A 72089-nucleotide genomic window follows, 5' to 3' on the forward strand; every position below is an offset into this window, starting at 1 on the left:
ATTGCCATCATATTCCTGGCCCGGTCACCATTGAACATAAATGTAACTGGAAAAGTCAGGTAGAAACTGTGGCCGCAAGAGCAGGTCCGAGGCTGGGTATTCTGCGGCGAGCAACTCACTCACTGATACCCATTGCCTTTCCATCATTTACAAGGCACAAGTGTGGACTGTAACATAATACTTTCCACTCTCCAACAACACTCAATCAGCTCAACGCCAGTCGTTTGATCAACACCCCATCCATCACCTTAAGCCTTCTGTCCCTCCTTCACTGACACATTGTGGCTGCAAGACGCACTGCAGCAACTTTGAAGGTACCTTCCTAACCCGTGAACTCTACACCTAGGAGGACGAGGCAGCAAATGTATGGAAAGACCTCCACCTGAAAGTTCCCCTCCAACTCACGTGCCATCCTGCTGAATCAATATCAGGGAACTCCACACCTAACAGCACTGTGCGTGCATCAGCACCACAGAAACGTGTTCAGAAGTTTCCTCACCACCACTGTCTCACGGGCAATTCGTGAGGAACAATAAATACTGGCATTGCCAGCGGCATTGACATTCCGTCAGGGATTTTTTTTTAAACGGAAAAATAACAAGGAATTTCTGACTGAGACCTCCAAGCCCACCTCAGGAAACATGAGTTAAGGAGGCAGAGGCTCGTGGATGTCTTCGTCAACAAATCTATCAAGAATATCCATCCTTGCCAGCTAGCGGGAGAAGGAAGTGGCATTGGCGCTAGATGCCTACACCCTCGCTCCCAGGATTGTCGAGGAGTGCCAGAAGAAGCTCACCAATATGACTAGGAAAAGCTAGGTAATACACCAGACACCGGGTATCAACACACTCTTCATCATCCTAAAGCAACACTCGGTCAACTAACATTTCCTAACACACTCAGGTTAAAGGAGATTCCAACTCAGAACCTTATACTATGGTTATCCGCTTCCCTAACTTATGTGGTAACTCAAAAAATCCTTCTAAGCCCCAGTTTGCACCTCGGAAAGGCAATCCGGGGAAGGAGCGTGTTAGGAATTAAGAAACTTGCTTCGGTGCGCTCTGGATTTCATGATATTAAAACTGATTGTATCTTGGCATTGCACTTTGTTACTGATAGAGGTTAAAATCATACCTGAAAAGATTCCGTTATTTGGTTCTGAACTGTACACCACAATGGTGATGACTGATGCCTCCATGTAGTGTCAAAGGGGTGATGTGGTGTTTTGTTGTTGGGATTGTAACGGGTTAATGAAATGTGCCTTTATTGGAAAGGTTGAGGTGAGAAGGAGGTAATGCGATAGTGTCAAAAGCGGTCTTGACTGATGTTCGTGTTCTGATGTAGCAACACTGAGGTTTTCCCGATGTTGGTCATCATGATTATCTGCACCAGGCAGTTCAGAGTTTATACCTAAGCCTCTCCTGCAATAACAGAACACAAGTGTTGTGGTTTGTGAGTTTTTCGTAAAACATGATTCCCGAAATGTTTGTGCAGATTTGCTCTTGTTCGCCTCCTGAACATGGACACGCAGGAGACGTTATTTTAGAAGGTTTACGAGTTCACCGGCCACAGCAAAGGGGAAAACCTTCACAATGCATTTGCAATCACTGACAAATCTATGAGGACAATACACAATTTCTGTCTGATTGGTCGGTCGTGTGATTGGGTGGGCGCACGTGCCTCGCTTACTGGCCCCCGAGTGGGAGGGTTCAGGGCAGGAGGGTAGGAGGAGACAGCAAGGGAGAGGGGTCAGCATGGCGTGGGGGTTGGAGGGGAGGGGGGCAGAAGTAGGGGATAGGGGGAGGGAGGGGTTCGGCGTGGGAGGCGGCCCGGGGCGGCCTGGAGGAGGCTGAATGGGAGTGGGGATAGGGTGGCATGGAAAGAACTGAATGGGGAGTGGGAATGCGACAGGCAGAAGGGATGGGGCTGATATGAGAGGGGTGAAAGGAATGAAACGGGTATGTCATGAGGGAATAGCATGGAATTGGTATTTAAAGACATTCTGCTGCAATAAAAATACAAATTTCACCGCAAATATTTTGCGATTCCTGCTCGTTGTGATTAAATGAATTGGTGACCCGTGCGCCAACAAATTGACTGAGCGACACCTGACGTCAACACGAAGCTACACTCAGAGATACCAAACGCACACTGCACAGTACAGGAAGAGTTAAAACACTGCTCACTCTCAATTAAGCAGTATTCATCATATTTCATTTAGGCAGAGTGAGAGTCACTATTCACTCTCACAATTATAGGAGGACTTAATCTTACCGACTGCACTAAATCCCACAATGACATATTACCCCGTGGTATGACTCGATTCTATCGACACTGACCAACATGTAAATGACTTGAGAAAATCCATCCATGGAAACAAACATTCATGCAAGTGAGGATAATGCGTTTGCCGGGGTTTGATCCATTTGTATCTTGAGCTGGTTATTCAGGTTAGTATTTATATTCCCGTTAATCTAAACATTGATTCAGGCCGTGCAGATCGCGTTTACTTGTGTGGCATTAAGGGCGGGTGGAGGGGAGGGGGGGCGGGTGGAGGGGAGGGGGGGCGGGAGGGCTCTGGGTGGAGACACTAATAAGCGGTTTCCTGCAGCTCAGTTATGAGTCAGTTAAGGAACATGCTGAGCTGTTTCATTGCACTCTTCGATGTTCAAACTGCTGCTTGTTAATAATTTGTATTTTACACGAAATGTACGGTTTGACTTCCGTGTCAACGATTGCTCTCATCTGCAAACCACCCTCCTTCAGAAAACAGAGTGCGTCAGTAGCTGTCCAATACTTAAACTTATTCATGTACCCCCTGATTGAACATAACACTCTCGTATTCTTTGACATTGTTTTCAAACAGCGTCACCGCTGGGACATCTCTTTCAATGGGGGTCCAACTCCAGTGATTCGAAACAAAATTATTTGTTGCCCTACTGTACCTGGAAAATACAAATAGATTAATGAAAAAAATCAATGCAGACATTGTTGACTTTTGTCAAATAGGGATGACGAGCTGAGTGAAACCAGTAATTGGGGTTGAGCCAAATTCTCAATCTTAATGTTTTCATGATATTTGAAGTCAATATGAATTCGTGTGAACAAATGCAGTGTGATGCTGTCGTCTTATTTAAATAGCTTGTCACTGCGTAGAATCCATTGCGTAGAAGCAAATCATTCGGCCCAACTGGTCTACTCCACACAAGCATCCGTCCACTGTAATTCCTTCTTCCCGCCCTGCGTCCATATCTCCCTGCCCAATTCTTCCTCACTTAAGAAACAAGATTCCCCTTCAATGTATCAGGGCTACGAGCCTCAACCATTCCATGTGAAAGTGAATTCCACATTCTCAACGCTCTCTGGATAAATAATTTTCTCCCAATAGAAGCATAGCAACACGAGTGAGACGATTCAGCCACTCCAGTCTGTTCCAACAATTCAATTAGATCAGAGCTGACCTGTGCCTCAAATCCATTTACCCGCCTGTGTCCCATATTCCGTGATAAACTTCCCCTAATAAAACCTATCCACCTCAGTCTTAAAAGCTTCAGTTGACCCAGCATCCATCGCTCTCTAATGGAATATGTTCCATATTGTCACACAATTACTGTATCAGTCGTAATTTAACTAGCTGCAATATTAAACTTGATTTTGTTTCATCATGAGAAATATATTTTCTCTATTTCACCGATCGAACGCATTAGTCATTTGCAATAACTAGATTAGATTACCCTTTAATGACTTTACATACAATATACAAAATGTCACAAATAAAATCTCACTATTTAGTCACATTTAAAAAGTTGTCAATTATTTGTACGGAAGCATTGGACAGAAAATAATTCACACACCGAAGATCATTGTGTTAAACAGCAGGGTTTGCGCCGATGAATTGAAGTTTTGATCAGATCAGTGTGAACACGCTGTAAGGCACGGGCAGGTGTTCCAACAGACAGACTGAACATCTGTTGGCGCATCTTGAAGCGTTCCACTTAAAATCACACAGGCAAAACCTGAATATGGAATTCATTCCGAAAGGCTGTTTTCTAATGCAATTGCAAGCCGGATAAGATTCTTGAAATACATAAGGCTTGTTGAAAGCGGATTTGCCTGAATCCCGTGTTTAGCCACGGCAATCACTTCATCCATTGTAACAGGGAAGCCAAGTATGATGCAGATATTTTCCTGGCGCAATTGAGACGTGAGTCGATTCATGGAGGCGACCTGACAGCGACACAGCTAAAACTCTTAAAGGGAGAACTAATGCGTTGAATTCCACCCTATTGTCAGCGTTTAGAGATGGATAGAGGCAGAATTAACCTTGTGTCTAAAAATATACAGAAACACAAGGTGTAATGTCTAAATTTAAAGCTCGGTCTTTGGTTAACCTGACATCGCTACCCGGCATGTTAAACTCCCAGAAAGCAGCGTTTGTTGTAAACTTCGCTACAGTGTTCCTGCATTAATTAAACCTTGAAGGTTTTTAAAAATTAATTCGTGGGACGTGGGAATCGCTGGCTAGGCCAGCTTTTATTGCCCACCCATAATTGCCCTTGAGAAGATGGTGGTTTGCAGGCATTGTCTGGGAGGTGTAAACAATATCGCACTGTGGATCATTCAAAAGCAACATGATAATAGGCCAGTGACATGAAACGTTAACTCCGTTTCTCTCTTCACAGACGCTGCCTGGCCTGCTGAGTATTTCTGTTTTTATTGTCGATCCGTCAAGTTGACGAGCAGAGCAAGCATTAAACGATTAATTAAGATTGCTTATGACGAACCGGAATTTACATTATTCCATGTAATTTAAGAGCTATTGGATTATTTAATCCTTTGACCCAGAGGCAACTAGAAAGAGGGAGGCGGTGGCATAGTGGTAACGTGATAGGTCCCGTAGCAGCTATATCCTTCAAGACTTCAGCTCAGTCAGGAGTAACGCTGCCGAAACATTTTTGGTGATGGACATTGAAGTTTCCCACAGTGCATTCTGTGCCGTTGCTGCACTTAGTGCTTCTTCCAAGAGGTGCTTCACGTGAAGGAGTAGCGATTCATTATGAGAGGGAGCTCGTTAGGTGACATTCAACAGGAGATTTCCTTGCCCATATTTGACCAAATGGGTACAGAGTCAATTTCAGGAATCTCACGGCCGCACCATTCTGAATGTACACGATTCTGCCTTCACCTCTAGTGGGTCTTCCTCCCTGTGACTGTGATGGTGACGGAGGAATCTGGAACAGTATGGACTGAATGGCCTGGTTCCGTGAGTATGAATATGTCAGGCTGCTGCTTGACTGGTCTGTGGGACAGCTCTCCCAATTTTGAAACCCGGCCACATGTTGGTGAGGAAGACTTTGCAGAGTCGAATGGCTTGGGTTTGCCTTCGTTATATCCAGTGCCGGGTGGTCCATCCAGTTTTTTTGTAGCATCTTGATACAACTGAGTAGCGTGCTAGGCCATTTCAGATGACAGCTAAGAGTCAACCACCCGCAGTGTGCCTGAAATCACATGCAAGCCAGACTGGGTAAGGACAACACATTTCCTTGCGTAAAGAAGAACATGAGCGAACCATTTGGAATTTTTACGATAACCTGGCTTCATCATAACAATCACTGAGATCAGCCTTTTTATTGCAAATTCATTTTTAATTAGATATAATTCTACAACTGCCGTGTTTCATCAACTCGTGTTTCTGGATTCCTAGTCCAGGAATATAACCAGTGTGCTACCATCCCCACCGTGCTCAGGAATATTTAAGCAACAATCGAATCATAGAATCACAAAAATTTGCAGCAAAGGAGGTCGCTTGGCCGATCCGACATCCACGCTGTAACATGCCGTAATCCAACCGAATGACACTTTCCAGATCCTGGTCCATATGCTTGTAGGTTACAGCACTCCAGGTGCATATCCAAGCACTTTTTAAATGTTATAAAGGTTTCTTTCCCTACCAATCATTCAGACAGTAACCTAAAACATGAATTCCGTCTCTTTCCACAAATGCTGCCAGACCTGCGACTATTTTCAGCATTTCCCTTTTTTTTATTTCAAGAATTCTGCATCCCTTCTTTACCACCTAACCTAACGGTCCAGCTACTTTCATGGGCCTGTGGACAAGCATGCCAAGGTCCCTCTGTTTCTCTACATTTTTCAGAATCCGACCATTTATAGATATTCCCTTGCCTTTTTAGCCTTCCTCAAATGAAGATTTATCCTGTCCCTCAGATTTCCTTGCAGAAATTTTCGCACCACTGATGTTAGGCTGACTGACTTGCAATTACTCAGTCTATTCCTTTCTCGTTCTTTTTAAAAATGTGCAACATTAGCTGTCCTCCAGTCTCCTGACACCCACATTTGTAGCTAAAGAGGATTGGAAATACTGAACAACAAGCACCAATAAACGAGCTCCGAACCTCTTCACATTTTCATTACCAAAACGCCAGCAGCACCAACATGTTAATGTGAAAAACATAAACATCCTTTAAATTAGTTTATTTCCACAAGAGATGGAACAATGGCCTTTTGAACAACATACTTTCAGTCTTGATAGTGTTGCCAACCTCACTGTAGTTATTCGGTTCAATTTCACAATAAACAAAGAATCACAGAATTGTTACAGCACAGAAGGAGGCCATTTGTATTGCAGAGCTGTACTGCTGAGAGGCTTCTTTAGTTGAACACTGAACTTTATTTACAGGGCTTCTGGATTAGCTGCATGTCTCTAGCAAGTCTCCAACACATTCTTAGGACTTGGGAAACTTCAACCCTTCTAAGATTCCCCATGCTTGGTGTTGATTGGCTGTTCTGACCACCTGACCCTTACTCACTAAGGCTGGCCTTAAAGCAACAATCACCACACTCCTCCCCCTTGTTTTGTTTTGTTTTACATTCCTTATTAATAAAATTACTTTATACAGGTGAATAGAAAACAATATCCAAAATTTAGAAATAATCACACTGGCACTTTGTCATGAATTCAGATTATATACTTATGCACATAGGTCCAGTAATTACAAATCAAGTCATTGAGGGGGTTTTCTGTTCTGGGTAGAGCCGCGTAATTCTATAGCCTGAGGCTCTCCTACAGGATCAACACCAACAGGAACTGTGACAATGGGTACCTGTTTTGGCACAGGCAGTTCATTGTTATTTGATTAAATGGAGACACCAGTTTTGTCTATAACAGGTACTTTGGTGCTTAATGGTACAATAACATTCCTTGGTGGCAACACTGACTGTGGAGGAGTCCCCCTGCTCCTCACCTGATCCATGTGTTTATGAACAATACTTGGTATGGAAGGGGTCCAGTCTCACAGACAATAATTCCTGGGATCCAATTACACCACTACCGAAGTTTCTTACATATACAGCTTCATCTAACATAAATCTCCGGGCTGTACTAAGCAAATCGTGGCTTGTTTTCTGATTACCTTGGTTCTTCCCTACTCTCCTTGGCGAATTTGGAAATACGAGGCTCAGTCTCACTCTGAAGTGACATTTCATAAGCAGTTCTGCTGGTGGATTTCCCGTTGTTGAATTTGGAGTCCTGCAAGTGGCTAAGAAGGAAGCATGAGATTTTGGTTTCCAAGGTTCCTCCCGACAATTTTTTAGTCCTGACTAAATTGGATGGCGCTCTCGGCTAGTCTGTTTGGTGCTGGGTGGTAAGGTGCAGTTCAGATGTGTTTAATGCTGTTTAAATTGGTGAAGTTCTGAAATTCAGCACTTTTAAATATGGCTTCACTGTCTGATACAATGACTTTGGGCAATCTGAGAGTCGAAAAGCATTGGCATAACCTTTCAATGGTAGCCTTCGATTTAAGTGATTTCACCTCAAAAATCCCCATCAATTTGAGTGTGCATCGATTATGAATTAAAACATTGTGCCTAGGTACGGACCACGTGGTCATATGGACTTGAAACAGTAACCCTGTTTCTCTCGCCACAGATGCTGTTAGACCTGCTGAGGTTTTCCTGCATTTTCTGTTTTTGTTTGACATAATCTCCTTGCTCTTGTATTCTATGCTCCTACTAATTAAGCATAGGATACTGTATGCTTTATTAACCATGTGCTCATGTCCTGCCACCTTTAATAATTTATGCACATATACACCAGGAGTCACTGCTTCTGTTGTATCTTTTTACTTTATATTGCCCCTTCATGTTCTTCCTACTAAAATGAATTATTTCACACTTCTCTGCATTAAATTTCATCTTCCACTTGTCTGCCCATTCCACGATCTTGCCTATGCCCTTTTGAAGTTCTGCACTATCCTCCTCAAAGTTTACAATGTTTCCAAGTTTCATATCATCCACAAATGTTGAACTTGTGCCCTGTACACTGAGCTTTAGCTCCTTAATATAAATTAGGAATAGCAAGGAGACCAACGCCAACACCGAGGGAATACCACTACAAACCTTTCTCCAGTTCAAACATTTATTAACCACTACTCTTTATTTCCTGTTGCTCAGCCAATTTCGTATCCATGTTCTTACCCTCTCTTTTACTCCATGAGCTATAACTTCGCTCACATGTCTGTTGTGCAGCACACTATAAAATAACTTTCAGAAGTCCTTATCAAGTGCATTATGCTCATCAACCCTCTCCATTACATAAGAACATAAGAAATAGGAGCAGGAGTAGGCCATTCCCCCTTCAAGACTGCCCTGCCATTCAATAAGATCATGCCTCATCTGCCCCAGGCCTCAACTCCTCTTTTGTTCCAGCTCCTCATAGCCTCAACTCCCCAATATTTCAAAAATCTATCTATCTTCTCTTTAAATACTTCCAGTGATCTAGCTTCCACAACTCCCTGGGGTAGAGAATTCCAGACTTTCACAACCCTCTGAGAGAAGAAATTCCTTTGCATCTCAGTTTTAACTGAGTGTCCCCTTATTTTGTAACTATGTCCCCTAGTTCAAGATTCCCCCACTAATGGAAAAATCTTCTCAACATCTACCCTGTCAAGCCTCCTCAGAATATTGTACATTTCGATAATATCACCCTTCATCCTTCTACACTCTAACAAATAAAGGCCTAACCTGTTTAGCTGTTCTTGATAAGTCAACCCCTTCATCCCAGGAATCAGCCTAGTGGATCTGTTTTGAACTGCCTCCAATGCCACAATATTATTTCTTAATTATGGGAACCAAAACCGTACACAGTACTCCAGGTGCAGCCTCACCAACACCCTGCACAGTTGTAACAAGACTTCCCTGCTTTTAAAATCCAATCCCCTAGCAATACAGGCCAAAATTCTATTTGCCTTCTTAATTACTTGCTGCACCTGCATGCTAACTTTTTGTGTTTCATGCACAAGAACACCCAGATCCCTCTGTGCTGCACTTTTTTGGAGTCTCTCTCAATCACCTTCCTTTATTAACCAACCACTCCACCTCCTTTTTCTTTTTGCCTATTTTTTCAGAATGCCGAATTGTCTTGAATATTTAGTTTCTGGTCTTGGTCACCCTGCAACCACATCTCTGTTATAGCTATGAAGTCATATTAATTTATTTTTATTTGTGCCATCATTTCACCTATCTTGTTACAAATGATGCGTGCATTCAGTTAAAGAGCCTTAAGCTTTGACTTTTTACCATTATTACCCATTCTAGTTCTAATTTCTGCTGCACTCTTCTGCTTATATTTTCTGTCCTTTCCTGTCACACTTTGGTTATTGTTCACCTCTTCACTACCCTGCACCTCTGATCTCTCATTTCTTTTTGATTTTTTAAACTTCCTTCAATTGAATTGTCACCCCTGCTAATTAGTTTAAAGCCCTATCTACAACTCTAGTTATACAATTCACTAGGACACTGGCCCCAGCATGGTTCAATTGAAGCCCATCCCAATGGAACAGCTCTCTCCTTCCCCAGTACTGGTGCCAGTGCCCCATGAACTGGAACCCATTTCTCCCACACCAATCTTTGAGCCATGCAGTTACCTCTCTAATCTTATTTACCCTATGTGAATTTGCACGTGATTCAGATAGTGATCTGGAGATTATTACCTTTGTGGCTCTGCTTTTTAATTTAGCCCCAAGCTACTTGTAGTCCCTCAGCAGAACCTCTTTCCTAGTTCTGCCTAGTTCTGTGGACCACGACAACTGTATCCTTCCCCACCCACTCCAAGTTCCTCTCCAACCCAGAAAAGATGTCCTTAACCTTGGCACCAGGTAGGAAACACAGCCTTCGGGACTCTCTGTCTTTGCTGCAGAGAACAGTATCTATTCCCCTAACTATACTACCTGCTATCACTAATATATTTCCCATTTTTCCCCCCACTTGAATGGCGCTCTGTACCACGGTGCTCTGGTCAGTTCACTCATCCTCCCTGCAGTCTGTGCCCTCGTCTACATTGGGAGCAAGAACCTCGTACCTATTGGACAAGACCACTGGCTGAGGCTTCTCCAAAGCTAAATTCTCGACCCCCATACCTGCCTCAGTTGCAGTCTAATCCTCCTGTCCTTGACCATGGTCCAAATTTGATGTAATTAATCTAAGGGGTGTGACTGTCTCCTGAAACGCAGTGTCCAGGTAACTCCCCCCCACCCCCTGTCATGTTGCCATATCCGCAGCTCAGAATCCATCAACTCTGAGCTGAAGTTCCTCAAGCTGCCAACACTTGTTGCAGATGTGGTCACCGTGGATTGCACCAGCTCCCACATACTACAGCTGCATCACATTGCCTGCCCAGCCATCTCTATTCTATTTAATTAATTAATTTGGATGTTAAATATTTTAAAAGTGAATTTCTTAACTGTGCTCTTCAGCTGTAATAACCTCTCCTGATTTAAACCACTTGGCCAATCAAAAGAGACACAGAAGAGATACCCACCAATCACCTACCTGTTTTCCTTTGACATTACACTTTGGCTCTGACAGGTAGAAACAGGTTGAAGGGGCTCTCTGCCGCTGGTTTTTATCTCCTGCTGCCACTGCCCACCTCACGCAGGTCTGCTCTCCGTGTGCTGTACCCCTTCAAAAGAACTCCAGAAAATTAGTTAAACACAATTTTCCCTTAAGAAATCTGTGCTGGTTTTCCTTAATTAACCCGCATTTGCCCAAGTGACTATTAATTCTGTCATGAAATATTGTTTCTAGAAACTTCGCCACCAACAAAGTTAAACTGACTGTTAAACTTAACTGTTGGGCTTATCTTTATACCGTTTTTTTGAACAATAGTGTAGCATTTGTAACTCTCCAGTCCTCTGACACCACCCCTGAGTCTAAGGAATTCTTGAAAATTATGGCCAGTGCCTCCACAATTTCCACTTTCACTTCCTTCAGTATCCTCGGATGCATCTCATCCGGTCCTGGTGACTTATCAACTTTAAGTACAGACAACCTATCCAACACCTCCTCTTTATCAACTTTTAACCCTCCAAATTTCTGAATTACCTCTTCTTTCAGCGTGACCTGGGTAGCATCTTCTTCCTCGGTAAAGACAGATGCAAAGTACTCATTTAATATCTCAGTCATGCCCCCTGCCTTCATGCATAAATCCCCCTTTTGGTCCCTACTCCTCCTTTTACCACCTTTTCACTATTTATATGCCTATAGAAGACTTTGTGATTCCTTTTTATGTTAGCTACAAGTCTATTTTGTATTATCCACCTGACCCTTTCTACCTACCAGTTAATTGACCTTGATCACTGTATTGATTTTCTATATGTGATATGTTCCATGCGCCACCAGCAGCAATCCTACCTTTCATCCAATCCATAATGGACCTTCTCTGTGTGCTGAAACATAATACTCTCTCTTGCTGCCTCCCAATAACTTTTGGCAGTGCATTTATGGAGCCAAACCAATCCTGGTTTAAGCACTACTTAAACGCAATAATAGTGATTATACAATCCCTGAGGCAACAGTTAATTGTCAAATCAATTATGACCAGCATAGTTTCATATTACACATGGCAGTATATCACGTAATGTGTGGCCTGAGTTATTGGTTCCCATTATAAAATAGGCACAATCATGTGTTGTTTCCTGGGCTTTAGTGTCAGAGGCAGTTGTGACTTCGGTTTAACGACTCATCCAAAAACAGCGCAATGCTGCCTCTGTAATGCACTGGAATCGAAGCCTTGAATTTTGCACAAGCCCTAGAATGAGATTTGAGCCAGAACCTTATGATTCAGAGGTGAGTGTGCTACCAACTAAGTCCAGTGGTGAAAATACTTACCCTGGGAAACGTGAACACTGAGCACTATCAACCTGCATTTGTAGATTCTACTTGCAGGTCACCTCACTCAATAGCAAACGTGCTCAAGTGAGCACCAAATTTGTTCTGCATGGTGAATGCCGTGATCCAGTTAAGGAATTTGTCAACAATCACAAAGTAATTCTGGTAATCTGCAATTTAGAGGTGAAGCTATGGTCCCTTAGAACATAAGAAATAGGAACAGGAGTAGACTCTGCTATCTGTTTTTACATTTCTAGCTAACTTCCTTTCATACTTTAATTTCTTTCCCCGGTTAATTTTTTAGTTATTCTCTGCCGTTCTTTATGTTCTGACCAATCATCTGTCCTGCCAGGAGTTGCATGTTTTATCCTTAAATTTGATGTGTTCCTTAACTTCTTTAGTTAAACACGGATGGTGGGTCCTCCTTTTAGAATTTTTCTTTATAATAGGAATGTACTTATTCTGAATTCACTGAAATATCCCCTTAATGTCTGCCACTGCTTCCCTATTGATGTATCCTCTAGCCTAGTTTCCCAGTTCATTTTAGCTTTCATGCCCACATAGTTGCCCTTATTTAAGTTTAAGTGGGCTTAGACCCACTCTTCTCCCTTTCAAACTGGATGTAAATTCAATCATATTGTGGTCGCTCCTACCTAGGGGTGTCTTTACTCTGAGGTCATTCATTAATCCTGTCACATAACACAATACCAGGTTAGGGGCAAAGCAGATCAGAGAAAGGCAGTTAGTTTACAAAAAGGATTCTGTTGCAGACAAACTAAACAGTGTTGAAAATGTACTTCAATGTCCCAATTCATATCAGGCCACCAGGCAACCTCACTCACTCCTTGGTAAATTACCTCGGCTGGACAATGATCCCGTGTAGGGTGAGAATGAATCCTGTGAAAGTGAAATCCTCAGTAAGTGGTGGGAGTACACACACAATGAACATTGGGCAATCAGGAAGTTTACGGGCTGGTCGGGCCTGATCTATTGCCTTAGTGTCTTTAGCCCAGTAGGTTTGCCAGAGGCCACGCCTGCGGGGATATTGAATACAACCCCTGTGTTGCCCTCTTAGGTAAAGCGGGAACACTGACACTATTTCTCTCTCCACAGATGCTGCCAGACATGCTGAGTGTTTCCAGCATTTTCTGTTTTCACTTCAGCTTCCCAGCACCGGCAGTGCTTTGCTTTTGTATTTTAGGACGTGTACAGTTATTGACATTGCAGCAATTCTCTAACGAAAAATAGGTAAATTATGAAAATTCTGTGGCAGGCAAGCCCAGGTATAACGTTGGTCTCCCAAAATAATAGCAAATCTATATTAGTCCTTCCACCTAACAGGAATACCCCAGAACCCGTTGGTGATATCGAGTGACGGGACGTTTGGTCTTCCTTGTTATTTGGAGCATTTGCGTGGGAATCTCTCTCGCCACTGGAGGGCGGGCTGGAGTCACCAAACTTTCAATAACTGATTTTGAGACGCCAAATTCCATCTAGTTTTTTGGTCGGCCAAATGGGTTAATGGGTCCTGAAAGTGTCTTGTAACAGTGGCTACACAATTCAAGATCTTCTTTACTGCTGTCGTTCCTTGTGCTGATGACTTCAGCAATCTAACCAACGGTCTCCCAAAAACCATCTACTGTGCACTGTTCTAAAGAGTTATGTCTATCTTTCGTTAGCTTGGATAATTCCATCTTAACGTTACAGATCAAGCAAGCACCTATATCCTTTTAGGCATTTTTATTGATTCTGCATCTATGACTTCTTGGACTTGTACATTTCGTGTCCTCAAACCCTTCGTACTGTGAATTTTACACGGTTTCATTTTAGTCAACTTAATTAGAATTCTAAGAATTAAGTCATCTTGTCCTGAATTCTGCTATATTGTTTTCATGGTTAGAATCACCTAAATCAGATAAATATTTTTTCCTCATGTCCACTCACTGTGGTCTATATTTATCTCAATTCTCGTTATAGCTAAGACCTTTTATGTTGATGAATGATCACTGAATCTTCTCCAAGGCTATTACAACCCTGTTAATATGAAGCCACCAAACTTAAAGCAATATTTAAATGGAATGTGACCAACACGTTTCGTAAAAGCAATAGTATTTTCTTATCTTCATATTCTTTATCTATTGTGGGTAATAATCAGCATTATATTAACCTTTGGGTGGCATTTAAGGACACGGTGGCTTTTAATAACATATTTGCTTGGACCCCTAATCCGTTGTTTGTGAAGCAGCATATTCCTATTGAGACTGTATTTTGATCTGCTATTTTCTTACCTCACGCTGTTTTACCTTAAACTGCTTCTATCACCCACTCTCCATCCTTTTGCAAAATACTGAATTCTCCTTCACATATCACCCTGCATTGCAGCTGGGTATCATCTGTAAATTGGTTTTATTTTCTTCTTTAAAGTCAGGTCATTTTTAATGGACTGAAAGTTGGAGCCTCAACCGTGAAAATAACAAAGAGGTTTACTCAAGTGTTCTTTATATTTTTTATTAAGAAGGGTTTTGATGGAATAAATAGGTAGACACTAATTCTCTGATTCGGCAATTAGTGACAAGAGACATCCGGATAAAATTATCACTAAGAGAATAAAAACAAAGGTTAGGATAAAGACATTTGCGCAAATAATTGCTGGAGCATGCATTGCTTCGCCACCGACAGAGTTGAAAGAGAGATTATTGCTTCTCCAAAGGAATATTGGTTAAATATTTGATCAGGGAGATGCCCCTGAACGTAGAAGTAAAGAACAATTGGATCAGCTGCTCAATTGCTCTAACGAGGAGTAAATGGCGCTATAAACTTCTAAATAAATATAAAAAAAAATGCCTTTAGCTAACTTGCGAATACACAATGGGAACACAGGTTGAAAGCAGTGCACGGGAAAGTCAGGATTAACAACAAGGCGGTTTCTTTCGCAAAAAGTGTGCTCAATATTTAGAACAGATTTGCAGGCATAACAGTGGCGATAACAATTCTGGCATCGTATAAAAGCCAATTGGATCAGATCAATGGGGAAACGGTAGAGTATTTATGATGAAAGAACGAAGAAAATAGCCTTCACTCCCGAAGAATAATCATATTGGACACGAAACGTTTCTGTTTCTTCCTCCACAGATGCTGCCAGATCTGTTGAGTTTTTACAGCACTGTTTTTATTTAAAATGGCCTTCATCGTCAGTAATTCCCTTCTAATCAAAGCTCAGTAGAGAATGCTCACAATCCTGATTCCTTGTTTCTGAAAACTGAGCGATTGAGCAATACTAGAAAAGACACTTCAATGCTATCATGGGGTGAATAATTATATTCATGTAAGACACTAACATGAAAATTTCAAATATAGTATTACTTCAAGTTAAACCATCATTGAAAAGCAAGGGGTGAATGAAAGGCTGTAAGACAGCCCGGAGCTTCTTGTTAAGGCAAAGAACAGCTATTACCAGTAATGAACTTCTGGCTAATGAAGGTCTGGAATTCGTCAGAAGTCAGTTTGAGGTTGTGATCGTACGACAGTTGTTTCATATGAAGGAATTGGCTGGATTGATTCAGCTTTATTCATTTTTGTGGGAAATGCATGAACATTGGGGAGAGGAGAATCTGGGAACTGCAATGTGAACATGTATATGGGACAGAGAAAGCCACAGTGGTTCAGTTGTAATAGGGAAAGTTAAGACGGTTTGAAGATGCTTGGATGAAATCAAGGACTGATATAAACAATGAAAGGAAAGAGGAACTAGAATATGGAAGAGAAGGTAAATACATATATATGAAAGTAATTAGAAATAGGAGTCAGTCTCATGGAGATTGCCTTTCTTCATCTGCACTTATCACCTGACTTGGGTGTGCAGTGTGCATTTTCAAAACGCTTGTAAGTATTGTGAACTGTGAGGAGGATAGTGAGGCTTCACGAGCACAGAAGCAGCCTACTGGAATGGGTGGACACACGGCCTTCATTGCAAGAGGATTTGAATTTAGGAATAAAGCTAAAAGCAAAATACTGTGGATGCTGGAACTTTGAAACAAAAACAGAAAATGCTGGAAAAACTCAGCAGGCCTGACAGCATCTGTGGAGAGAGACACAGAGTTAACGTTTCGAGTCCATATGACCCTCTTCAGAACTACAGATAAGTGGAAATGCAATGAAATTTATACTATTTAGGGGGGTGGAACAGGTGAAGCTGGATAAAAGTCCCTTTGCCCTTTTGTTCATGACAACTTTGTCAATCCTTCCTTTGCCCCCACCTATCACTGGCCTTCTAACCAGCTTCACCTGCTCCACCACCCCACCCACCCCCCCCCCCCCCTGCTTTAAACAGCATAAATTTCATCACATTTCTACTTGCCTGTATCTCTGATGAAGAGTCATAGGAGCTTGAAACATCAAACTCGGTTTGTCTCTCCTTAGGAATAAGCTGTCTTACTGCAATTATACAGGGCCTTGGTGAGACCTCACCTGGAGTATTGTGTGCAGTTTTGGTATCCCTACCTAAGGAAAGATATATTTGCCATAGAGGGAGTGCAACCAATGTTCACTAAATTAATTCCTGGGATTGAGGGTTTTTCCTATGAGAAATGATTAAATAGACTGGGCCTTTATTCACTGGAGTTTAGAAGAATGAGAGGTGATCTCAATCAAACATACAGAATTCTTACAGGACTCACAGGGTAGATGCAGAAAGAACGTTTCCCATGGTTGGGGTGTCTGGAACCAGGGGACACAGTCTTAGCATAAGCAGTGGGTCATTTAGGACTGAGATGAGGAGAAATTTCTCTGCTCAGGGAGTGGGGAATCTTTGGAATTCCCTGCCCCAGAGGGCTGTGGAAGCTCAGTCATTGAGTATGTTCAAGACTGAGGTCGGTAGGTTTCTACATTTAAAACATCAAGGGATACAGGGATGGTGCAGGAAAATGGTGTGGAAGTAGAAGATCAGCTATGATCTCACTAAATGGTGGAGGGGCTTGAAGGGCTGAATGGCCTACTCCTGCTTCTATTTCTTAGGTTCTTATCACAGGTGAATTTAATGCAGACATATGAAGCAATACATATCGGTAGGAAGGATAAGGAGAGGCAATATAAACAAACATACAATTCTAAAGTCAGAGCAGAGGAACCTAGGGCCATATGTGAACAAATTGTTGAAGATGGCAGGGAAGGTTGAGAGAGGAGTTAAAAAGGCACAGGGGATCCTGGGGTTTATAAACAGAGGCATAAAGCATAAAACCAAGGGACTTATGGTGAAATTTTATAAAACACTGGCTGGGTCTCAACAGCAGCATTATGAACAGTTCTGAATACTGATGTGAAATCATTAGATCGGCTGCAGAAAAGATTTTTGGGAATAGTTCTGAGGGTGAGGGACTTTAGTTATGTGGATAGATTGGAGAAACTGGGGCTGTTGTTGTGGCGCTGCTGGTTCTGGATCACAATGTGGCATTCTGATAAGAATTGCTTTGCTAATGAAGAAACAGTTCTCCAATCTCCCTTTCCAACCCTCCAGACCCACAAAATCCAAACTGGACAAATCAGTAAATTAGCACAAATACAATCAGATTATTAGGCTTTGGAGGCCTGTTTGTGAGGGATTCAAGCCGGATGGAGGCTCGTGACTGTGAAGATGATGACCTAGAAATAGAGTAGAAGACAGAAAGAAGAATCTAGAGGACATGTGTGAATACTGGAATAATATATTAATCATACTATATAATTCGACATTAGTGCAACCAAAGTTAACAGACAACGAGTCAGAATGAAAATCTCATGGTTCTATGCGATATAGGACTGCTGCATTTCATGACTTTGTATCACATTTTAAAGCACAGTTTTTGCTGTGTGAAGTTTTACACGCCCACTCTGCAAACATCTCTACTGGCAGCTTTACCAGCTATAGGCGCCATGAAAGCAATTTGTGCTCGATCAAATCTTTTGGAATGCAACATTTTCTCCCTTGGAGTACAAGTATGGATCTTTTGTGTCATTTGGATGGTTGCTTTGTCTATTATCCGCTATATTTGTTGTTTTGTGTTGCTTTTATGCATTCCCAAGCGAGAAATGCAGCCAAGTGGGTTTCACAATATTTAATAACACAACAAGATAAGGGATATGCATGAGACCAAGACAGTGACACAACATCCCAGTACAGTGTAGCCGTATCTTGAGGGAAATTGGACTTTACACACGTGTAAAGCAGGGCAATAGAACTACAACCGTAAACTGCACAACATGCCAATGATTGCATGTAATTTTATTATATGATGAAAGTTGGAAGAAGTAATGGTTGTTAACCTTTCTTCCAGTTGTTCGAAATATATTTTCTTACGCTTAACAGTATGCATTACGCAGATTGAATATCCGACATCAATGTAACAACTTAAAACTATTTTTGTGTGTACATATATATATATATATATTTAGAATGTTTGTTTGCTAAATATATCAACGACATTTGCTTATCCTCTTGAGGGGCTACTTTACCAGAAGCCGAATGTATTGCTTATCTCTGAGCAGATGTTGTGCGGGGATTCCCCATCCTAAGAATGGATCCAATTGCAACAGATGAGCCATAAGTTTTGCAAGCGAAACATGAAACATTCGCAGATGTCAATTGTGTGAAAATAATGATGCTGCTACACACTTTAAAATACCAAATTCGCAGTTCTTGTCAATGTTAATATGAGTGCATATGAGAAGAAATGCATCAGCTCTGATGCACTAAAACCTATAATCTGTAGAAGTTACACAGAGAATCACTGAAATGGTTTGTTCAATTTAAAAGCCAGATGTTTGTGATGCTTTTATGTGTGCTTCCCAAGCGAGAAATGCAGCCCAGTGGTTTTACAATATTTAATGACACAACAAGATAAGGAATATGCATGGTTGAGAGAGTAGTTAAACATTTACAGCATTTAGAACTTCCCTGTTGTATGGAATTTGTAGTGTCCCACGCTAAACGTCAAATATAGACCCTTCCATTTCACCAGCGGAAGATCTGTGTTGATTTGAAACACCTTGTGAATGTAACACCATGGCACCTATGTACTGAGATCAGTTAATATTGGGGATTCTGCTAATATAAATGCCTAAAAGTCCAAAAATTGTGCAACTCATTTTTTCGGTGGGATGATTTCTGGGGCAATCCAGCAGTAAGGGCGGATTTAGGGAAAGTTAACATTCTGGATGTTCATAATCTCATCTGTTTCCGGTAAGTGTATTCAATCCATTGGCCATTCTGCAGAGGGGGCACCGGAGTGTGCAGATGAGAAAACAGTTTCCTCGTGGGAATGGCACTCACTGATTTAACAGAAACTTCAAATGTTTTTTTCAGTTTATTGCGTTCCACAAAACTAAAACAGCGCTCGGTTTCTCATTGAATGGTTTAAACGTGTAAGAAAGACTGCTCACGTTTATTTGTTAATTTCTTTTTAAAATAGCATTCAACGTCAGGGATTTAAATGATTAAAACTGCTAAATACACAATGCGCTGCAGTTACAAATTCGGAGCAATGAATCATAAGGGACAAAACAAAAACAAAAATACCTGGAAAAACTCAGCAGATCTGACAGCATCTGCGGAAAGGAACACAGTTAAGTTTCGAGTCCGTATGACTCTTCAACAGAATTTTTGTTTTTGTTTTGGATTTCCAGCATCCGCAGTTTTTTGCTTGAATCATAAGGGATCATTGATTTAGTAGATAACTGCAGATTAAATCTGGTGCGAATTTACTAAATATGAGTCTTTAAATATTGTAGCCTTTTGTTTTAAGTAAATGTTGTAATGATAATGTAACAGAAATATCTCGCGAATTTAAAAGGTCAATTCTGTTTTCTGAATTGCCCTCCTTGAAACATTGTGGCTCACGCAATTGGTTACCAGAACCTGGAAACTGTTCGGTTGACCAATGGACGCTCTCTTATTTGCATACCTAATAAGACGGTGACATTTTATTCGTCCAAACTCTGATATAAAGGACGGTATCCACTAATGCGAAAGGTAACATTCTTGCATCATTAGCACCCTTTACGATGGCAACTGTTGTTCTTATTCTGCTCTCGCTAACAATTGGCCTGACGTGTAAGTGTCTTGGAGATATTGATAACTTTTGTAGCGTCGAGAATTGTTGAAATAAATGAAGCAAAAGCTTAATCCAAAGCTTTATTTGATCTGAATGCAATGTTCTTTATTGGTGTTAAATTTTATACGTCTTCGTCGATAGGTTGATTACTAATCATGACATCTTTTATCTAATTTACAGACACGAGCACGCAGGTCAGTTGGTGTCAGCTGTGGCTCAGTTCATAGCACCCTTGCCTTTGAATCAGAGGGTTGTGGGTTCGTGTCCCACTCCTGGAAAACCAAGAACTGTGATTGTACTTGATCCAACCAGATTCCGTGTCCACTACACCAGGAAAAACTGTAATCCTAAACTGTACGGTCCATGGAATCAGCCTCTCAAAAAATATGTTTATTGGTACTATCAGATCCGCCCTTACTGCTGGATTGCCCCAGAAATCATACATTCCCACCGAAAAAATGAGTTGCACAATTTTTGGACTTTTAGGCATTTATATTAGCAGAATCCTCAATATTAACTGATCTCAGTACACAGGTGCCATGGTGTTACATTCACAAGGTGTTTCAAATCAACACAGATCTTCCGCTGGTACCATCAGATGCGTGACAGTGCTCCAAGGTTTATTCTGTATGGAACCGATAATAGAGGTGACGGTATTTCAGACAGATTTACCGGCCTGGAGGACGAAAAAACCAACGTGGGACATTTGACCATCGCTAACGTGGAATCGGAGGACGCCGGTGATTATTACTGATTATCACAGGAGGAAAGCAGCCTATGGCACTTCGGTAGCGGAACCAGATTGAATGTTCTAAGTGACACATTTATGCTTCATAATGCAAATTTCTTGTAAAATGGTGAATTTAAATGCAAAGTTTAGTTTGCTTCATTCATTTATTTTCAACAAAATTGTTCATTCTGAGACTGAATCACAACTGGAATGTCCTGATTTAGCTGCTAAACTATATTCAGATATTCCCCTTGGTCTGTACAATTGAAAATCGAAATTGTATTTAAAAAACCCATCGCCAAAAGACTTTTGATGTAACTGGTCGCCTTTGTTCGCCCTGCCCTGCGACAGAATCAGGCAGAAGGCGATAGAAGGCTGTAAATGGAGGACACAATACTAAACAATTGTCCTTAACTGGTTGACTATATTATAGAATCATCGAATGGTTACAGCACAGAAGGAGGCCATTCGGCCCGGAAATTCTGCTAGAGCATATCAGCGAGCCCCATTCGCTAGTACTTTTCCCGTAGCCCTGCACTTTCCGTTCAAGTGCTTATCTAACTCCCATTTGAAAGCCACAATTGAATCTGCCTCCACCAAACTCTTAGGCAGTACATTCCAGATCCTAACCATTCCATGCGTAAAAAAGTGTTCCCTCAAGTCGCCTTTGGCTCTTTTTTCAATCACCTTAAATCTGTGTCCTTTGGATCTCCATCCTTCCACCAATGGGAGCAGTTTCTCTTCATCTACTCCATCTAGATCCCTCATGATTATCTATCAAATCTCCTCTCTGCCTTCTCCAAGACCAATCCAAAGCATTGTATTCCAATTTTCCAATTTTACTCTCAAGTCTGTTCTGTGGCACTGTATCAAATGCCTTTTGAAAATCTATATACAACACATCAATAGTGTTGCCCTTATCAACCTTCTGTGTTACCTCAAAAAATTCCAGCAAGTTAGTTAAATATGGTTTTCCCTGAATGAATCCTTACTGACTTTCCTTAATTATCCTGCACTTGTCAAAGTGACTATTGATTATGTCGCGAACTATAATTTCCAGAAGATTCCCTGTCACTGAGGTCAAACTGACTGGTCTGTAGTTGCCGGCTTTATCCTTGCAAACCTTTTTGAACAAGGGTGTAAAATTCGCAATTCTCCAGTCCTCCCCTGTGTCTAAGGAAGACTGTAAGATTATCATTAATGCATCTGCAATTTCCACTCTCACTTCCCTCAGTATCCCTGGATGCATCTCATCCGGTCCTGGTGCCTTATTTATTTTAAGTAAAGATAGCCTTTCTAACACCTCTTCCTTCTCAATTATAAATCCTCCTAGTGGACAGCAGATTTGGATAACCTCCCGGAAATCTTGCCCCTAGCAGAATCTGACAATAGTTGGATGATTTGAATGGATATGTTGACCCCCGCAACTTGCTTTGGAACTTCCGACGTTTCCTGGCAGAGTAGTGAATTTGGATGTTGTAGTTTGAGATTTACTGAGTTAAAGCGGCCCTGACATTACAAAATGGGACATTAGTAGTAGAAAGCTCCTAACTATTGTTAACAAAGATGTTAAACCAAATATTTGGAAAATGTGAATGGCTCCACTAAATGTGTGGAATGTCAAGGGGTTAGGAGATTTTCCCATGGGCCTGCTAGAGACAGAGACAGTCATATATAATCAATGATCCGCTCCAGGTAACTATTCCCAACATTTTACAGATATTGCTGTCAATAGCCTTTATGCATATAAATAAAACTCATTCAGCGATCTGCCTAATGCTTAGGACAATCAGTCTAAAAACATAACAATTATAATAACTTAAATTAATTAAGCCTCTTAAAGACTTCATAATAGGGTTCTTTGATCTAAACCACTTTGGGTAATGTGTTATATGTTGTTGATGGAACCTTTGGACAACCGGAAGACAACGTTCGGGATAATTCTGAATTGGTCTCTGGTTATATCATGTGCTGAAGCTTTATTGTTCAATCATCGTCAAACTGATACATGAGTACAGATGTCGGGACATCGCAGTAGAAGCATCTCCGTAAAATAAGCCTAATTGAAGAAAGTAAAGTGGGGATAAAACGAATATCACAGAAAAACACATTGTTTTCCGTCACATCAGACTGACCGGACTAAGGGTATGCCAAATTTACAATGTTGAGGGAATTCGCCTGCTTTATAAAACATTGCTAAAACTAAGCAATTTAAAATGAAACAGTCCTTCTACAACAGGGCAGTAATATTTAAAATACAATTTTGCGGTAGAAATGTATTTTCTGCTTGAAGTATTTCACAGAAATGCATCGATAAGTGTTCATTAAGAAGTTGTCGGATGATGAAGGTTAGGGACTCCGAATGTAATATTTTATAGCTACTTCACTGAAACATCGAATGCTCGTGCATGGACAGGGTTTAGAGTTTAAACTATCAATGATGCGTTGGGAATTGATAGTTTGTTAGTCTTTCATATGTTCCCGTCTGATTGTTGAATTGAGAAAATCAGATATAAACATTGAAAAATGCAGTGATAGAAATTGTCGAGGGAAACCTATTTCTGCATAATGACTCGCCAAACCCTAATCATCACGATTAATAAAAGCATTTTTCCAGGATATTTCTGAACCTACACCGAGCATCTACACAAAATGTTGAAACACTTAGCATTCAGATCAGCATTCATGCATGTTGCCTGACATGCTGAGTGTCACTTTTTTTATTCCCATTCCCACATTTCCAGTAATTCGCGCTATTCTGTTTTTTTGTTCATGGTCTGAATATGTATCCTATTCTAGGATGATCAAGCAGTCTTCGTTTATTATCACACTCACTATATTCCCACCTTTTAGCATCTTCCAAGGTCTTTGGCCTTTCCTTGCCAGGTGTTCTGAGTGAAACAATAATTTTACCGCCTGGAATTTAATTTTTCGTACATTTTGCTTGCAAATGCTATCAGATATATTTGTGTCCAAGTGCGATTTCTCGGAAATGTAAAACCATGCGCAGGTACAGGACTTACACTTTACAACTCCGAATCACACAGACCAATTTCCTATTTAAATATGGCGGTTGAAACATCTTATAATTCAATCACATTGGTCTATGCGAATGAGCTCATTATTAATGCGACCCCTTTTCCCTTTTAGGTCGTCAGCCAGCCAATCCCACAGTGTCGCTTCTTCCCCCAGCAACGGAGCAGATTGCAGCAGCCAACCAGGCGACGCTGGTGTGTTTGGTGAATAATTTTTACCCCGATTCCGTGAAACTTGTGTGGAGCGTGGACGGCAAAGTCAGAGAGGGGGGCATCCAGACCAATTCGACCTTGCAGGGCTCTGACCAGACGTATAGTGTGAGCAGTTACCTGACCCTGTCCACCTCCGACTGGAACTCACACGAGATTTATTCCTGCAGCGTGAAACACGAGACTCTTGGGTCTACACTTGAGCAAAGTATCAGACGATCAAGCTGTATGTGATTAAGAAATACATTTATTGTTACAACCAACGTATCTGTATTGCTGTTTTAAAAAAACTCGCGGCTGTTTCGTGTTTTGAGACTCATCCAATGAAATGTCCATTTTGCTGTTGATGTTGACCTCTTGAAAAATAATGATACTTCATTGTTTTTCTTTCCTGTACGTTTTATGTTTTAAATACAGCCATTGCATTTGTGTGCAGTCTATTAACATTTTACTTTTAGCCCTGAATAAATAAAAATATCATGAGCAACACAATATGTTGTAATCCTTTACAATGTGAAGGCCAAATTCACGATGATAATTGTACACCGGAAGTGTCACAACCTGTCTATTTCCATGCAGACACTGACTGACCCAATGTGCACCTCCAGCACTTTATGTATTTTTTTTTATTTCAATGATTTACAAGAGTTTTGTTTACTGGATTTTCGATATTATCCCGCACTTTCTCTCCTTCCCGCAAGAGAAACGGTTTACCGGCTATTTGTGAAAAATTTTAAATCTCAAATATTTAACAGACATTTTTGGCTTTCAATAAAAGCAGTTTCTGAGTCTCAATGGAATTCAGGCAAAAAGATGAGAAAGATAGGAGAGGAGCGGAGAGTCCTTAGACTGCTGCCAACTTTGGGAAATTCGGTGGTCCATAGGCTGCAATTCATGCTGGAATTCTGTAAAATCCTCCAATATTGCGAGGCTGTCATTTAAAGGTTGAGCCTTTAGTTCTGAAATATTAAATGTATATAACTTAAAAGTTCCCGCTTTTCTAAAAAAAAATGTCGTTTTAACTCTTACATTCTTCGTTAATAACGCTTTCTAGACTGACCTGAACGAAGCATCTGGGTCAACATCTAATACACTTGCCTCTGATTCAAACTGTTGTGAGTTCAAGGCTCATTGCAAAGTTTGAATGCACGTTCAAGACTGATATTTCGTTGAAATAATCAGGGGGTGTTATTTTTCAAATGAGACATTAAGCTGTGGCTAACTAAGAAGTTAAGGTTAACATCAAATTGAAAGGAAATCCATACAATCCTGTGAAGATTAGTGGTAGGCCGGAGGATTGGATAAATTTAAGAAACCAGCAAAGAATGACAAAAAAATCAGAAGGAGGGAGAAGTTAGAATATGAGAGAATGCTAGCTAGAAATATAAAAACAGGCTGTAAGAGTTTCTACAAATATATAAGAAAAAGAGTAGCTAAAGTAAGTGTTGGTCCCTTGGAAGGTGAAGGTAGGGAATTAATAACGGCAAACAAAGAAATGGCGGAAGTATTGAACAGCAATTTTATATCAGTCTTCAAAAGTAGAAGATGCAAAAAGCATTCTAACAATAGTTGAAAATCAAGAGATAAAAAGGACATAAGAACTTCAAACATTCACAATCATTATGGAAAAGGTTCTAGAAAAACTATTGGGATTAAAGGCTGACAAGTCTCCGAGACCTGGCGGCTTGCATCCTAGCATCTTAAAAGAAGTGGCCACACAGATGGTAGGTGTATTGGTTGCAATCTTCCAAAATTCCCTGGATTCTGGAAAGGTTCCAGTGGGTTAGAAAGCTGCAAATGTAACACCTCTATTCAAGAAAGGAGGAAGACAGGAAGCTGGAAATTATAGGCCAGTTAGCCCAGCATCAGTCTGGGAAAATGCTTGAATCCATTATTAAGGAGGTAATAGCAGGATATTTAGAAAATCATAATATGATCAGTCAGAATGAACATGGTTTTGGGAAAGGGAAATCATGTTTGGTTAATTTAAGACCATAAGATGTAGGAGCAGAAGTAGGCCATTCAGCCCATTGAGTCTGCTCCACTATTCAATGAGATCATGGCTGATCTGATTATCCTCAACTCCACTTTCCTGCCTTTTCCCCATAGCCCTTGATTCCTTTACTGATCAACAATCTGTCTATCTCAGCCTGGAATATTCTTAACCACCCAGCCTCTACAGGCCTCTGCAGTAAAGAATTCCACAGGTTGACTACCCTCTGAGAGAAGAAATTCCTCATCTCTGTTTTAAATGGGCACCCCCTTCATCTGATTTTTTAATTTTAATTTTAATCTGGTCCTAGACTCTCCCACAAGGGGAAACAACATCTCAGCATCTACCCTGTCAAGCCCCCTAAGAATCTTATATGTTTCAATAAGGTCACCTCTCATTCTTCTAAACTCCAATGAGTACAGACCCAACCGACTCAACCTCTCCTCATAAGAAAATCCCTCTATACCTGGGATCAACCTAGCAAACCTTCTCTGGACTGCCTCCAATGCCAGTATATCTTTCCTTAGATAAGGGTACCAAAACTGTTCACAGCATTCTGGGTGTGGTCTAACTCGTGTCTTGTATAGTTTTAGCAAGACTTCCCCTATTTTTATATTCCATTCCCTTTGAAATAAAGGCCAACATTCCATTTGACTTACCTATTACCTGCTGAACTTGTATGCTAGCTTCCTGTGATTCATGCATGAGAACTCCCAAATCCCTCTATGCTGCAGCTTTCTTCAGTCTTTTTCCATTTAAATAATATTCCTCTTTTCTTCCTGCGAAAGTGCATAACTTTACACTTTCCCACATTATATTCCATCAGCCACATTTTTGCCCACTCACTTAACTTGTCTATATCCCCCTGTAGGCTCTTTGTGTCATCCTCACCACCTGCCTTCCCACCTATTTATGTGTCATCTGCAAACCTGGCAATAGTACGTTCATTTCCCTCATCCAAGTCATTAATGTATATTGTAAATAATTGTGGCCCCAGCACTGATCACTGTGGCACTCCACTAGTTACAGGTTGCCATCCTGAAAATGCCCCCTGTATCCCAACTCTCTATCATCTATTAGTTAGCCAGTCCTCTATACATGCTAATAAACTACCCCCAACACCACAGGCTCTTATCTTATTAAGTAGCCTTATGTGTGGTACCTTATTGAACGCCTTTTGAAAATCCAAATATATTACATCTACTTGTTCCTCTTTATCTATCCTCCTTGTTACCTCCTCAAAAATTCTAATAAATTTGTCAGGCACAAGTTCCCCTTCATGAAGTATAGCTGACTCTGCTTGATTACTTATTGGATGTGGGCATCACTGGCTCAGCCAGCATTGCCCATCCCCAATTACCCTTGCTCAAAGGGAATTTTAAGAGTCAGCTGCATTGCTGTGGGTCTAGAGTCACATGTAGACCAGGCCAAGTAAGGGCAGCAGGTCCTTCCCTAATGGACATTAGTGAACCAGATGGGTTTTTACGACAATCTGCAATGGTTTCACAGTCATCATTAGACTTTGAATTCCAGAGTTCTATTGGATTCAAATTCCACCATCTGCTATGGTGGGATTTGAACCCAAGTCTCTCAGAGCACTAACCTGGGTCTCTGGATTATCAGTCTAGTGACAATAGCACTACACCACTGCTTCCCCTAAAAAAAATAGTATTTTTGGTATGCTTTTAGTGTTTTCTATCATGAAGATTGATACAAAGCATTTATTCAACTCCTCTGCTGTTTCCCGGTTCTCCATTATTATTTCCTCAGCCTCATTCTCTAAGGGGCCTATATTGACATTGGCCTCTCGCTTCCCTTTTATATATTTAAAGAAGCTCTCACTGTCCATTTTTATATAACTTGATAGTTTACCCTCAAAGTTTATTTTCTCCCTCTTTATTATTTTTTGGTCATCTTCCGTTGGTTTTTTAAACTTTCCCAATCCCCTGGCTTACCACTAATCTTTGCCACAATGTATGTTTTTTCTTTCACTTTGGTACTGTCCTTAACTTCCTTGGTTAATCATGGTTGGTTTACCCCCCTCCTACAATCCTTCTTCCTCACTGGGATATATCTTTGTTGAGAGTCATGAACTATTTTCTTAAACATCTGCCATTGTTCATCAACCGTCTTTTCTGCTAAATTCCTTTCCCAGTCCACTCCAGCAACCCTGCCCTCATTTCTTTGTAATTACCATTATTTAAGCACAGATGTTTCTGACCTAAGTTTCTCACTCTCAAACTGAATGCTAAATTCCACCATGTTATGGTTATTGTTTTCTAGGGGATCTTTTGCTCAGAGATCATTTATTAAACATGCCCCATTACACATTACCAGATCCAGAATAGGCTGATCCTTGGTTGGATACACAACATATTGTTCTAGGAAACTACTGCACTAGTGAGTATAGAAATAGGAGGTTAGTCCAGGTGAATGCGTGGCTAGAGAGATGGTGCAGGAGGGAGGGCTTTAGATTTCTGAGACATTGAGACCATTTCTGGGGGCGGTTGGACCTGTACAAGGTGGACAGGTTGCACCTGAACCAGAATGGGACCAACATCCTTGTGCGGAGGTTTGCTAGTGCTGTTGGGGAGGGTTTAAACTAACTTGGCAGGGGGGTGGGAACCTGAGAGAAGGTTCAGCAGGGGGAGATGCACAGCCAAAATTAGAAGAGAGAGCAAGTGAATCTGGAAGGCATAGAAATTATAGGCCAGTTAATGCACAAGGGAGTTTGGCAAGGTTGGATGGTATTTATTTTAATGCAAGGAGTCTGACGAATAAGGCAGATGAGTTGAGGGCACAAATTAACACATGGAAGTATGGTGTCATTGCTGTCACAGAGACATGGCTGAGAGAGGGGCAGGATTGGCAGCTCAATATTCCAGGATATAGGGTCCTCAGGCGAGACAGGGAAGGAGGTAAAGGAGGAGGGGGTATTGCAATTTTGATCAGGGAATCAATTACAGCAGTAAGGAGGGATGACATCTTAGAAGGCACCTCAAATGAAGCCATATGGGTAGAACTTAAAAACAAAAAAGGAGCAATCACATTGCTGGGAGTATACTATAGGCCCCCAAACAGTCAGAGAGAAATAGGAGAGCAGATATGTAGGCAAATTTCAGAGAAATGTAAAAATAATAAGGTAGTAATAGTGGGGGATTTCAACTTCCCCAACATTAACCGGGTTAGTCATAGTGTGAAAGGTTTAGAGGGAGCAGAATTCTTAAAATGCATCCAGGAGAGCCTGTAGAAGATCCTACAAGAGAGGGTCCTGGACTTAATTTTAGGGAATGAAGCCAGGCAAGTGGTAGAGGTATCAGTGGGGAAGCATTTTGCAAATAGTGATCATAACTCCATTAGATTCAAGGTTGTTATGGAAAAGGACAAGGATGGGCCAGAAATCAAAGCTCTAAATTGGGGGAAGGCCTATTTTAATAAGATCAGATATGATTTGGCCAGAGTGGACTGGGAGCAGCTACTTTTAGGTAAATCTGTGTCAGAGCAATGGGACTCATTCAAGAAGTAAATAGGGAGAGTACAGGGCCAATATATCCCAGTAAAGATAAAGGGTGGGACCAACAAATCTAGGGAACCCTGGATGTTGAGGGATATCCAGGGTTGGATAAAGAGAAAAAGGGAGGTTTATGGCAGTTACTGAGGGCTTAAAACAGCAGAAGCCCTAGGGGGGTATAGAATGTGTAGGGGGAATCTTAAAAAGGAAATTAGGAGAGAAAAAAGGGGGCATGAAAAAACATTGGCAGGTAAAGTAAAGGAAAATCCAAAGTTATTTTACAAGTACATTAAGAGGAAGAGGATAACTAGGGAAAGAGTAGGGCCCATTAAGGACCATAATGGTAATTTGTGTGTGGAGCCGGAAGACGTAGGTAGGGCTCTAGATGAATACTTTGTGTTGGTGTTCACAAGTGAGAGGGACGATGTGGGTATGGAAATCAGGCAGAAGGACTGTGATATAATTAAAGAAATTAGCATAGAAAGGGAAGAGGTTCTAAGTGGACTGGCAGGCTTAAAAGTAGATAAATCTCCAGGACCCGATGAAATGTATCCCAGGCTGTTGGATGAGCCAAGGTGGGGAGATAGCATGGGCACTGGAAATAATTTTCAATACCTCTCTGGCCACAGGAGAGATGCCAGAGGGCTGGAGGACAGCCAGTGTGGCACTGTTATTCAAGAAGTGAGGAAGGGATAAACCAGGGAACTACAGGCCAGTCAGTCTAACCTCAGTGGGGGGGAAACTATTGGAAGCAATTCTGAGGGACAGAATTAATCTACACTTGCAGAGGCGGGGATAAATCAAGGACAGTCAGCATGGTTTTGTTAAGGTGAGGTCATGTCTGACCAATTTGATTGAATTTTTTGAAGAGGTGACCAGGCCTGTAGATGAGGGCAATGCATTTGGCGTAGTCTACTTGGACTTCAGCAAGGCTTTTGATAAGGTCCCACATGGGCGACTGATAACGAAGGTAAGAGCCCATGGGGTCCAAGACAATTTGGCAAACTGGATCCAGAATTTGCTGAGTGGCAGGAAGTAGAGGGTGATGGTCGAGGGGTGTTTTTGTGACTGGATGCCTGTGTCCAGTGGGGCTCCACAGGGATCGGTGTTGGGTCCCTTGCTGTTTGTGGTATATATAAATGATTTAGACTTGAATGTAGGAGGGTTGATCAGTAAGTTCGTGGATGACACAAAATTTGGTGGGGTGATAAATAGTGAGGAGGATAGCCTTAGGTTACAGGAGGATATAGACGGGCTAGTCAGATGGGCTGATCGGTGGCAAATGGAACTTAATCTGGATAAGTGTGAGGAGATGCACTTGGGCAGGACAAACAAGGCAGGGGAATACACGATGAATGGTAGGACCCTGGGATGTACTGAGGATCAGAGGGACCTTGGTGTGCATGTCCACCGGTCCCTTAAGGTAGCGGGACAGGTAGATAAGGTGGTCAAGAAGGCATATGGAATACTTGCCTTTATTAGCCAAGGCATAGAATATAAAAGCAGGGAGGTTATGCAGGAACTGTATAAAATGCTGGTTAGGCTACAGCTAGAGTATTGCATGCAGTTCTGGAATCCGCATTATAGGAAGGATGTGATTGCACTAGAGAGACTGCAGAGGAGATTTACCAGGATGTTGCCTGGGCTGGAGAGTTTTAGTTATGAGGAGAGATTGAATAGACTGGAGTTATTTTCCCTGGAGCAGAGGAGATTGAGGGGGGACATGATTGAAGTGTATAAAATTATGAGGGGCATAGATAGGGCAGAGAGGAAGGAACTTTTCCCTTTGGTGGAGGGATCAATAACCAGGGGGCATAGATTTAAGGTAAGGAGCAGGAGGTTTAGAGGGGATGTGAGAAAGAATTTTTTCATCTAGAGGGTGGTGGGAATCTGGAACTCACTGCCTAAAAGGGTGGTAGAGGCAGAAACCCTCATAACATTTAAGAAGCATTTGGATGTGCACTTGCGATGCCATGGCATACAAGGCTATGGGCCTAGTGCTGGAAAATGGGATTAGAATAGTTAGGTACTTGTTTGACCAGTGCAGACTCGATGGGCCGAAGGGTCTTTTTCTGTGCTGTATACCTCTATGACTCTATGACCTTAACTACCCCAAATACACCTTATGCTGCTCTCATCCACACAGCTTGCAAGAACCTCATAACTGTTGGACAATTTCAGGGGCTGAGGCTCCTTGAACACTATCCCCGGGTCCCCATACCTGCCTCACCTGCAGTCACGCCCTCTTGTCCCTGATCACAGGCCAAATTCGAATTATCTGACCTGTGGGGTGTGACCACCTCCTAGATCAAAGTGTCCAGGTAACTTTCCCCCTCCTTGCAATGTCTGCAGCTCAGACTCCAGCTCCTTAATTCGGATCCGAAGTTCCTCGAGCTGCAAACATTTACTACTGATGTGTTTTTGCCGGATCACCTTGGTGTCCAGCAGGCCCCATATGCCGCAGCAGCAACATATCACCCATCCTGCCATCGCTATCTTATTTAATTTAATTTATTTATTAATTCCTCTAGTATCCCTGCCCTTTACACTTTATTGGATTTAATTATTTACACCAGTATTGATCTTATATTTAACAGGCTATTTTTAAGAAAGAGAAAATAAAAACTAGAGATCTAAATACTAACTATAAACCTTAATTTTAATCTAAAGACTAGAAATACTCACCAATCCAACTCACCAATCAGCTGCTCTCTGCCTTTTTAAATGAAGTCTCCCTGATCTGTTTCAAATAGAGTCCACATGCTCACCCACTCTCTGCTTTAAATAAAGTTCACACACTCACTCGCTCTCTGCTTTAAATAAAGTTCACACGCTCACTCGCTCTCTGCTTTAAATAGAGTCCACATTATCACCTTGCTCTCTGCTTTAAATAAAGTCCACATTCTCACCCCGCTCTCTGCTTTAAATAAAGTCCACATTCTCACCCCGCTCTCTGCTTTAAATAAAGTCCACACTTTCACCTCGCTCTCTGCTTTAAATAAAGTTCACACGCTCACTCGCTCTCTGCTTTAAATAGAGTCCACATTATCACCTTGCTCTCTGCTTTAAATGAAGCCCACATTCTCACCCCGCTCTCTGCTTTAAATAACGTCCACATTCTCACCCCGCTCTCTGCTTTAAATAAAGTCCACACTTTCACCTCGCTCTCTGCTTTAAATAAAGTTCACACGCTCACTCGCTCTCTGCTTTAAATAGAGTCCACATTATCATCTTGCTCTCTGCTTTAAATAAAGTCCACATTCTCACCCCACTCTCTGCTTTAAATAAAGTCCACATTCTCACCCCGCTCTCTGCTTTAAATAAAGTCCACACTTTCACCTCGTTCTCTGCTTTAAATAAAGTCCACATTCTCACTCCGCTTTCTGCTTTGAATAAAGTTCACACGCTCACCACTCTCTGCTTTAAATAAAGTCCACACGCTCACTGCTCTCTGTTTTAAATGAAGTCCACAAGTGCTCTCCCTGTAAATGGCCCCTCTACTTTTCACAAGCACTCTGGCTGTAATTTATTAGAGCTCTTTGAGGAGGTAACAAGCAGGATAGATAATGAGAACCGGTAGATGTGGGGTATTTGGATTTTCAAAAGGCATATGAAAGGGTGCCACATAAAACGTTATTACACAAGATAAGAGCTCATGGGATAGAGGGTAACATATTTGCATGGATAGAGGATGGGTTAGCTAACAGGAAGCAGAGAGTTGCGGGATAAATGGGTCATTTTTGCCTTGTCAAATCAAAACTATTGGAGTTGCACAGGGATCAGTGCTGGGACCTCAACTATTTATAATCTATATTCATGACTTGGATGAAGGGACTGAACGTATGGTAGCTAAACTTGCTGATGACACAAAGGTGGGTAGTCTAGTAAGTTGTGAAGATCACACAAAGATTCTGCAAAGGGGAACAGGTGGGTTGAGTGAGTGGGGAAAAATTTACAGGTGGAATATAATGTGGGAAAATGTGAACTTGTCCACTTTGACAGGAAGAATAGAAAAATAGAATAGTATTTAAATAGAGAGAGACTGAAAAATCTGTGGCACAGAGGGATCTTGGTGCCTGGTATATGAGTCACAAAAAGCTAGCCTACAGTTACAGCAAGTGATCCGGAAGGCAAATGGAATGTTGGAATGTTGGCCTTTATTTCAAGGCGAATGTAATATAAAAGTACTTAAGTGTTGCTACAGCTGTACAAAGCCTTAGCAAGATTGCATCTGGAGTATTGTGTATAGTTTTAGTTGCCTTACTTAAGGAGGAATATTATTGCATTAGAAACAGTTCAGAGAATGTTCACGCGGCTAATTCCTGGGATGAGGGGTTTTCTTATGAGGAAAGGTTGAGCAGGTTAGGCCTATAGTCATTGGAGCTTAGATGAATGAGAGGTGATCTTATTGAAACATAAAATTCTGAGGGGACTCGACAGGATGCATGCCAAGAGGACATTTCCACTTTGTGGGGGAGTCTAGAACTTGAGGGCATATTTTCAAAATAAGGGGTCTCCCATTTGAAATGGAGCTGAGGAGTGACTGGCCTAATCTTACTGCAGGCAGCCAATTAGTAAGCCGCCTCCATAGTTACCACCCAATTTGGAATGGCAGGAAGCACACAAATGTGGAAGAGCCAATCAGAGGGGCTGAAGGGCGGGCCGGCCAGTAATCCAATTAGCCTCAGGCAGAATGAACTTCCAACTGAATGCTTGCTGTCCATTATCAGTGTTTTGCTTCTTTGCATTTCAACCAGGCTTTGCGATGCAAATCACAAAAAACAAGATCTCAACCAGAGACCTTGGCAACATTCACAGTGCTTTCACTTACATCCCTACTTCCGTCAACACCCTGGGATGCATCTCATCTGGGCCTAGTGATTTATCCAGTTACGTGCAGCCAGCCTTTCCAATGCCTCTTCTTTATCAATTTTTAGCCCATCCAGTATCTGAACTACCTCCTCTTTCACTGGGACTTTTACTGTGGTATATTCAGAGCAGTAAATTCCTACTTCTCACATTGTTTGCATTGTTAAATCGAACAAGCAATTTAGCGTAGTAAAGGACTTTGAACTATCAGGAAGCTGAGTGACCATTTTTCCTTCACCCTTGATAAACATCAGCTAATCCAAAAAAAATGTGGTTTGTGATGGCGGAGAATGCTTTTTCCATTCGTGCAATTTGGTTTAATCACAATCAGGGAATGCCAAAGCTCTTTGTAAGTCACAGGCCAATAAAACAGGGCGCCATAAAAAGAACAGAGCAAAATGTTAAAATCAGCACAAGCGTGAGACCGATATGAACAGTTGCCAGTGTGGATTCAGAAGGGAGAGAAACAAACCTGGAAATGGAAGGCAGAAAAGTAGTAAGTGAAGGTGGAAGGCAGAGGAAACAAAGCTTAGAAAATACACAATAAAGGAGTTTGGCAAGCAATGCAGAACTTGAATGAAATAAATCCAGTGAATTAGGCAGATGAGCTGAGGGCAGCATTAGATACTTGAAAGTGTGATATCATATCTGTTACTGAAACATTGCTTAAAGAAGGGCAGGAGTGGCACCTCAATATTACTGTTTCAGGGTTTTCAGACCAGATTGAGAAGGGGATTAAAGAAAGGCTGGGATAGCAATATTGGCTAAAGAAACAATCACAGCTGTGAGGAGGTGTGATATGCTGGAAGCATCATCCAATAAGGATATACAAGTTGAACCGAAGAACAAAGAAAGGAAGTACACTTTAAGCCCCTATTAGTCAGAAAGAGAAAGAAGAGCAAATCTATGTGCATATTTCTGAGAAGTGCAAAAACAATAAGGGGACTTCAACAACAATAATATTAACTGGGATAGAAACAGTGTAAAAGATATATAGGGCACCAAATTTTAAAATGCTTCAGGAGGACTTATTAGCCAGTATGTAGTATTTTTTTTTTTGCAAAAATATACTTTATTCATAAAATATCTTCAACCACATTCCAAACCATTTCAAAAACACCATTTCAAGGGTACAATCCGGTTCAACTTTTACAAAATGTATCACCAGGTGCATCAGTACAAACAATATTACAATCATTTACAGCCTTTCATTTTGAGCTGTACAGCCCGAGGGGATTTAAACAGTTCCCAGTCCCTCGGTGCACTGTGGCAGAAAGGTCTTAGACAGCGACCCTTCCCCATTGCGCCTTTGCGGGAGCTGCCCCAAGCTTTAGTGCGTCCGTCAGCACGTAGTCCTGGACTTTGGATTGTGCCAGTCCGCAACACTCGGTCGGGGACAACTCTTTGTGCTGGAAGACCAACAAGTTTCGGGCAGACCAAAGCGCGTCTTTCACCGAGCTGATGATCCTCCAGCTGCAGTTAATGTTTGTCTCGGTGTGTGTCCCTGGGAACAGACCGTAGAGCACAGAGTCCTGTGTCACAGAACTGCTCGGGATGAACCTCGACAGCAACCACTGCATCTCTCTCCAGACCTTCTTTGCAAAGGCACAATCCACAAGGAGGTGAACAACGGTCTCTTCCCCACCACAGCCACCTCGAGGGCAACGTGCAGAGGGGGTGAGACTCCTGGCGTGTAGGAAGGATCTGACGGGGAGGGCCGTTCTCACCACCAGCCAAGCCACGTCTTGGTGCTTGTTGGAAAGTTCTGGCGATGAGGCATTCTGCCAAATGACTTTGACAGTCTGCTCGGGGAACCATCCCACAGGATCCACCCTCTCCTTTTCCCTCAGGGCCTCTAAGACGTTACGTGCTGACCACTGCCTGATGGACTTGTGGTCAAAGGTGTTTTTCTGCACAAATCTTTCCACGAGGGACAGGTGGTACGGCACGGTCCAACTACTTGGAGCGTTCCGCGGCAGCGTGGCCAGACCCATCCTTCGCAACACCGGGGACAGGTAGAACCTCAGCACATAGTGACACTTGCTGTTTGCGTACTGAGGATCTACGCACCGCTTGATGCAGCCACACACAAAGGTGGCCATCAGTATGAGGGCAATGTTGGGCACGTTTTTTCCCCCTTTATCTAGAGGCTTGTACATCACGTCCCTGCGGACACGATCCATTTTTGACCTCCAGATAAAGTGAAAGATGGCTCGAGCGATCGCCACCATGCAGGAGTGTGGAATGGGCCAGACCTGCGCCACGTACAGCAACAGCGAGAGTGCCTCACACCTGATGACCAGGTTCTTACCCGCAATGGAGAGGGAGCATTGCTCCCACATGCCCAGTTTCCTTTTCACCATAGACACTCGCTCCTTCCAGTTTCTGACGCATGCCCTGGTCCCTCCGAACTATATCCCCAGCACCCTCAGGCCGTCAGCCCTGACAGTGAAGGGGACAAAGGATCGGTCAGACCAGTTCCCAAAGAACATGGCCTCGCTCTTCCCACGATTTACCTTGGCTCCCGAGGCCAGTTCGAACTGGTCGCAGATGTGGATCAGTCTGCGCACCGACAGCGGGTCCGAACAGAAGACGGCGACATCATCCATGTACAGGGAGGCTTTTACCTGAGTGCCTCCACTGCCTGGGATCGTCACTCCTCTTATGCCGGGATCCTTCCTGATGGACTCGGCAAAGGGTTCTATGCAACACATGAAAAGAATCGGCAAGAGAGGACAGCCCTGCCTGACTTCAGATTTAATCGGAAAGCTATCTGTTTCCCACCCATTGATTGAGACTGCGCTACTGATGTTAGTGTAGAGCAGTTGGATCCAATTTCGAATTCCCTCCCCAAACCCCATTTTGGAGAGCACATCCACCATGTAGGTGTGCGATATTCTGTCAAAGGCCTTCTCCTGATCCAAGCTGATGAGGCAGGTATCCACACCCCTGTCCTGTACATAGGCAATCGTATCCCTGAGCAGCGCGAGGCTGTCAGAGATCTTCCTGCCTGGCACAGTGCAGGTCTGGTCAGGGTGAATCACCAATTCCAGAGCGGATTTGACCCGATTGGCGATGACCTTGGACAGAATCTTATAGTCCACATTCAACAGTGAAATGGGTCGCCAATTTCTAATTTCCTCCCTTCCCCCCTTGTGCTTGTAGATGAGGGTGATGATGCCTTTCCTCATGGATTCTGACATACTACCAGCCAGGAGCATACTCTCGTACACTTCTAGCAGGTCTGGGCCGATCAAGTCCCACAGAGCCGAATACAACTCCGCCGGCAAGCCGTCGCTTCCGGGGGTTTTACTCTTCTCGAAGGACTCAAGGGCCTTAGTCAGTTCATCAGGAGTTAGCGGTTTGTCCAGGCTCTCCCGCGTACTGTTGTCTAAGACCTCCGTGATAGAGGACAGGAAGGACTGAGAGGCCGTGCTGTCCGTGGGCTTCACGTCATACAATCCAGCATAAAAGGATTTGCTGATCCTCAAAATGTCGGACTGCGATGACTTTACTGAGCCGTCTTCTTCCTTCAGGCTGCTGATCACAGAGCTCTCTCTGTGTACCTTTTGGAAGAAGAAACGTGAGCACGTCTCATCCTGCTCCACGGAGCGGAATCTGGAACGGAAGATGATCTTGGAGGCCTCCGAGGCAAAGTGCGAGGCTTGCTGGCTCTTCACCTCTTGGAGTTCCTCCTTGACATCGACCCCCATCGACTGCAGCCGGAGCAGATTCTGCATGTTTTTCTGGAGTCGAGACATTGCCCTCTGTTCCTTTCTAGCTTTCTGGGTGCCTTTGAGGATGAAAAACCTCTTGATGTTTCCCTTAATTGCTTCCCACCAGTGTGTCAGGGACTCAAAGAGGGGTTTCACGGTTCTCCAACCTTTGTAATCCCTCTTGAGCTCCTCAATGTTCTCTGGGGTCAGCAGTTGCACATTTAGCTTCCATGCCCCCCTGCCCACCCTCAGGTCCTTCTCTAAGTGGCAGTCCGCCGGTAGGAGGCAGTGGTCAGAGAAAAACACCAGCTTGACGTCGGTGGATCTGACTGTGAATGCACGGGACACAAACAGGAAGTCTATCCTGGAACGAATGGACCCGTCTGGCCGCGACCAGGTGTATCTACGCTGTGCTCCGTCTGCAGGGTTGCTGAAGACGTCGTGCAGCTTGGCATCCTTAACTGTTTCCATCAGGGATCTGGACGTAGCGTCCAATCTGCTGTCGGCCCTGCTGGATTGTCCAGCCGCATCAATGATGCAGTTGAAGTCACCGCCCAGAATGACCGGCCTGGAGGTCGCCAGCAGCAGTGGGAGCTGCTGAAAAACCTCCAGCCGCTCGGCCCCTTGTGACGGGCCATACACGTTAATTAACCGGAGTGGAGCGTTCTTGTACATTACGTCTGCTACGAGGAGGCGCCCGCCCACCACCTCCTTAACCTCGGAGACGGTGAAGTTGCCTCCCCGCAGCAGAATACCCAGGCCGGAGGAACAAGAGTCGTTTCCGCCCGACCAGATCGATGGCCCATGGGACCACCATCGTGACCATTGCCTGTAGGAGCTGAGGTGCGGTATCGCACACTCCTGCAGAAACAACAGGTCAGCTTTGACCTTGGCAAGGTAGTCCAAGGTCGCAACACATCGCGTAGTAGATTTAATGCTACGCACATTTATGGATACAATCTTTAAACCCATTTTAAAGCATTTATTCTCCTACAAAACCCGTTGTCTCTGAGAGTCCCAGACCTTTAGTCTGCTCCTTCATACCCGTAGTGAGCTCAAATTGCTTCACTTTGGATGGGCTGAGGTAGTTCTCCTTGGCAGTGTTCTGCTCAGGTGGCATCTGGGGGTTCGCGTAGAGAGCGGGTTTTGAGATGACCTTTGCTGGAGAAGCTTCTCCAAAACTCACCCCCTCTGGGGTGTTGCTGTTCCCGGTTTCCCGGAGCTGGGGTGCGATGATTGCCTCACTGCTCCCAGATTCCAGGGGCTGTGGTGCACTGGCCTCCTCAGGTTGCAGGCAAAGTTGGGGTGCGCTGGTCTCCTTGTTGTCTCCAATGTTCTGGAACTCGGGTGTCTCGTCCTCCAATGCCCTAGAGCTTTGCCGCCTCTTCTGTCGGTGCCGCCCGACACTTCTTCATCCGAAGAGCTGCTGCCTTTGTCATCCATGTCGGATGGGAGACGCCTCTTGCCACTTATCTGGGAAGTGGCTTTGCTTCTTCTTCGCTCCTTCTTCCTTTTGGCTCTCTTCACCGTCTGCCACTCCCCCTGCTGCTTTTCCACTGCTGCCTCCTCCTCCATTGATTCGCTGTCCTGAGGACTGGGAGGTTCAGGGTGTAGTGCTGTTGATTGGCTATCTGTTGCCTCAATCTCTTCCTCCACCTTGTCTCTCTCTGTGTCCTCCTTTGTCCCGTTGAGCTCCCTGGGGGCCTTGGTGGTTGGAGTGACATGAAGCATTTCTTCTGCTTCCCCCTCGTTGGCTTTGGCTGCCTGTGCATAAGTACGGCAGCGTTAGACAGTATGTAGTAAGCCCAACAAGCAAAGAGATAGTTTTCGACTTAGTTTTAGAAAATGAAGCTAGGCACATGGAAGGGTTATCAGTGGGAGAGCATCTTGGTGGTAGTGATCATAATTTGTTTAGATTTAGAATAGTTATGGAAAAGGAGAAAGATAGAGGAGGGATAAAAGTTTTCAATTGGGGAAAGGTGAACTTTACTCAGCTGAGATGTGCTTTGACAAAAGAGGACTGAAAATAACTTATGAAAGTAAATTAGAGCCAAAGCAATGGGAGGCAGCCAATGAGGAGACTGTGGCAGTTCAAAACAAATATGCTCACAGAAAAAAAACAACTCTAGACTCCCAAATCTAGAGCCTGTTGGATATCAAGGAACATAAAAGATTGGCGGCAGTGTTTGTCCCTCAATTCAAGGATGACATCTACTCAAGGTCGTGAGTTTCTGCCATGGGTCTGCATGTGACTGAACTGTCCAATTCTTGACTCACAGATCTTTGGGCACATGGAGCAGGATGTACTGCAAGGCAGTGGGATGCAGAGTGCAAGATTTGCTTCCTTTTTGTTCCTTATCTGCTCTGTACACTAAAACTTCCTGCGGAGGTCTTTGTTGTCAAACATTCACTGCTGTAGTCTGTAGGAGCCTGAGCTGGTGCAGCTGATCCAGTGTTGGATTTCCTCATCAGCGGTGGCCTTTTGAGAGAGGGAGCGGCCAAGACATGGGGAGTGCTCAACGTATCCCAGAGTTTCTCCTTCAACATATATGGAATCACAGAATCTTTACAGTGCAGAAAGAGGCCATTTGGCCCATCGAGTCTGGCTCTCTGAGAAAGCATTCTGCCTAGTCCCACTCCCCTGCCTTATCACCATAACCTTGCATATGCTCTCTTTTCAGATAATAATTCAATTCCTTTTTGAATACCTTGATCAAACCTGTCTCCACCACCCTCTCAGGATGTTCGTTCCAGACTCCAGCCATCATCCGGGTGAAAAAAATTTTCCTCATCACTTTTATTCCTTTTGCCAATTATTTTGAATCTGTGCCCTCTAGTTCTTGGTGCTCTCTTGAGTAGGAACCATTTCTCACTATTTACCCTGTCCATACCCCTCACAATCTTGAATACCTCTATCAAGTCTCCTCTCAGCCTTCTTTTCTCTAAGGAAAACAATTCCAACTTCTCCAAACTATCCTCATAGATATAGTTCTTTAATCCGGGAATCATTCTTGTGAACGTCCTCTGTACTCTCTCCAATGCCTTCACATTCTTCCTCAAGTGTGGCACCCAGAACTGGATGCAGTACTCCAGATGAGGCCTAACTAGTGGATTATACAAGTTCAACATGACCTCCTTACTCTTGCAATGTCCTTATTAATAAAGCCTAAGATGTTATATGCTTTATTAACGGCTGTCTCAACATGCCCTGCCACCTTCAATGACTTTTTTTTTGATTCATTCACGGGATGTGGGCTTTGCTGGCTGGGCCAGCATTTATTGCCCATCCCTAGTTGCCATTGGGCAACTTGATAGGAGGACACTCGATAGAGGTATTCAAGATCGTGAGGGGTATGGACAGGGTAAATAGTGAGAAACTGTCCCCACTCAAGAGAGCACCAAGAACTAGAGGGCATAGATTCAAAATACTTTGCAAAAGGAATAAAAGTTATGTGCCTTCTTGAACCGCTGCAGTCCATGTGGTGTAGGTACACCCACAGTGCAGTTAGGAAGGGAGTTCCAGGACATTGACCCAGCGACAGTGAAGGAATGGCGATATATTTCCAAGTCAGGATGGTGAGTGGCTTGGAGGGGAACTTCCAAGTGGTGATGTCCCCTTCTATCTGCAGCCCTTGTCCTTCTAGGTGGTAGTGGTCGTGGGTTTGGAAGGTGCTGTCTAAGGAGCCTTGGTGAATTCCTGCAGTGCATCTTGTAGATGGTACACACTGCTGCTACTATGCGTCAGTGGTGGAGGGAGTGAAGGTTTGTGGATGTGGTGCTAATCAAGTCCTGGATGGTGTCGAGCTTCTTCAGTGTTGTAGGAGCTGCACTCATCCAGGCAAGTGGGGAGTATTCCATCACATTCCTGACTTGTGCCTTGTAGATGGTGGACAGGTTTTGGGGAGTCAGGAGGCGAGTTACCCATCGCATGGCCCCTAGCCTCTGACCTGCTCTTGTAGCCACAGTATTTATATGGCTAGACCAGTTCAGTTTCTGGTCAATGATAGCCCCCAGGATGTTGATAGTGGGGGATTCAGTGATGGTAATGCCATCGAACATCAAGGGACGATGGCTGGATTCTCTCTTGTTGGAGATGGTCATTGCCTGACACTTGTGTGGCATGAATATTACTTGCCACTTGTCAGCCCAAGCCTGGATATCGTCCAGGCCTTACTGCATTTGGGCATGGGCTACTTCAGTATCTGAGGAATCGTGAATGGTGCTGAACATTGTGCAATCATCAGCGAACATCCCTACTTCTGACCTTATGATGGAAGGAAGGTCATTGATGAAGCAGCTGAAGATGGTTGGGCCTAGAACTCTACCCTGAGCAATGCCTACAGTCATGTTCTGGAGCGGAGATGACTGACCTCCAACGACCACAACCATCTTCCTTTGTGCTGGGTATGACTCCAACCAGCGGAGAGTTTTCCTCCTGATTCCGATTGACTCCAGTTTTGCTAGGGCTCCTTGATGCCACACTCTGTCAAATGCTGCCTTGATGTCATAGGCAGTCAGTCTCACCTCAGCTTGGGAGTTCAGCTCTTTTGTCCATGTTTGAACCAAGGCTGTAATGAGGTCAGGATGTGAGTGGCCCTGGCGGAACCCAAACTGAGCATCAGTGAGCAGTTTATTGCTAAACAAGTGCCACTTGATAGCACTGTTGATGACCCCTTCCATTACTTTACTGATGATGGAGAGTAGATTGATGGGGCGGTAATTAGTCGGGTTCGATTTGTCCTGTTTTTTGTGAAAAGGACATACCTGGGCAATTTTCCACATAGCTGGGTGGATGCCAGTGTTGTAGCTATACTGGAACAGCTTGGCTAGGGGCACGGCAAGTTCTGGAGCACAAGTCTTCTGTACTATTGCCGGAATATTGTCAGGGCACATAGCCTTTGCAGTATCCAGTGCCTTCAGCCATTTATTAATGTCACATGGAGTGAATCGAATTGGCTGAAGACTGGCATCTGTGATTCTAGGGACCTCCAGAGGAGGCCGAGATGGATCAAGATTGTTGCAAATGCTTCAGCCTTATCTTTTGCAGTGATGTGCTGGGCTCCTCCATCCTTGAGGATGGGGATATTTGTGGAGCCACCTCCTCCAGTGAGTTGTTTAATTGTCCACCGCCATTAACGGCTGGATGTGGCAGGACTGCAGAGCTTAGATCCGACCCGTTGGTTGTGGGATTGCTTAGCTCTATCACTTGCTGCTTGACACGCAAGTAGTCCTGCTTTATAGCTTCACCAGGTTGACACTTCATTTTTAGGTATGCCTGGTGCTGCTCCTGCCATGTCCTCCTGCACTCTTCATTGAACCAGGGTTGATCCCTTGGCTTGATGGTAATGGTAGAGTGGGGGATATGCCGGGCCATGAGGTTACAGATTGTGTTTGAGTACAATACTGCTGCTGCTGATGGCCCACAGCGCCTCATGGATGCCCAGTCTTGCGTTGCTAGATCCTTTCGAAATCTATCCCGGTTAGCATGGTGGTAGTGCCATACAACATGATGGAGTGTATCCTCAATGTAAAGGTGGGACTTCATCTCCACAATGACTGTGCAGTGATCACTCCTATCGATACTGTCATATACAGATGCATCTACGACAGGCAGGTTGGTGAGGATGAGGTCAAGTATGTTTTTCCCTCTTGTTGGTTCCCTCACCACCTGCCGCAGACCCAGTCAAGCAGTTATGTAATTTAGGACTCAGCCAGCTCAGTCAGTAGTGGTGCTACCATGCCACTCTTGGTGATGGACATTGATGTCCCCCATCCAGAAAACATTCTGTGCCCATGCTACCCTCAGTGCTTCCTCCAAGTGACATTCAATATGGAGGAGCATTGTTACATCAGCTGAGGGAGGGAGCTACTTGGTAATCAGCAGGAGATTTACTTGCCCATGTTTACTAGCCCTGATGCCAAGAGACTTCATGGGGTCCAGAGTTGATGTTGAGTATACCACTGTGCCGCCACCTCTGCTGGTTCTGACCTGCCAGTGAGACAGGATATACCCAGGGATGGTGATGGGTAGAGTCTGGGACATTATCTGTAAGGCATGATTCCATGAGGTTGGCTATGTCAGGCTGTTGCTTGGCTAGTCTGTGAGACACTCTCCCTCAGATGTTAATGAGGAGGACTTTGCAGGGCCGGTAGGGCTGGCGATTATCGTTGTCATTTCCAGTGCCTAGGTCGATGCTAGATGGTCCGTCTGGTTTCATTCCTTTTTTGTGTCTTTGTCGTGGCTTGTTACAACTGAGTGCCTTGCTAGGCCATTTCAGAGTCAACCACATTTCTGTGGGTCTAGAGTCACATGTAGGCCAGACCAGGTAAGGGCGACAGATTCCCTTCCCTAAAGAGATTTGTGAACCAGGTGGGCTTTTACAACAATGGCTTCCTGGTCATCATTGAACCTTTAATTCCAGATTTCAAATTTCACCATCTGCTTTGGCTAGTCCAGTGACAATACCACTACACTATCACCTCCCCCCACATATAAACACATATAAACTGAGATCCCTCTGAGATCCTTCTTCAGAGTTTCTCCATTTATTTTATACTGTCTCACCATATTATTCCTGCCAAAATGACTCACCTCACACTACTCTGCATTGAACTTCATCTGCCACTTGTCTGCCCAATCCACCAAATGTCTATGCCTTTTTGAAGTTCAAGACTATCCCCATCATAGTTGACAACATTTCCAATCTTCGTATCAACTGCAAATTTTGAAATCGTACCTTGCACACCACAGTCTAGGTCATTAATATATATCAGGAGCAGCAAGGGTCCCAACACTGACCCCTGGGGAATTCTGCTACAAACCTTCCTCCAATCTGAAAAACAATCATTTATCATTATTCTCTGTTTCCTGTCACTCAGCCAATTTCTTATCCAAGTGCCTCCTTTCCCTTTCGTTCCATGAGCTAGAATTTTCCTCACAAATCTGTTGTGTGGCACTGCATCAAATGCCTTTTGAAAATCCGTATATACCGCATCAATAGCATTGCCCTTATCAACCTTCTCTGTTATCTCTTCAAAAATCTCCAGCAAGTTAGCTAAACATAATTTTCCCTTAATGAATCAATGCTGGCTTTCCTTAATTATCCTGCGCTTGTCTACATTACAATTGATTTTGTCCTGAACTATAGTTTCCAAAAGTTTCCCTACCAATGAAGCCAAATGGAGGTGGAATATTTGGCTGACCAGGTGTCAGTGGACATATGAGTTCTGTTTTGGCAATATTCAAGGAGAGGCTGAGCTTCTTGTATGCAGGATTGAAGACATCAAGTGCAGCTTGTAAACCTGGTGCAGAGTGGGCAATGACACTGCAGTCTTCCTCAAACAGTAGATCATGTATGTCTATGGCGGTCAGTTTAGTTTTGGCACAGAGGCAACTGAGACTAAAGAGCTTTCCACGTAGGTGGCAGTTAATCCTGACAGCAGAAGGCAGTTGATCTTGGATGAGGTGAATAGCCCTTTGCCATGTACCAGTTTGAATCTTGTTTTCATGTTTCTTGCTTTCAGATGTTTATTATTGTGGCATTTAGACTCACTCTGGACAAAAACTGTGTCTCTTTACTACAACCGTAACCACTCCCATTGCCTTACGTTCCATGACATCTTTGTCATTTCAGCTCTCTGACCCTCTAGCCTATCCCAGACCTTCCCTTTTGTTCCTCCTCCCCCCTCCTCTCACGACAGCAGATAGCCCATCACATTTCTACCCTCCTTCAGTTCTGAAGAAGAGTCACATTGGACTTGAAATGGTAACTGCTTCTCTCTCCATAGATGCTGCCAGACCTGTTGAGTATTTCCAGCACTTTCTGTTTTTATTTGTGTGGACGTGAGGGCCGCTGTCAGTCTTTTCTTTCCAGTAGAATGTGTGTCCCCTGGCTTTTTCCTTCAGCTGCCCCTTCCCAGGAAGGTGGGCCTCACTGAGGGCAGTAATGTCAGTTTGGAGTTTTGATAGCTTACTATATTGTTGTAGTTCTTCTTTCCAGGTGGTCACCCTTGAGGTTATCTATGAACGTTCTAACATTCCAAGTTGCAAAATTTGAAGTTTCCTTCCTTTGACCACAAAGACGTTGACCCCACCCACCCCCACCGCCCCAGTTGTGGTTCCCCAGCCAGGAAAAAGTGCCCTAACCACGAGACTACAATGCCTTGAATGATTCAGAGCCAGAACCATAAAAAAATTAATAAATTAAGAATTATTGTTCACACCACAAACCTCGATAGAGGAATGGCGCCTGTAGGCAGCTGGGGAACAGAGGAACGCACTGAATCCAAATCAGTCACAGGTCACTTTTTCACAATTATTGTGAAGACAAACACATTCTCTAAGTTCACTTCTTGTACCAGCTACACTGTGCCCGTGCTGTGGACATTAACCCTGCATTACTGTCTGTGTGACTGGCAGGAAACGAGAATAGAAAAGCACTGTCATTGCACTGAAAGCATCAAACCGCCTCTCCGGGCTTATCTCCCACCAGTATTTATCAGCAAAGTTTATTTAAACATTTACTCACACAGGGAAACTTTTGCAGATTTGATTCGCTGCAGCAATTGATTTTATATTTACCAACAATATGGGCAGTTACAAACTGTAATTGAACTGAATTTATTTTGCCCGTGGATTCGATTTGTTTCAAGGCTCATTTCCGTAGACACATTTCCTTAGGCAGCATCTTCCAAACCCACGACCACTACCATCTAGAAGGACAAGGGCAGCAGATAGATGGGAATGCCACCACCTAGAAGTTCCCCTCCAAGCCACTCACCATCCTCATTTGGAAATATATCGCTGTTCCTTCACTGTCACTGGGTCAAAATCCTGGGACTCCCTCCCTAACAGCACTGTGGGTGTACCCACACCACATGGTTCAAGAAAGCAGCTCACCACCACCTTCTCAAGGGCAATTAAGTGGATGGACAATAAATGCTGGCCCAGCCAGCGAAGCCCACATCCTGTGAATGAATAAAAAAGGAACACATTAATCATGTGACAATAACCAGGCTAAATGTGGAGACTAGAGGAGAGGCATCAAAGCCTTAAATGACTGTTTTGTACTGACGTCGCCGGTGCTGGTTATCGCTGGGTTCCACGTTGCTCCCTGTGGTGAGCGCGAGTTTATCTGAGAATGCTGAGCAGCAGAGCTGGGCTTTGAAACCCACGCGTAACCAGCAAGAGGCGGGTGGCTATCTGTAAACTCCCCACGTCCCACATCTGCACCGAGAGCTGTGAAAGATGAACAGTAACCGAGTGTCTCAACCTCTGCTGACTCTTGCAAACCTGAAGGCTGATGTTCTCCGGCGTCGCCTGGTTAACATGAACATCCTGATATTAATATGGATGCAGATGTCTATTTTCTGCCCTGACTGGACACTGAGTGCTGCCGAAGGGATTCGGGTATACCAGACCCCAGATTCTCTGCTTGTGACTGAAGGAGGGACAGCGAACCTGACCTGTGTCTATTCTGCTGATGAAATTCAGGACTTTGTAATCAACTGGCTTCACCAACCAAAAAACCAAAATAATCAGACCTATATTATTTACATGGACAGATGCAGGAGAAATCAGTCAATCCGAGTGGTAAATAGAAAAGACCAAGATCGAAATGTATCGCAGATATTAATAAGCCGCCTCCAGCCTGGGGACAGCGGCACATATTATTGTGAATTGATGAGTCTGAATCCACCGTCCACTGAAGGTATGAGAGGCAATGGAAGCACATTGACAGTTACAGGTAGGTCCTATTATTTATGTTTCAAAGTGTGGCAGTACTCATGGTAATTCAACCCGTCACATCATTGTATTCATGACCCAGTGTTTATTGGTGCTGTGAAAGTTAAAACAGTTGAACACTGGACTGAGCTTCAGAGCTACAATTGGCGAAGCGCACCGTCTGAAAAAGGGCGAATGATCAGGACTGCTGCTCCTGGCCACGACTCAGTGCCAGTGATTCTTGTTTGAAAGTGTTGGGGTGTATGGGACCAGGAGCAGATTGGAGCAAGGATTACGGAGAATTGTCATTTGGGAGAAGTAAAGGTGGGAACTCGGCATCTATTGAACCTTTATCCAGTAACAAACAAGGCATTCAGCGGAGGAAGTGGAGAAAATGGGTACAAAATATGGGTATGTTCAACATGCAACTCGTTTCAGTGAATCAGTGTGGACAACCTGAACATAATTTTACTTCAGATCAATTCAGTAATTGATATAGGTGTGGTTAGCGCGTCAGAGACATTCTAGTCTAAATTTATTTTCTGGTATTGAACAGCATTGTAATGAATATATGAACATACGAAATAGGATTAGGCCATTCAGCCCCTCGAGCCTGCTCCACCATTCAATAAAGTCATGGCTGATCTCCTTGTGTTTTGAGTTCCACATTCCCATCAACCCCCGATAACCTTTGATTCCCTTGCCTAACAAGGATCTATCTACCTCTGTCTTAAAAATATCCAATGACCCCACCTCCACCACCTTCTGAGGCAGAGTTCCAAAGTCGCACAACCCTCTGAGAGAGAAAAATTCTCTTCATCTATGTCTTAAAGGGACGAATTTTAAAACAGTGCCCCCTAAATCTGGACTCACCCACAGGAGGAATTATCCTTTCCACGTCTACCTTGCCAAGACCATTCAGGATCTTGTATACTTCAATCAAATCACCCCTCACCCTTCTAAACTCCCATGGAAACAAGCCCAGTCTGTCCAACCTTTCTTCATAAGACAATGCACACATGCCAGGTGTCAATGTAGTAAACCTTCTCTGAACCACCTCCAATGCATTTACATCCCTCTTTAAATAAGGAGTATTCAAGGTGCAGTCTCACCAATCCCCTGTATAACTGAAGCATAACATCCTTACTTTTATGTTCAGTTCTTCTTGTTGTTAAGGACAGCATTCCATTAGCCTTCTTAATTAATTGATGGACCTTCCTTCTAACTTTTGTGACTCATGCACAAGAACACCTAGGGTTTAGTGAGAGGGGGATCCAGTTGTCCTGGTCCATGTACATAACAATGACATAGGTAGAACTAGGAAAGAGATTCTTCATAGAGAGTATGAGGAGCTAGGCAGTAAATTGAAAAGCACAACCTCAAAGGTTATAATCTCTCAGTTATTACCTGAGCCACGTGCAAATTGGCATAGGGTACATACAGTTAGAGAGATGAATACTTGACTCAAAGACTGGTGTGGGAGAAGTGGGTTCTAGTTTGTGGAACACTGGCACCAATACTGGGGAAAATGGGACTCTACCATTGGGACAGTCTATACCTGAACCAGTCTGGGACCAGTGTTCTGGTGAACCAAATAACTAGGGAAGTAGAGAGGGTTTTAAACTAAATAGTGGGGGCAAGGGATCAAACGTGGAAAGTTGTGGTATATCAAAGATTAGAGGCAAGGTAAGAGAGGAAAATAGTAATATAGGAAATGAGGGTTGGAGAATGGCAGGAAGGGACAGAGAGAAAAAACCTAAGAATGCATAAAGAATCAAGACTAGATGTCACAAAGATAACAAAAAACTAAGAGTAAACAAATTGATAGCGCACATTGAAGTAAATAAATATGATCTGATAGCCATTACAGGCTAAATACACATAAAATTGTAAATAGTTAGATAGCGTCTTTGCAACAATTATTCTGTTCCTCTCAATGTTACGTCGCAACCAGGATTTGCATCATCTCCTTTGCCCATGTAAGAATTTTGAACTTCATTCTCTGCTTGGAGAATAATTGTGTTACTATTCTGCTTCCACCATCATGGTCAGGTAGTTTTTATTTTATTCATTGGATGTGAGCATTGCAGGCTAGGCCAGCATTTATTGCCCATCCCTAATTGCCCCTTGCATTTTTTAAGAGTCAACTACATGTAGGCCAGACCAGCAGACTAGTGAACCAAGTGGGTTTTTATGGCAATGGCTGTCTAGATTTTTACTGAATTTAAATTTCACCATCTGCTATGGCAGGATTTGAACCTAGGTCTCATGAAGTTCTAGTCAGTGACAATACCACTGTGCCACCACCTCCAATCGCAAAAATATTATTAATTCATAATTTTGTTGTTTTTTTCTCAGCTCAACTTAGAATGTTGTGTTCCACTGAGGTCATTTCTGACCTTATGTTATCTGACAGAAATCCTGCACAGTATTTTTTTAGGCCAGCATTTGATTGCCAACCACCACATTGTGTGGGTCATATGTAGGCAAGTACAGGAAGCAGTTTTCCTTCCCTAAGGGGAGAGAGGAAGGTAATGAAGGTGCTCACGACAAGGACATTTGATTCCAGGCTCCTACTGAATTTGAATTGGTGGATTCGAACGCGGGTCCCCCAGAGAATTACTCTGAATTACCCATCCAGTGACAATACCAATACGCCAGCGCCTCCCCACATTTGCACCCCCTGGAATGAAGGTGAACAGTCGGCAGAAAACTCCGAATTTGAAATACTGACCGTCCAATCACGTTATTGGATGATCAACTCTCAGCTTTCTGGGAATTCGTCGACCAGCTGTTTTGGAAGAGGTGTTAACTTTAAATGCGATAATTCTGTCCCTAAAGCAGCCGAGGGGGGAAATACAGGCTAACGCCTCGCGGAATATCAAATCCGGTGTATTATTCTGTGCTTGAGACGTGTAATTAAAGGTTACAATGTGAAAGGAACCCAGAAAAACATATACATCCTGGGGTTACCGCATAGTGAGGTGCAATAACAACAATTTCTCTTTTACATGTTTTCACTTACAATCACATTAGTTGAAGGACGTATTGTTTACTTTCAATTGTGATAAATATATACAAATTTCTTTTAAAGAATCTTTTAAAGATCCCGATTCCTGGAAAGTCAAAGTCCTGTGGCCTTTGCTGCTGTGTCTGCTGGTGATTTTATGCGTTATTTTCCTTGTAGCCGCACGCAACAGGAAAGCGAGACGTGAGTATTAGACTTTCATTATGGCAATGTTAGGTTTATGATATTCTACTTTCATTAGAAATAGCAAATATTCTCCAATTAATATAATGCCGTCTTTTAACAAATGCTTGAGGGCAAACGGAGACTCTGTTACTGTTCTTCCACGTAAAATTATTTCAGCCAGAATATGTTGTTATATATGTGCTTAAATATGGTAACTGGAATTTATCAAAGTTTGTAATTGTTGTACAGTTTTTACAACATTTATCAGTAAGAAAAAAAATCAACCTGGCATATGAAGTTCACCTTTTCTACAAATCCTGAGATAATTTTATTTTCCAAATTTTCACTGGACTCCCACCTAAAAGCAATATACCCCGGATTCAATGATCAATCCATTGTCATATCCACGATTTCAGCAATCATGACATTTTCTTGTTTACAAAAGCACATCAACTGCCGGGTATCACAGGATAACAGTTACCTATATCCTCACTCGAGTTTTCCTGTAACCGTCACCCCTATCCTAAACCCAGATTAGTCCTTTATTAAGTTACCCTTTTTTGGGAGTCTGTTCGGCTGCTCTGTGGTATCTCTTGTACCCGTGGCTTCTAATTCTCGACTCACAGTCGCTTACATTTACATTATGCCTGTCTCTTGGCATTTTAAGAGCTAGATTTTTACCTAACTTCCTTTCCTAAATGAAGATATCTTGAGCTGTCCATAACCTAGCACCCTGGGACTGGATATTATCAACCAAGTGGTCTCAACTCTCAGTCCAACATAGAAAGGTTTTGCCCCCATAAAGGGAGCCACTTCTCTCCCACGGGCTGCGCTTACCTGGCTCCACGACTTTCACGGTCTTCATAAAATTAGACCGATTCGTGGTCTATACGTTGCTTGTTTTTGTTCCAATATGCATTGCATTTATTTACATTGAATTCCAAAACATGTCCTTAGTCTATCTGTCCCAATGGTTCGCAACTGTAAGAATTTTCAATTCCCCTTATGCTCAAGATATACATGATATTGGAGCGTAAGGTACAGCAAGAATGAGCTAGGTGTTTCAGTGTGAAACCAACGCTGCTATAATTGTTCTGTGTATGGTGGGGCCTGTTATCTATAATGTAAGTACGTATCTTGTAGATAAACTGCCTGTCCAGATGCGCGTATATTATAGGCTGTAATCCAAATAGATTTATACCGCTAGCATAAAAGCCTGAAAAATGCTTTCAATTGCTTTCCTATAAACGGCCTGTTGAAAATATTGCTTCTTAATGTCTCGTAAATCTCATTGATTCTCATACAGCTATAAGACAAATCTGTCATCCAGTATAACTGTACTTCCATGAGCTGCAATCTTTAACTATTGTGCAACGGGGCAGCATTTACGATGGAGTAAAATTGATCCGTGATTCAGGTCCCAAAGTAGTGTTGTTACATGGCTTATCTCCTATTCTAGTTCAAAATGCTTCTGCGTTTCCAGTTTATAAAAAATTCTAAGAGCAATAATACTGAGGCTCGCACTTTCTCACGTTGCAGGACAATACAATACATTGAATTCTCTTTTCCCGAGAATAAACACTTAATTCGGTTACAGATTCGGCTTAACTCGAAAGCTTCGCAAGAAATCATTTTCGGTTGTTTTGTCATTGCAGAGAAACAATCAGTTGAACACAGCGTTCTGTTTACCGGAACCGTCCCAGAGGTACTGTACCTGTAATAAGATTATGTTTAACACAATTGTATCATGTCCTGCACTTTGTACAAATTAGCTATTAGTCTGACGTACAAAATACATAGAGAATCCTACCAGACATGTAGTTACACAGCCTTCAATGGATATTACAAATTAATGCCACAACCAGGATACGGCAATTAAAGATGATGAAGTACTAATTAAGTGACCTACTGATAGACATGCTTCAAAAGTGAATTACCATCGTGTGAATGTACTTATCTCTACATTGCTGTCAGTTTGAAGTCACGGCCACGGTGAATTTGTTGTAACGTCTGCAGACTAATAATCAAAAAATAATTAGCTGCTTGCTAACTCTACATATATCAAAATATGGACCACTAATGCGTTGTCCTACATTTACAGGCGTAATATTCAGCTGTGAATATCTGCAAAGCAGAGCCCAAGACAGAAAGTGGAAATGAAGTGCAAATGGATTACTCCCAGCTGTAGTTTAAAGAGAAGAAGGAAGCTCAGTTTCTGACACCCTGCTTGCAGTAAGCTGCAATTTACAGTCCTTTACTGTTTCTGACGAAACTAAGTACTGCAGATGCTGGAAATCGAAAGTAAAATCAGAAAATGCTGAAGACATTCAGCAGGTCAGGCAATATCTGTGTAGAGAGAAATGAAAACTCATCCTCAAATCTACTTGCATTGCACCATCATTTTGTCAATCAACTACTCCTGCGCTCCACCCCATCACAGACTCTCCTTTTTATTGTCTTTCTGCCTATGTTTTCCTCTCCCTGCACAGATGCTGCCTAACCTACTGATTACCTCCAGCATTTTCCGCTTTTATTACTAGAGCCTCTACATCATCATTTAACATTAAAATGGGAACTATTTGTCACGGTTCTGTTTCTGTCATTCCACATACTATTGTAATGTTCAGGTGTTAATCAATCTTGGTTTTATCCAAGAATTCCGCCAATCTCCCGCAGAAGGACGCCGGAGAAAATTCCCGGCGAATTTTGCGTTTAAAACATGTTGCAAGGAAGATACGCGGACAGTGCAACAAATGAAAGTGTCAACTTATTACCGGTTGCTGTAAGGCTCTCAATAAAATATTAGCATTCTATTATAATACAACTTGGATTATTCTGGATCACACACACAGAAATGGCCAGGAAAATTTTGAAGGCAAAGTTTCCGAGTGTTACTGATGCACGATTGCTTGCAATATGTTGATAAACAAAATATGTTGATAAGGCAAAACAATCAATTTAATTTTGCATCCAGTTTAATGCTAGAACATACCTTTTTACTATTTCTATTCCCCAAAAGCTTAGTCACCAAGATACTTTGAATTATCTGGCTAGTCATTTACACTATAATCTGATCGCTGATTAAAGGGACGGAGAGAAAAAGGAAAATTGTGGGCGCTATAGAGTGTCAGGCACAAAGCTAATTTAAAAATGAGATGGATGAAGGCGCGTAATTACTTCAAGTAATGCAGTACATGGGTAGATTGCTTTTGGTCCATGATGAGAATATATTGTTACACGTTCCTACGAAGCTGAGAATCTGGCAGTTTTAGTAGTTTTAGTGAAACAATAACACCTGTCACATCAACCTATCTACTATTGCACAGGACTTAGGTGTATCTATCCCAACAATTGGAACTTCGTAATAGCCAGTCAGATCTTAAAAGCCACAACTGCTAAGCTACATCTGACATCATACCCTCTGATTGCAGAATATAAAACTGCAGTGTGATACGTAGAATGTTTTTGACCACCTTTGAGGCTTATTTAAAAGGCCTAATCAAGATTAAAGGGTGAATTTTACGAAAATGACTGAAGAATATCATGGTCCTGTATCAGTTAAATGTATGTATATAACATGATCTCCATCACAAAGTTCACCAATTTAGACCCCCGCAATACTGTGAGTCTCTGACCCTGCCTCAGTCCACCTATTGCTAAAACCCTCATTCCTGATTTTGGTATTCCCAGATTCCACTATCCCAATGCTCTACTAGCCATTCTCACATCTTCCACCATTCAGCTCATCTAAAACTACACTGCACATTATCCAACTGGCACCAAGCCCTGTTCACCCCTTTGCCTTCTGAACTACATTGACCCCCAGTGCAACACCACCTCCAATTTAATATTCTCCTCCCTGCATTCAAATCCATGCATGACCTTGTCAGGGCTCTGGAATATTTTTGTGAATCCGTAGGGAGCATTCCTGTTTCTTCACACGCTTCTATTCTTTCTGGCAGAGCCTTAATATGCATGAGTAGAGGTAAGCTAAGCCCATCTGGCCCTTAACATTGAAATCTTAGTCATAACTATGCCATGACAACACTATTGGCATGGGAAAGAGGCACATCACTTGTTTCAGTCATGTACTTTGGCTGTATAAGGAGGTCTTATTGTTAGGTGGGTAGCATCCCTCCCTCTGAGCCAGAGGCTCTGGGTTTGCGTCCCATGCCAGGACTTGTTGGCCAAGGAAGGTGCATTCATAACACAGCCAAATAGTTTGAATATCAACTTGCAAAACCTTCCAACTCACACCAATGGCAGGCAGTAAGAGTGGGAGAGATTCCTGATCAGTCATGTGGTAGAAAGGATGTGGAGCCTCTACCATCACAATCCATAGCTGCAAACTACAACTTATATTTAAAAATGCATGTGCCACAGCAACTTGGACTCCCTGAGTGAAATGTAATTTACCACCACTTTGGCTGCACCTCTCAGTGAAAAGCTGCCAAACCCATTAATGGCCACTTCCCCAAGTGAAAGGTTTAATAAAGCAAATTGCTATTTGGAAATACATTTAGACAAACTGCACTATGATTCAATGGAACACTCAGCAATAATTGAGTCAGATGATTGTTGTTCCACAATGTCCCAATTTTAAAGTTTACATCCTAACATTTAAATAACTTGTCTTTCCCTATCTCTGAACTCAGATCTTTCCCTAGTTTCACTGTGATAGTTCCTCACTCCTGTTCTGAACTCATCATGTCCATGAGGCCCACTTCCTGCTGCCTTGATCATACTTCCATAAAACTGTTGACCATACACCCTCCCTTTCTGGTCTCAATGTTAACTGATATTGTTAATGTTTCTCTCCTTTCAAGTAAAGTCCATCTCTCCTTGAAATTTGCCATCACCATTTCTCCTTTAAAATAAATCCTGACACCACCATCCTTGCAAACTATTGCCCCATCTCCAAACTCTTTCTCTTTACCAAAGACTCTGAATGCGTTGTCGCCTCCTAACTGTGTGCCCATCTTTCCTGGAACTTCATTTTTGAATCTCTCCAATCAGGTTTCTGTCCCTGTCACAGCACCTAAACAGCTATTAGCAAAGTCACATATGACAACCAAAGTGAGTGTGACAAAGTAAACTCTCCCTCCTTGTGCTCCTTCATCTGCCTGCAGCCTTTGAACATTGTGGACCATGTCATCCTCTTCCAATGCTTCTCTACCAACCTCCAGCTAGAGGGACTGTATTTATTGGTTCATAGCCTGAGAATCACCTGCAAAAGCTTCACTCCCTGTTCCTGCACCATTACCCCTGGTGTCATTCAAGGATCTATCCTTGGAATCCTCCTATTTCTCATACTGTCCATCAGCAACACCAACCACAAACATTGTGTCAACTTTCCCATGCATGTTAAAAGCAGCCAGCTCTATGTCACCATAACCTCTCCAGCCCTTCCACTATTGTTATTTTATCAGACTGCTTGTCAAAAATCCAGTTCTGGAAGAACAGGAATATCCTCCAAAATTAAATAGTGGGAAGACTGAAGCTATTGTATTCAATTCCCAATACAGACTCTGTTCCCCATTTACCAACTCCATCCTTCTCCATGGCAACTGTCTGAAGGTGAACCAGACAGTTTGCAATGTTGACATCATATTTGACCCCAGAAGAGCTTCCAATCAGATATCCATGCCATCACTCAGACTACCTATTTCTGCCTCTGTAATATCACCCAACCCCACACCTGCCTCAGGTCATTTACAACTGAAACCCTCATCCATGCCTCTTCCATGACTATTCCAGTCGACTCTTGGCTAGCCTCCTATCTTCCACGATTTGTAAATTTGATGTTTTTAACCTGATTTCAAGCCAGATGATGCAGTATGAAACTAGACACCAATCCTTTTTTTGATAATAGGTTTATTTACATATGTCTGGATGATACCCATTACCCCAAAATCTCAGCAGTCTCTTTATAAATGCTCTAGGTATTTAATTAAACAATGCCCTTCACTTGTCTATTTTAACAATATAATTATTATACCATTAAAAGATACTCCTTTTATCTTTAAACAAAAACTTTATAACACACACAAACAATTAAAAAGCAAACCAAAGATAAAAGGATTTTCCATATTTTGTATAACCCATCATAATACAAAACAGCCCTCTTCTAGGATCTAAAGCAATTTCTTCAAACAAGGATTCCTTTTAATAATGCAGTCCAATTGTTGATGACTTGCCTTGAACCATTTTATTTCAAAGATCTCCTTTCTGTCTAACATTTCTTGTATACTAGCAATGTCAACCCTTAACCTTTTCTCGGTTTTCTCGGTCACTCTTTGATATTTTTCTATATATTACATTTTTCACAAATTACTTCATTGAGTTTTGTGTACTCATCGTCAACCATCCTGTCTTCACAAAGGAGGACTCAAATGACATACCAGAAATGTTGGGGCACACAGGGTTTAGTGACAGGGAGGAACTGAAAGAAATCAGTATTAATAGGGAAATGGTGTTGGGGAAATTGATGGGATTGAAGGCCGGTAAATCTCCAGGGCCTGATAATCTACATCCCAGAGTACTTAAGGAAGTGGCCCTAGAAATAATGGATGCATTGGTGGTCATCTTCCGAGATTCTATAGACTCTGGAACAGTTTCTACAGATTGGAGGGTAGCTAATGTAACCCCACTATTTAAAAAGGGAGGTGGAGAGAAAACAGGGAAATATAGACCAGCCAGCCTGACATTGGTAGTGGGGAAAATTCTAGAGTCCATTAGAAAAGATTTAATAGCTGAGCACTTGGAAAACAGTGGCAGAATCAGACAGAGTCAGCATAGATTTACAAAAGGGAACTCATGCTTGACAAATCTACTGGAATTTTGAGAGGATGTAACTAGTAGAGTTGATGAGTAGGAACCAGTGGATGTGGTTTATTTGGACTTTCAGAAGGCTTTTGACAAAGTCCCACATAAGAGATTGGCATGTAAAATTAAAGCACATGGGATTGGGGGTAATGTATTGAGATGGATAGAAAACTGGTTGGCAGACAGGAAACAAAGAGTAGGAATAAACGGGTCTTTTTCCGGATGGCAGGCAATGATTAGTGGGGTACCGCAGTGGTCGGTGCTGGGGCCCCAGCTATTCACAATATATATTAATGATTTAGATGAGGGAGCTAAATGTAATATCTCCAAATTTGCAGATGACACAAAGCTCGGTGAGCTGTGAGAAGGATGCAGAGATGCTTCAGTGTGAATTGGACAAGCTGACTGAGTGGGCAAATGCATGGCAGATGCAGTACAATGTGGAGAAATGTGAGGTTATCCATCTTGGTAGCAAAAACAGAAAGGCAGATTGTTATCTGAATGGCTATAAATTGAGAGAGGGGAATGTGTAACGAGACCTGGGTGTCCTTGTACACTAGTCGCTGAAGGTAAGCATGCAGGTGCAGCAGGCTGGAAAGAAGGGAAATGGTATGTTGGCCTTCATAGCGAGAGGATTTGAGTACAGGAGCAGGGTTGTCTTGCTGCAATTATACAGGGCCTTGGTGAGAACACACCTGGAATATTGTGTGCAGTTTTGGTCTCCTTATCTGAGGAAGGATGTTCTTGTTATAGAGAGAGTGCAGCGAAGGTTTACCAGACTGATTCCTGGGATGGCACATGAAGAGAGATTGAGTCTGTTAGGATTATATTCGCTGGAATTCAGGAGACTGAGGGGGATCTCATAGAACCCTATAAAATTCTAACAGGACTAGGTAGGGTAGATGCAGGAAGGATGTTCCCGATGGTGGGGGAGTCCAGAACCAGGGGTCACAGTCTGAGGATATGGGGTAGACTATTTAGGACTGAGATGAGGAGAAATTTCTTCACCCAGAGAGTGATGAGCCTGTGGAATTCGCTACCACAGGAAGTAGTGGAGGCCAAAACATTATATGTTTTCAAGAAGGAGTTAGATATAGCTCTTGGGGCCAAAGGGATCAAAGGATATGGGGAGAAAGCGGGAGCAGGCTATTGAGTTGGATGATCAGCCATGATCATGATGAATGGCGGAGCAGGCTCAAAGGGCCGAATGGCCTACTCCTGCTCCTATTTCCTATGTTTCTATGTTTCTATCCCTGCATCCTTCAGTGGGAACTTTAATCTGTGGCAAGAGGAATGAACAAATTATCAATGTAATGTTAAGACAATTTGCTTTTCCCTCTCAAACTCTGAACACTTGGGACTGAATTTTTCCCCATCGGGGCAGTTGCGCTGGAGCGGGCAGGGGTGGGCACGAACCTGATCGGCGCCCCCGATTGGGGACGCGCTGCCATTTTACATGGGCAGGCCAATTAAGGCCCACCCAGCGTGACGCTCACCCAGAAGCGCTGAGCGCTCCTTGTGCGGGCAGGGGGTGGATTCCCTGAGTCATTCCCTGCGCTCTTCCGTGCATGCATCGGAACAGTGCAGAGATCTCCCTATACTCTTTTGAGCACCTTTGAACTAAAAACAATTAATAAAATTAACTAATTTAAACAAATTAACAACTCCTTAAAGGGGCACTGCAACTAAGGAAAAAATTTAAAGGAACCTTTCCAAATTAAATCAAAATGTTATTTTGGGGGCTGATGGCACACTCCAGACCCTGCAGTGCCCACCAGTCGCAGAAGGCCTCAAGTATGAATATTTGGCAGCTGGGTGGTGTAACTCTTTCGAGTTATCAACAGTCACAGATTGCAACTCTTTCGAGTATAATCACAGTTCTTGGTTTTCCAGGAGTGGGACATGAACCCACAACCCTCTGATTCAAAGGCGAGGGTGCTATGAACTGAGCCACAGCTGACACCTCTAGGCCTCAAGTATGCCAGTGCTCACCGTGTGCTCTTCATAAGTGCTCTGTGTACTTAATTAAACAATGTCTTTCACCTGTGTATCTTAACAATATAATTAATTACATATCATTCACAGAGGTTGTTGTAAACTCTGCAGCCAGTGTCATTGTATGCAGCAAGACCCATTCAACCATTACCTCTATGCTGGCTGAATTACTCCCAGTTAAGCAATGGTTTGATTTTTAAAATTCTCATCCTTGTTTTCAAATCTCTCCACGACCTCATCGCTCTCTATCTCTGCAATCTCCTCTAGCCTAAGAACTCTCCTAGATATCGGCGCTCCACTTAATTCTGGCCACTTCAGTACCCTTGATATGCGTTTCTGCACCATTGTTGGCCTTCAACTGCCTGGCCCTAAGAACATTCTAGAGTAGGGGAATTTTTCTTCATTTTAAATTGTGAACTGCCAAAATTATCCATGTGGTTTCATAGTAACAAGCTATACCTAAATTTAAAAAAGACAAATTTTATTTACTTATAATCTAAACAAAATCACTGCTGAATGACTTTCATTTTGAAATTATGATTGATGGAATAGGTATAGAGGAAAAGAAGGGTACAACATTCCCAAGTATTTTGATTTATGAGTTTTTAAGTTGGGATGAACAAATAACAAAAGCGTCAAAAATGTTTCTTATTGCATAAAATTGAGATATAATTTGTTGTTTCAAGTATTATTTAGTATATTATATTCTGTTCTCTTGCCCCATAAAACCTACTTAACAATGCATGGGCATAACACAAATCAAAAACCCATCCTAATCTTTATTATGGAAGAAGGATACATGGATATGTGCAGGTGCAGGATATTTTCATAACACTGACCAATTGTTTATTTCCTTTATGAAATTCCAATCAATTGCCATCTTCATTTGACAGAATGTTTCAGTTGAATTCTGCCATACACTACTGTACCAGAAATTCCTGTAATATACATGTGGTCAATCCAAAAACTACTTCAGCACATAAATGAGTAATACAGACTGACCTATGTGTGTAGAATTCATTATCCCTGGACAAACAGACATGCTCAGCAAACCTTTGTTTCAGTCTGAAGTGAAAAAAAAATTTTTTTGTTAGATATTCTTAGTGATAATAAAGTAACAAATATTTGATCATTTGTCCCTTATATCATTCACTGTTTTTATGCACTAGGGTAATCTCAAACACTGCTCCCAATATCGTCCTTCTTTCTCTCAATTTGAATCAGCACTTCCATTGTAAATGTGTAAACTCATGTATGGTAGTCAACTGTAATTATCTCAGCGTATAACATGAGAATTCAGCTTTCTAACTTTCTTTTCTAACAATACGTCTCTCTCTATTTCTCTCTCCCTTTATTTCCGTCAAGAGGACTCAGCCTTCAACCTAGTGATTATGATCTTCCTATTCCGTACAAACATGTAATAACAAACTATAAGTATTGATGAATTTGAATCTCACAAGTGTCATAAAAACTGTAATCATGATCATTTGTATCGTGTGTGAATTGTATGGAAATAAATTTTTAAAATTTTAAAACATTAAATTGAGCAAGGGTAGACCATTCAGCCCTTCGAGCCTTCTCCACCATTCAATACAATCTTGGCTAATCTTCTACCTCAACACCAATTTCTTGTCCATTCCCCATATCCTTTGATTCCCTGAAAGATCAAAAATTTCAATCTTAAATACACTCAGTGATTGAATAGCCACATCTTCTGGGTTGGCCAATTCCAATAATTCACAATCCTCTGAGTGATAAAGTTTCTCTTCATCTCAGTCCAAAATGACTGACCTCTTATCCTGAGGCTGTGGGAAGCAACCTCTGAGTGTCGCTGATTACTTCTGTTAATCCCGTTTAGCCTGCTGTATGCTTCAATGTGATTACCCCTCATTCTTCTAAACTCCAGGGAGTACAGGCCCAATTTACTCAGCCTCTCATAGGACAACTCTTTCATTCCAGGAACCAATCTAGTGAGCTTCCGCTGTATTCCCTCCAACGCAAGTATATATGGAGACCAGAACTGCACACAGTACTCCAAGTGTGGTCTTAGCAAAGCCCTATATAATTTAGCAAGACCTCCTTCTTGTACTCCAATCCCTTGCAATTGAGGCCAACATGCCATTTGCCTTCCCAATTGGTTGTTGCACCTGCATGCTAACTTTCTTTGATCCTTGTATGAGTTTAATAGCTCTGTCTAAACATCAATATGAAAATATTTCACGCCTTTGAAAAAAAATTCCGTTTTTTATGTGAATAACCTCATACTTCCCCATATTATAGTCCATCTCCCACCTTGTTGCTCATTCGCTTCATCTGTGTGCATCTCTTTACAGCCTCTTTGCGTTGCTCTCACAGTTTACATTCACACCTAGCTTTGTATCATCAGCAAATATAGATGCATTACTCTAGGGCTCTTCATCTAACTCATTAGTATAAATTGTAAATAGCTGAGGCTTCAGCACTAATCTATGTGGAACTCCACTAGTTACAGCCTGCCAACTTGAAAATGCTCTGTTTATCCCTACTGTCTGCTTCCTGTCCATTCATTAATCTTCCATCCGCGCTAAGATATCACCCCCAACTCCATGAACCCTTCTCTTGCATAATAACCTTTTGTGTGGCACCTTATCAGATGCCTTTGGAACATTACATTTGTTAACTTTCGATCCACTGGCACCATTCTAGAATCTAGAGATTTTCGAAAATCATAACCTGTATATCAGAGCCTATCTCTGCCACTGCCTCTTTTAGAATCTTAGGATATATTCCATCAGGTCTAGGGGGAATGTTGGATTTTTCGACATTTTTTCTCTACAAATATTAATGACCTTAAGTTCCTCACTCTTTGTGGTTTCTTGGCTAATCCTTATTTCTGGTATGTAACTTGTGCCTTTAGACACAAGTTATTTGTTCAATGTCTCTTTCATTTCTTCATTCCCCATGATAATCTCTCCTGTCACTGCCTCTAAGGAACCAACATTTATTTCTGTACTCTCCTTTTTATATACTTGTAAAAGCTGCGATAATCCTTTTTTTTTGTTCCTTGTTCATTTACTCTCCTTTTTCCCTTTTTATCAACTTTTGGTCACCATTTGTTGGCTTCCCAATCCTCAGTCTTAGTACTATTCTCTGCAACAGTGTAAGCCTCTTCTTTTAATCTAATACCATCCTTAACTTCCCTGGTAAGTCATGAATGGATATTCCTTGTTGAGGTCTTTTTAACGGAATGCATTTTTGTTGAACATTTTGAGTTGTTTCTTTGAATTTTTCCCACTCTTTATTTACCACCATAACTTTTAGTCTATTTACCTCATCAACCGGCCAGCTTTCCCCTAATACCTATGTAATTGGCTTCTTTTAAGTGTAAGCTTTTTGTTCGGGACTGGAATATGTTGCTTTCAAACTTAAAGTGGAATGTAATTGTATTGTGACCACTTATTCCCAGAGGACCTTTTGCTATGAGATTAGTAATTAACCCAGCCATATTACACTAGATCTGAAATAGCTTTATCCCTAGCTGGTACAACAAATTGTTCCAGGAAACTGTCATGAAAGCATTCAACCAACTCATCTTCCAAATTACCTTCGAAAATTTAATTTTTCCAGTCTATATGAAGACTAATGTACTGCATAAGATCATAAGAAATAGTAGCAGGAGTAGGCCATTCGGCACTTCAAGCCTGATCCACCATTCAATAGGATCACAGCTGATATGATTGTGGCCTTAACTTCACTTTCCAGGCAGTCCCCAATAACCCTCAACTCCCCAGTGGGTCCACATTCTGTCTAAAAGCCTTGAATATATTTAATGACCCAGCCTCAAATGATCTCTGGGGAATTCCAAAGATTAATGACCCTCTGAGAGGAGAAATTTTGCCTCATTTCTGTCTTAAATAGGAGGCACTTTATTTATAAACTGTGCCCCCTAGTTTTAGAATTCCCCCATAAGCCTCCTTAGAATCTTATGTTTCAATAAGATCACCTCTCATTATTTTAAACTCCAATGAGTACAGGCCTAACCTGCTTGGCCTTCCCTCCTAAGACAACTCCTTCATCCCAGGAATCAGCCTAGTGAACTTTCTCTAAACTGTATCCAACGCAAGTATAGCACTTCTTACGTGAGGAGACTAAGACTGTACGCAGTATTCTAGGTGTGGCCTCACCAAAGACATGTACGGTTATAGTAAGACGTCCCTACCTTTATACTCCCCGTTGCAAAAAAGGCCAACATTCCATTTGCCTTCCTAATGACTTGCTGTACTTGCATGCTTACTTGATTATTCCAATGCCTTAAGCAAGTTCTTGCTTAATGCTCTGCCCAACAGCATAACAATTGTTAAGGGGCTAAAAACGACACCCACCAGTGCTTTCTGATCCTTGTTATTCTTAATTTTCACCCAAACTGATTCTGCTTCCTGATCTTCTGAGCCAAAGTCTTTTCTCGCTCCTTCCCTTATGTCATCCTTTATTCTCAGGGCTACTCCTCCTCCTTTTCCATTCTGTCTGCCTGTGTCTTTGTCTAAACTTTTGGTCCTAATATCTCCTTATTTAGGAAAACTCCTAAGCAGCACCGTGGGAGTTGTACAGCATTAAAAATAATTATATAGGTAAATGCTGTTAAGAAATAGAGACAGTTTAAGTAAGTTATATTTGTATTTGTGGGTGTTAGGAATGAGTTTTATCTTTAATGTTTAAGTTTGATTTGTACTTCTGTGTCTGTGTGTTATGAAAGGTCAAATTGAGTTTTAGTTTCACTTTTAAAGGTGCCTGCATTTTGAATGAGTGTTTTACAGCTGTGGCAGCTAAGTTAAACAAACAAGAGAGGCTATGCTGTTGCCTAGAAACAGGGGTCCAGTGAGGCAGGCCCCTCCCACAGACACACACAGAAAAACTAGCAGTTTTGAGTTCAGTTTGAAGCCAGGACTCCAGGGAGACTGGACACTAGGAGACACTGCAAAGTGAAAGCAGATTTCCCAAAAGAACCAAAAAGGTCCCAAGGCCAAAGGAGTGAGACAGAAACAGGGGAAAGTCCCAAGCAGACCTTCTAGTCAAAGGAAGGATAGGTACCTGGAAAAGTTCCTGTTAAGTGAAGTTAAGAGTGAGGGGCAAATGGAAAGGCTCTAAGCTTCAGACTTAAAGAGACAAAAGCTGCAGAAAGCAAAGTTAAAGTGAGAACAGCTTGCAAGAGGCAAGAAGGTCCAAAGAGACAACTGAAGGACTTTAACTCTTTGGCATGAGCATGTGAAGCAGTGGTGCACTGTTGAAGGTTGAGTCAGTGAGAGAGAGTGCATGGAAGAGAGCTTGAAAGCATGTGGTGACTCAGGGGAGAGGAACATCGGGAGGAAAGTTCAAAACCCCAGAGGTGAACACTTGCAGAAGGCATCCGAGAGAAGGCATCAGTTTGGGAGAAGATTCCAAACTGAGTTCTTGGAGAGTGGAGATTGGAAACCGTTGCATGAAAGACGGAGTTCAGTGAGACTGGTTGGCTTATGGTGGGATAAGAGCCTGGGGAGGGAGTTCATGAGAGATCCATACCATCTGTTTGAGGTAGACCTGTCACTTGGTTTCAGAGCATGGTGTGTCTGACCACAAGTTGCCATTGGTTTAGATGAACTTTGTACTTACTGTGGACATTAGAGTGTAAGATAGTTTTGTAACTTGTGTTATCATTACAAATCCATATATATATATATATATCTGTAAAGATATAGCTGTGGGTGAAAGAGTATTGTAATATAGATCATCTTTGCTTGTTTAATAAATGTTTTATGCTTTTGTTAAAAGTTCATTAGCTGACTCTGTGACTCTGTTCAGTAGCCCCTCTTCACATATCTAAACAAACAAATAAAAGTTAGGATCTATCAAGCTGGGTTCCACTCAAGGATCAGACCTGTCCAGTGGTAACCTCAGCTGGGGATAATAACAACGCACATTCTTTTGGTCATTACAGAACAACTATTTGGCTCAGTACATCCAGAATGAACAAGAATTTAGCCCAGTGGTTTTCAGTAATATGGCATTGGATACTGTTCTAGCTCTTAGAATATGCAAAATTGCATGTTTCTATTTTATAAAGAAAGTACATTACCTCAGTTAAATGTTGATTCATTATTTTGCATCTAATCGTTTTATGAAATGCAAGTATATGTTATAAGTAAATCTACTTCAGAAATTAGAGAGAGAGGAATTATTAAGGGGTTTAACATTTTTGAAAGTGAATAAATCCCTATGCCCAGATGAAAGGTATCCTAGGCTGTTAAGGGAAGTAAGAGAAGAAATAGCAGAGGTTCAGGCATCATTTTCCATCCCAGAGCTCTGTTGCAATTCTCTGTGGCATCTCGCAGTCAGCCGCTGACAGGTGCATAACATCAGTCACCAATACCATCTTTGCCAGAGTAGAGGGACACATTAATTTCCGATTAGGTGTGGTGCCTCAGAGCCAAAGAGCATTGAGGTTTATGTCAATAGCTGGCTTTCCACAAGTGAAAGGTGTGATAGATTACACACACATCGCTAACAAAGCATCACAATAGGGGGCACACTGATATATGAATAGAAAGTCTTTTCATTCCATCAATGTGCAACTTGTGTGCGACCACAATAATGTTTTCCTCCATGTACAAGCATGATTCCCTAGAAGCTGCCATGACTCTTTCATCCTGAGGGAGTCAAACCTGCTGCAACTTTGAGCCTATAACCCAGGTCTGTGCTGCCTACTGGGCAGCAAATAATATATCTATTGAGGAGGTGGCTGCTTACCCCATTGTGCTAAGCAGAGATGGTGCCAGGACAGTGTTATAACACCAGTCATCCTCAAACCAGGGCAAACATCGAGCAGGCTATTGGCCTTTTACAAATGCATTTCTGATGCCTTGGCTGCTTGGGAGGAGTACTGCAATACTATCTTTGACATTTTCACAGAATCATATGGCCTTCTGCATGCTACATGCATGCAGGGGAGGCGGTGGCATAGTGGCATTGTCACTGGACTAGTATTCCAGAGACCCAGGTTGATTCTCTGGGGACCCAGGTTTGAATCCCACACAACAGGTGGTGAAATTTGAATTCAATAAAAACCTGGAATTAAAAGAAATGAAACCATGCCCTTTAGGGAAGGCAATCTGCTGTGCTTACCTGGTCTGGCCTACATGCGACTTCAGACCCACTCTTTAAAAAAAATACCCTCTCAATGAGGGATGGCCAGTTATGCCTACATCCCATGAATGAATATAAATGCAGTGATGGGGTGTACAGGTTCAAAATCCAGAGCCAAGAGAAGTAGACTGCTCACTGGCTGAAAGAGGTGGAACCATCTGCCTCAGATGAAGATGCAAGCAAGGAGGACAATTAAGATGATGAGGGGGACAATGAGGAAAATTAAGAACGGTATGCCCGGGTACCTAAAAAATCAGCTCAGCACAAGACGCCATAGTCAACAGGGAGGACCTAATATAGAGGTGGTTCTCCTAAGCAACATTGAGGATATAAATGCACCCTTGGAAGCAAATGGCTGCCAAGTGCCTTTGAGACCATATGCACCTCACATCTTCCAGGGGGTGACCATTCCCTGACAAGAGAGAAAACCTGCAAGTGTCCTTGAGATGGATCACAATGGCTAAAATCTTCATCTTCATAAGTCTGCATTCAGCCATCCCTAGGGTCAGACTTGAGATGCTTTGCAATAGATGGGCCTGCAAGTGATTTTTGGAGGCTGCAAAATAGACAGTGACTAGTCGGTAAGCGAAACCTGGCATCTATGTCAAGAGAGCTCCTGTGCAGTGCAAGTTGAGACTCAGGACAGGCAAATATGATGGATGCACCAACAGAAACACTGCATCTCAAGACTGGGCAGCATAAAGTAACATTCGTGCCACACAAGTGCCAGGCAATTACCATCTCCAGCATAAGAGAATTTAACCATCTCCCTTGACATTCAATGGTATTACCATCGCTGAATCCCACACTATCAACATCCTGGGAGCTTACCGTTGACCAGAAACTGAATTAGAGCAGCCATATGAGTACTGTGGCTACAAGAGCAGGTTAGAGGCTGGGAATTCTGGCCGAGTAACTTACCTCCTGACTTCCCAAAGCCTGTCCACCATCTACATGGCATAAATGGGGAGTGTGATGGAATATTCTCCACTTGACTGGATGAGTGCAGCTCCAACAACATCAAGAAGCTCGACACCATCCAGGACAATGTAGCCTGCTTGATCGGCACCCCATTTTGTATCTTAAACATCCTCTCCCTCCACTACCAACACACAGTGGCAGCAGTGTGTTCCACAAGATCCGCAGCAATGATTCACCAAGGCTCCATCAACAGCACCTACCAAACCCGCGATCTCTACCGCCTAGAACGACAAGGGCAGCAGATATATGGGAATACCACCACCTGCAATGTCCCACAAAGCCACACAAAATTTTGACTTGGAAATATATCACCATTCCTTCACTGTTGCTGGGGCAAAATCCTGGAACAGCCTCCCTAAGAACACTGTGAGTGTACCTACACCACATGGACTGCAGCAGCTCAAAATGGCACTTCACCACCACCTTCTCAAGGGCAATTAAAGATAAGCGATAGATGCTGACCTTGCCAATGATGCCCACATCCCATGGTTGATTGATATCAACAGTGTAAGTTTCACTGAGCACCCATCTTGACTATGACAGACAAGCATGGCTTCACCTTTTCACAACTGTCAGGTGACTGAGGGATGGACTCCTGGCTGTAATCTTCAGTGACACTAGTAAGGTCATGTTTGCCCAGTTATTTCATGTGCCACTCAACAAGTATGGACCAATACATCCATCCTTTGATTGATATGGTGCATTTACAGAAAATGAAAAAGGTACACTTAACATTGAGAGATACAACATCTCATGTAAACCCATCAGTGATTGAAATGACACAGTATCTTTTGAGCTCGAACATTCCTACGTGGTGTCCCCCATGTGGCCTCAGAGGAGGTGGAGGCAGTCTGCTCACCTCTCCATTTGTAAGACACTGAAGAGTGTTATGGCCTACTTTTGTGCAGGTACCTCTTGGAGACCTACCTGAAACTGTGGCACCCACAATTCTGCAGAGGCACCGTGGTCACTGGAGCATACCACAGAGGAGGGCTTTGACAGAGGGGCTGGGGAAGCTGTGGAAGTTGGGGTGCAGAACTGCTCACAGAGGCCTCATCAGTACCTGAACCTTCTCAGCCCTGCATTGGCTTTCTGAAAGGTTGTATGGAGTGGGCTGCTGAGGCTCAACAGTCATCCATTCCAGCACCTGTTGTGCCACCAGTGAGAATGCCCTGTTATGGGTACACAGCTCCTCGTGTATTCCATGGAGTTCAGTGCTTATACTCTGAACAGACTGCTCCAGTCAGCTGAGTGAGCTTTGCTCCCTTTGCAGGAATTCACGCTGCTCGTGTGTCTGCTCGGAGTGATGCTGCATGTGACTGTCCATGTGATTAGCCAGTCTCTCATGGTGAAGGCTCATGCAGTCCAGCCCCCAAAACAAGGTCAAGCTCATCACTGCCATGGATCCCTCCACTCACAGTGCCTGAGTGCGCATTGCCTTGGGGGACTCCACCAGATGTCTGCACATCTGCTGTTGCTGATCAAGTACTGTGCCCCATAAAGTGACTCCTGAGGCCCACCCCTGCCAGCGAGAGCATTATCATCACCGCCCTCTCCTCCAAGAGAGACTGTGCAAAGATGTGTCAGACTCAGACACCTCTTCCTGCACTCTGGTGCTATGTCCTTCATCATGTACAACTGACTCTAAACGTGTGCTACTTCCCTCCGCAGTGCTAGTATCTGTATTGGTGGATAGTAGGCCGGTTAGATGGGATGATGTTTCCTCAGATATCTCTTCATCCTCCTCCTCATGTTCTAGGGAAGTTGCGGCTCTGACGGGTGGGTGTGCGATGATGGGATCTGTGTGAGACACAACATGAGATAATTAATGCAATCCTTGCTCAATGCAAGTGCACATGCAGTTACAGGTCATGATCAAAAACCATATGAGCAGAAGCCTTGGCCTGGAACCTTCCTTCATGCTCTACCATGTGCCAACTGCCCATTATTCTCAGTCCATCTCCCCTGTGCTGAAAAACCATGGAACTGAAGGTGCCTTTAACAGTCTTTGGCACCTGCAATGGGCAATTCACCACCTCCTAAAGTGGCTGGGAAAGCACGTGCACTATCTGCTCGGCCCTCCCCTCCACTGGATGAATCACCTTTAGGTTTGCCTGCCCACCCCTTGTCCAGGCCTTAGCATTTTGAGCTCTCTTCTCCTGCAAATGAACAATAAAGTCACATTTAGGAACACTGAATCCTGCAACCAGGTATGAACATGGTATATGTGTGTCAAAGTGGGCATTCAGATGCCACCCCATTTATGCTTGGACATACAAGAATGTCATGCAGATCCGGTCATCCCTGTTGGTGGTGACGGATACGGAAATTGTGTCCCACCTGATGTCTCAGTCGCCTAAGACCCAAACCATAGGCAAATGTACGCTTCAGTTAAACAGCTCACCTTGCCTGAGCACAGTGGGTCATTGAACCTCTTACAGCACTGAATCCATGTTCAAACATATCACGTAATGCACTCACCAAGCAGCAATTGCCTAACAAGCTCTCTTCGTGACTTCAGACGGGGTTCCTTCTACCTGCTGGATACAGGGTGTTCCCTCTGGCCTTCTACCTCCTGCACAATGTTCTCCAGGTGCTGGTCGCAGCACCAGGGTGCATTTACTCCATGAGACTCAGTCACGTTGCCCCTCTGGGACATTCTGTCATGACAATGAATAAAGCACATGGATGAGTTATGATTCTCTCTTTTGGCTGCACTATTGAATACCCATGTGCAACAGCTTACTGGAGCCTTCCTCTCAAGTAGTGCTCAGGCTTATGTTGTTGGGTGTTCCGTTCATGGCTTGAGTGTGCGGTGCTTGTGTGGGAGTACCCCAGAATGTCATCGGGTAGTCTAGAGCTTATAGGACCCTGCTGGAATACTCCCTAGGAGTAAAACATATCTGCAAGGCTAGTGTGCTGATGTCACAATATGGGCGTGCTTTTGGGTGCTGTTGTGACGCGGCAGATGATGTGTGCCAGGCAGGTCAAATCCACGAGGGAAGCTTGATCATGCAGTCACAACAATTTTGCAATTTGTTTTTCATTTCGAGATCTGTGCCCTGAATTCAGTAGTAATAAGTCCATCAAGACCCTAGAGATTTTTACTAAACTAAACTAAACATTTATTAACAAAAGAAAAGGTTTCAAGCACATACATAGGACTATAAATTACTTCTATAATAACTCCTAAAACCCCTGATTAATCTGTCTTCCAGTTACACCCCCATTAAGGCAACAGTAAAAACAAATAGATTTAAACAGATTCAGGCAAGTCAACACAATACCCTGGACAGTAGAATTCAAAGTGACTTTTCCCAGCTTCAATTTCTGTAGACAGCAGCTAATGCACAACTACTGGAGGCTTTTCACACTTCTGGTAGATCTTACAATGCCTTCCCCTCTAACACATAGCCTCTTCTCCTTTATACATGTTTATCCCTTTTAATGCAAATTCCATTTTTCCCATATGTCTTTGGAACTTTACTTTCCTCATAATATTAATCTTTTCATGGTGCTAATACTATTAGTAACCTTTGGGAAAAATAAACACTCTGCTTGGCCTAGCTTCTCTGGCTAGGTGTAACATCCTACCATTTCTTTGAAATTCAAACTACCCTGATTTGTCTAAAATTGAAAATTCTCCTCACTTCATCTTCTAAAACTTCAGCCATGTTTACGTATTTAACATTACAAATCTAACTTATTTTTGAAGAATCAAAAGCCTCCAGACCAGTTGTCTCCAATTCAATTAAATCCCACACACATAGAGAAACTATATAAACCCCACTATTAACCTATTTTTACAATAAATCACAATAATATTATGAGAATTATTATACTTTCATGACAGGTGTCCATACTTGAAAATGTGACAAATGAAAT

The 72089-nt window shown here is 42.7% G+C and overlaps 1 protein-coding gene and 1 gene segment (V, D, J or C); both read left to right on the forward strand.

Annotated features, from left to right (window-relative positions):
• The first annotated feature begins 20859 nt into the window (after positions 1–20859).
• LOC144687100 (Ig lambda chain C region-like) lies at positions 20860–24734 on the forward strand. The segment is given in 2 exon segments: positions 20860–21082; positions 24148–24734. Coding segments are annotated over 2 exon segments (546 nt in total).
• A 22844-nt stretch (positions 24735–47578) lies between these two features.
• Positions 47579–53465, forward strand: LOC144687998 (uncharacterized). Its single transcript, XM_078554652.1, has 4 exons — positions 47579–48077; positions 51150–51266; positions 52904–52953; positions 53350–53465. Exons 1-4 carry the CDS (start codon positions 47579–47581, stop codon positions 53353–53355), a joined length of 672 nt encoding a protein of 223 aa, XP_078410778.1. The 3' UTR covers positions 53356–53465.
• Positions 53466–72089: the final 18624 nt, after the last annotated feature.

Source organism: Cetorhinus maximus, chromosome 12, assembly GCF_964194155.1.
Source record: "Cetorhinus maximus chromosome 12, sCetMax3.hap1.1, whole genome shotgun sequence".
NCBI classification, from domain to species: domain Eukaryota; kingdom Metazoa; phylum Chordata; class Chondrichthyes; order Lamniformes; family Cetorhinidae; genus Cetorhinus; species Cetorhinus maximus.

Excerpts from the sequence above, each read along its gene's own strand:
- LOC144687998 (XM_078554652.1), top strand. The coding sequence starts at position 47,579 with ATGAACAGTAACCGAGTGTCTCAACCTCTGCTGACTCTTGCAAACCTG. Across the intron at positions 48,078-51,149 it reads AAGCACATTGACAGTTACAG|AATCTTTTAAAGATCCCGAT; the intron begins GTAGGTCCTATT and ends TTTCTTTTAAAG. Across the intron at positions 51,267-52,903 it reads ACGCAACAGGAAAGCGAGAC|AGAAACAATCAGTTGAACAC; the intron begins GTGAGTATTAGA and ends TTGTCATTGCAG.